Below are 66,989 nucleotides of genomic sequence, written 5' to 3'. Positions count from 1 at the left end.
GGGGTTAGCCGGTGCACTTACAGACTCTTAGATTAGAGCTCCAAGGGACCTTGTGATTCCTGCAGATTTGGATGTAGATCTCATCAGCACATACAAATTGTATTTCAAAGCTATTCTGTCTTTAAAATGGTGAGGCGAGTTATCTTGTGAAGAGAACTATCACTTGTGAAGTTGGGGGCGGGGGGAGGTTAATATACTGGGAGGGTGGCTGTGAACTGGGCGAGGCGCACAGGATAGGACCCAGAGAGCAAAACCAATTAAATAGTGGGACTTCCCTGGCAGTCCAGTGGTCAGGACTCCACATGCTCGGTGCCGAGGGCCCGGGTTCGATCCCTGATTGGGGAGCTAGGACCCCACAAGCTGCATGGCATGGCCAAAAAGGAAAAAAAAAAAGCCAAACTTAATAGTGTTCTTCAACCTTTGAAATGATCTAGACTCATTCTGTCTCCATTGTCTGCCAGCTCCCCAATGGGCTATGCTGGAAAAGATGGGCCTGTGCTGTGGCAGGAGGGTGGATGTTCAGAAGCTTGGGGGCCATGGGCCCCAGCAGGTCTCTGAGGCTGGCTCTGCAGTCTCCTCGTTCTTGTGAGTCATGTGTCCCTGCAGGTCGAAGGCAGCCCATCCTCTTGAGAACTCTGATGGGGAGGCTGAGCAACCTCAGGGACTCCATATGCCAAAGTGAGGAGGACAGGAAAAGGGAAGGTTGCTAGGAATACAGTAAGAGGTGTCCCAGGAGACATTTGGGGTTTCCTGACCAGAATGGGATTGAGGCTATGATGGGAGTAGAAGCTTTGGGTCAATACCAATGATACACAGGGGGGTCGGGGGTGTCCTGGAAGGGAGGGCAGAGATGGCTTAGAGCTGATGTTCTGAACCCAGGATATCAGAAACACTTGGGGAGATTCTGTAAAACACGAACTCCTGCCCCCATCCCCACTTACATAGGAATAGACTCTCCAGAGGCAGGTAGATACTGTGGGGTTCCAAAGGGAGGGCGGTGAGGGCCAAGGCCGGCTGGAAAAGACAGGCCCAGGCTTAGTCCCAGAGGGAAAAGGGGGTCTGGGTGAGGCTTTTAAATATGTGTTCGTGATAAACCCTGTGCTGGCCTTGTCCTGAAGTTTTAGAGGAACAGAGCTAGGCTAGAGGTCAAGAAATCTCAGTCCTAACATCAGTGCTATCGTTTAGTGGCTCTGTGACCTTGGACAAATCACTTCACCTCTCTGAGTCTCAGTTCCTTTTACTCTAAAATTAAGGGATTAGGCTTAATGGTTCCTAAGGTGTCTTTCCAGCTCTGAAAATATAGGTGAGTGATTAGGTTGCTCCGCCATGAGCTGGTTTGGTATCTTGCTGCATTGCATTTGGAAGACCAGAGCCTGGGTGCTGTGCTGTGTTTATGGAATGCTATACCTGGCACCCAGTTCATCCATCTGCCAGATTCCAGGCCAGGACCACCCACCCACCTTGATCACTTGATAGAGCTGTCCCCAGAGTGGGACACTGCTTCTGTGGGAATAAAATTCATTAAAGTAGAAAATTTAAAAATGGGGGTTCCAGGGCGTAATGAGCTTGAGAATCAGGGTTAAATGCATTCAGCAGTTTCTTTTTGTTTGTTTGTTTTTATAGAATTTCTCAGCGCCTTTAACACACCAGTATGCATTTTGAATCTCTTAAGAGGGAGAGTATATAGTATTTCCCAAATAATTTGATTGTGAGATCCATTTTTCTGAGGAGCATCTCATCAGATTTCACATGTCGTAAAGCATCCCTAGAAAGAAGTTTCACTATACTGGCATCTCTTTTTTTAAAAAAAACAACTCAAAGTTAGATGCCCTTACTCACTTTTTCCCAAATTCTTGACCTTCAGCGTGGGTAGAGGTGTCCACTTCTACTTTGGAATTCTAAAGACTGTCTATGTCACGGTCTTCCTAGGTTAGCCTTGCAGGCAGTGCCGTCATCCTGGGTGAACTGCTTTTGAATCAACACCCCTCATGGTTCCCCACACGCTGGTCCGTGTCTCCCAGCAGCAGACTCTCACAGGGTGCCCTCCACTTTGACAAGGGGTAGCGAAGGCCACGTCAAGAGGGCTCCCCTGAGCCCAGAGTCTGGTCTTGGTGACCTCGTTTGAGGGTCATTGTGTCTGGATGGGCGAGGTAGTAGCTGTTGACTCTTGTTTGGGGTTGGTTTTCTGTATGAGACAGGAAAAAAGGCTGCCAGAGTCCCAGCCCTAGGAATATATACTTCTCCAGGCTGGGTGGGGATGAGGAATCAGCTGCGTTTCATTTGGGCAGGAAAGGCTGGGTCCCTCTCACTTGGACTCAGTTCTTACACGCCCTTTCCCATGCCCCAGTCTCGTCACTCTGCGCTCTTTCTCCTTCATCCTTCTTTTGGGTTCTTTCCATCTCCCCTCTATTCTCCTAAGCAGACAAGCTCTCCTCCTCCTCCCCCATCCCAATCTCCTCTTCACACCCCCTCTGCTCCCCCCCAGCTTGGCAGCCTGCCCTTTAGGAATGTTAATTAGCATTCACGATTTAATTAATTCAGTAGCTAATTAATGATTGGGGACTGGGGGTGGGGAGCTGGGGTGCAGGGGAGTTGGGGGCTGGAGGTGGCAGGGAGAAATAGCGGAGGCTGCAGAAGGCATCGCAGATGGCTCTGCGGTGGCTGGCACGGTGCCCACCGCCATGGATGCAAGCACGCACACGCATACACACACACACACACACACACACATTTAAGAAGGAGAGGGTGATCGAGGAATAAAATCAAACGCAGTGAGAGAAGGGCACAGGGGCCCTGGGAACTGGGGGTGGGGAAGGCTCTAGATCTATTTGAATCTGCTCCGGAAGTGGAAGAGGAGAAAAAAAAGAAACCACCACAGGCGCAGAGAGAAGAGAGCTCTCCCGATACCCCACCCCGCCCCCACCCCACCCCAGCCCCCCCTCCTCCCTGGCATGGGATTCATGGGCACCAGCTGAGGACAGGGCCCCCTCCCTCTGCCTGCCATAAACATTGGCACCGAGGACCCAGACTCAGAAGGACACGACATTCCCAAAGAAAATAGTTTTCCTTTTAAGTTGCTTTGTAAAATATATATGTATCTATTTTTTAAAAACATTGCACCCGTTTTGGTGTGAGGGCGAAGGCGAAGGCAAGAAGGTGACCGAGCCAGGAGGAGAGAGCACAGATGGCTTGGTGGTGGTGTGGTGTGGTGAGTTGTGGGAGGAGGAGAGGGGTCCGGCAGAGGTTGGGGGTGGGCGGAATGAGGACCCTGTTTTCCTCTTTTCGTTTTGCTGTGGTTGAAGGAGAGAGGGAGAGAAAGAGAGAGAAAGGGGGTGGGGAGAGAAACGAGACAGATGGCAGAGTGGAGAGGCGGCAGCCAGTGCCGGCACTGCCCAGCCTGGGCGGACCCACCTCCCCCCCGCCTGCCAGCTTCCAAATGCCACCCTTCCCCCATCCTCCCTCTCCCCATCCCCCCAGCTTGGCACTGATCTCGGAGAGAGAGGGAGGGAGGCTGGGCAAAGAGCATCTGTTCCCTCCATTCTCCCAGCTCCATCGGCTGCCAACCTAGGGCCATCGCCTGCCTCCATCACCCCTCCGCCCGCCTGCCCGCCCGCCTACCCACCCAATCCCAAATGGGTGCTGGATCAGGTGCCGAATCTGGCTGCCTCCTCGGGTATACCAGTCACTATGCATTGCTGTGTGTCTGCCACCGCTGCCTGGCACTCAAGGGGCCGTGTGTGTGTGTGTATGTGTGTGTGCGCGTGTACATGTACGCAGAAGCGCGTGCTGTATGTGAGCCTCCTGGGCATGGGTGGGGGTTGGTACTGCGGTTGCCAATCTAGTGTCCAACCAGGAGGACAGAGGGATGGAGTGGAAGCAGGAAGGGAGAGGTTTGGGGCCTGAGAGGACAGGAGAGGCTTCCTGAGTTGCTTCATGCTGCCTGCTTACGGGCATGGGCACTGCAGCTGCCACCCTCGTGCCCGCGGAGATGGAAGGAGGCGAATGGGGAGGGGGCAGCAGCGGGAGTCCTGGTGCTCTGGGAGGAAGGCTCGGTACCTGGGAGCCATTGGCATCACATCCGTCAGGCTGGCGCCCCGCGCGAGGTCCGTGGGAATGGGCCCCAGGAGGCAGAGAGGAGGGGCAGGGATGTGTGGCTGATGTTGCTGTCCCTCTAGAGCTCAGCTCTGGAAATGGTCGGACTGTGAGGTAGTTGGTCCTCTTCCAGTCTGGGAAAGTGAAGTGGTGGAGAGAGTAGCCAGGGAAGTGCCAAGAGAGCATCGAAGAGCCAAGAGGAGAGGTTGTGCCCACTGCTCCCCAGGGAGAGCTCGTTGGGCTGGCAGACCTGGCACACCGGCCCTTTGTCAGAGCACTGAAGAGGCAAGGGGACCCGGCAGGAGGCAGGCGGGTGCTGGCACTGCCCAGGGAGCCTGGCACAGGCTCTCGTGTGAAGTGGGGGAGGGTGGCAGTGCCTCTTGCCAATCTGGTTGGGAGGCTTATTGTGCCAGGAGTGAGAAGGGAGGAGGCGAGGTGTGTGTGTGTGTGTGTGTGTGTGTGTGTGTGTGTGTGTGTGTGTGTGTGTGTGTGTGTGTGTGTGTGAGAGAGAGTTGTTTAGGAGAACAGACTTTTTTCTGCCAGGACCTCCTTCCCATTCCCTCTTAGGCGTGGGGAGTGGAGCGACAGACGGAGAGAGGCGTGAGGACACAAAGGAGAAAGCACGCCATTGCCAAGACCCCAAGGAAGGAGGATGGAGAGGCTGGCAGTCCTGCCTGGCCCCCAGCCAGTTTCCTGCTAAAGATGGCCAAATCCTCTTGCCTGGTCTGTATATGTTACTCTGCGGGCGTCTGTGGGGGAGGGAAGGGCTTGCTTGTGAGCTGGGATCTAGAATGGGAAGGGCATCTTTCTGCGGATCCCATTTGGACTCTCCACTCTAACAAGTGAGGTGTCTGGTTTTCTCCCTGGTGCCCTCCTCCCCTCCCCCTCCCTTCACCCCAGCCCTCTTTCATCTCTGTCACCACCTGGGTCCTACCGCTTGGCACCCAACCAACTAGATGCCGCCAAGCTTGGCAGCACTGCACTGGCACGTGAACGGTGTTTCAGATCCTGGCACTGCGGCAAACCCAAAGCCGCCAGACATGCTCACGACCGCCACTTGGTGGCAGTGAGAGGGGCGCACACAGGCATGCCAGGCACCGGGTAGGGCCCTGCTGGGGAGTGGCACGAGGATGCCCTCAACAGCGGGGCTGAATCCTTGCTCTCCAGCCAACCCTGACCCCGCCTTCCTCCCAACCAGACACCACCTCCCTCCTACCCCCCACCACCTCCAAGAAAGGGATTTAGATGGTGACACTAGTGTTTGAGCAGAATTCCAAGGGAAGCTGGAGCACGGAGGGACAAGGGTATGTTTCAAGAGTCACACCCAAGGCTCCAGGCTGGTGGACTCTACTCCTCTCTGGGGATTGAGGACAGAAAAAAATCCTAAGGGGGCAAAATAAGATCCTGGAGAGAGGCCAGCCAGCTATGTTGTCACAAAGATGGTGCCAGAAGAGATTGGAAGGGAAAGAGTAGGAAGAAGGAGAGCCCCTCAGGCCTTGCCATTGGGTAGTGGGGTGGTTGGTGTCTGAGTGTATTTCGTTCTGCCCTGTGCCTTGTGATTGGCTAATCTGTGGTTGAGCTGAACCAGTTCTTTCTCCCTTGTGAAAAGGCCCATATTCAATAACAGTCCTAGAAAGATGGAGAGGTGCTGTAGGCCTAGAGAGGTGAGCAGGTGTTAGGAAGACAAAGGCAACTTGGACTTGTCCTTCCAGAAAGACCACTTAAATATGTTTAGGAATTTCTCCATGGCTTCCCAATTCAAGGTGGACAGATTTCCCTATCTTTGAAATCCATCCCTGGAAGAGATACTACAGATCAGCAATGAGACCTCCCTGGTAGAGAGGAAGGACCCTAGGAGCAGAACCCCAGCATCTGTGGTGACACAGACTGGCCCTATACCTCCAGACACAGTGCCATCGGCAGTCCTACTAAACTGGGCTTTGGGCCTCCATGTGGAAGAACTTCTGGCAGATTGGACTTTCCTTGCTTCCTGGGTAGCCAGAGGCTGTGGGTCAGTGACTAGGAAGATCTTACAGTAGGAGAATTTGCGGCTCTGGGTGATGTCGGGGCTAGGTGGCTCTGATGGGGATAGGACCTGCCCAGAGGGGAGTAAAGCCATTGCCCGGGCTGGGGGCACTCTGACTTGAGCACCTCTGGAAGTGCATGCAGCTTCAGAAGAAGCAAGGTGGTTTCCACAGCAGAGGAGAAAACACGGCGGCGCTCAGCCAAGGGGGTGAGTGAGCAATGCTTGTAACTCTTCTCCTGTTCAAGAACAGCCACCGTAAGCAGAAGACACAGTCAGGTATCCAAATGTCAGGGTGATGGGGAAGACAATTGGAGGTGATGCTGGGCCCCTGTGGCAGCCCCGGGGGCAGCAGGGTTGGGCCTTGGGTGCTGGAGAGTTGGGGGCAGACCACAGATGTATACGGGGCTGAGCGATCTAAATTGGTGGTTCTCAGATTCCAGAAAGCACAGAATCACTTCAAGAGTTTCTCATTCAGTTGGTCTGAAGTGTGGTCCAGGAATGTGCATTTCAAACAGGCTCTCAGTTGACCATGATGCAGGGGGACAAAAGTTTGAGAAACACTCTTCTAAGAGATGGCAGTCACCTTGTAGGACAGTGAATCGGGCCTGGATCGCCTAAGCCCTTTGCATCTTTCTTCATCCTCCCAACCGTATTTGTGTCTTTACTTGGTCATGCGTGGGATATATGTGTTGTGGGGTTTGGGGATGTGTGTTTTAGGTGGGGGCAGCAGGAGGAAAAGGAGATATTGTGAGGAAAAACAGGCAGATTTAACTTGTTAGAACTATGCTTCTCACTGGCAAGAGTTCTCACAGAAGAATCCCTTATGGGACACTTTCCACTGCCAGGTTCTGATAGTTGGCTGCTCCGTTTCCTTAACCTCACCACTGAGAACCCCTGGGTTAGGAGCATTGTTGGGAGATTGCTCTCTGCGGTCGGGTCAGATGGGCGTGGATTCTGTGGCTCCGTACAGCATGGGTTCTAGTCACACTTCTCTCTGGAGGCAGGCAGGTCGGGGTCCCGGAGAGTGGAAGCAGGGTCTGGCCTGCTCCCGATGCTTAGTGACGTGCTGTGGTGCTGCTATTTGAGCACTTGGCGGGGCTCTCCAGGAGCAGGCTCCGCGGAGACCGGGGCTGGTAGAGAAGACATGCTATAGGCTGGGCTCTCAGGGAGGGACTGTGGGTGCGGGGCACTGCTGAGCTCCTGCTGATGGCTTGTTCCAGTCTTTCAGCCACTGTTTATGTAAGAGTGTGTGTATGGCTGGGGAGGAGTATGAGTCAGTCCCGGTCACCTTTCCCCCTCACTGGCTTTCTGGTCCACTGATAATCAGCCTGCTTCCCCACTAGCCTCTAGCCTGACACCGCTTCGTGGCTGGGAGCTGCCAGAGACACGAGGCTCAGACTGCTGACCGGGAATAATGCCATTGACCCCTTGCCCCTCCTTTCTCAGAAGGCTGTGGGGATTCTCTATATGAAGGAGAATGATGGGATGGGTCCTCACTCAATCTTGTGTTCTTCTGGGAGTTTATGCTTTCTCTGGGGATCACTTCCCATCTTTCCCCAAGTTTAATGAGTCATGGCCTAGGTCTTCTACAAATATCCTCTTTTCCTTTTTTTCATCTGATCTTTCCACAATGTATCCATGCTGTAATGCTGTAAACCCCTGAGGCTGGGCCTACAGCCTTTCTTATTGTGACCAGAGCTTCCTGGGAGTTGGGGCATTTCTTCCCTACTCAATCCTCAAGGAATGACATCCTCAGGGCTTGCAAGTTTCTCATTATTTGCTCCCCAATACCAGGCCCTTCCTGTAATACGGGCCCAGCGCAGTTTATCCCTGTGTTTCATGTAAGTTTTCCCCAGAGTTTCTTCCTGGTTTCTCTTCTACCTCCCTCCCCTCCCTAGCATCACACTCCAGAGGAATTTAAGGTCCTTTCCCATGGATTAATGGTCAACATTTGGTCACCCTTCTTGACACTGGTTACATTTCTCTGTTTATAAGCATTTCCTGCCTGCTGTTGTGAGAAGAAAAGTACTATGTATTGGAGGGTGTTACTGCTTAATGGGAGTGTGGTCGATGGCTCTGGGACATGGCCCTTGTGCCTGTATGCCCATGGGGCCTATTCTTGCTGTCACTTGTGTGTATCCGAGTAGCTCTCTACATGGTTCTGCTGCTGTTTTTCCGTTAGTGCAGTTGTATACACAGAGCCCTATATTTCAGGTGTGATTATCTATACAGGGATGAATGATTAGATGAGCAAATGTGTCAAAACAGATCAGGGTGGTGAAGATTTGGAGAATCGGTGATCTGGTCTAGAAGCCCTGAAAAATAGAAGGAATTAAGCAGGTAGGTGCCACCGTGCTGGGGATAACTGGCTTTCTTGGTTCTTGTGCGTGCTTCAGTAAGTCTACTCCAGGGGCTCGAGGATTGGGGGAAGAACAGGCCTCTTTTTGTGGTCCTATTGCAGACTCTGCCCCATTTGCCCACTGAGGCTTCAGATTTTCTCATATTGTTCTGCAGACTTTTTTTTTCTCCTAGTTGAGAATTGGGGACCTTAAGCCATCCCCACACGAGCTCTGGTTTCGAGCAAAGACAGCCAAGATCATTTCCACCTGCTCCTCTTGGTACTGACCCTGACAGTAAGTAGGGTGGACCAGAATTTGGATGCTTTAGGACCTGTGTATATCAGAAACCCTGGGCCTTTGCCCCAAGCCATGGAAGACCAATCTTATGAGCCCTTGATTCAGGTTCACTTTAGAGCTGGGGGGAGGGGAGGGTACCACAAGATAGGTGTGGATGTGCCACGCAACACACTGTAACCCAGGCGACTATCATTCACCTCTCCGTGGGGCTGTGCCGACTCAGCCTCTGTCCACAAGAAGCACCACTCACTGCATCTCCAGAGCAGAAGTGCTGCTGCTTAGGACTTGCAGTCCTGGGAAGTGGTTGGGGAGGAATGCTTCCAGCCACTGGGAATATGGAATTGCACACCCTCCAGAAGCACCTTGACTGACCTAAGCCAGCAGTTGGCCAGGCTCTTCTATCCCCCAGATGACAGGGTTTCTGGTAAGGACAGCTACTTAGTCAGCTCCAGTCCACGACTGTGAATGTACGCAGTCTCCATGCCAGGGAATCTGGGTGTAAGAGATTATGTTGAAGGACAAGAGGAGGAGGAATTTGTGCCTCTGTTAACTCCTGGTGAAAATGGTCATCGTTCAAACTAAAGCCAACCTACCCTGGCTGTAAACCCCTGAAACGCATGACACGACACCTCTAAGCAGCTGTGCCAGGTGTTTGCCAAGGTTTTCTTTAAAACGCTTCCTCTTTTTCTCCTGCGTTTTTTTTTTTTTTCCTAATTTTTCTTTGTTTTCAACTTTTATACACAAATCACATTCCCAGAAAGCACAGAGTGAAAAAGCTTCTTTCCTCATACACATGCTGCTAAGAAAATAGTTTTATACACAGAATTTCAACAGGAGAGAGAAAAGGATAAAGAGGGAGGGTGCAAGGGAGGGGTGCACAAGAGATGCTGAGGTGGGGAAAGGTGGGGGCAGCAAGAGCAAACCCACGGTCGGGCAGTTTCACTCCTCTTGCCTGTGTTTGTAACTGGCATTTTTGGCATCAGAATAACTAATTCACCCCACCCCTGATGTGCTAGAGTTGGAGCTTTTCATTTTAGAAATGAATGAGACCGGAAGTGAGATTCACAGAACATATGGGGACTAGGGACTGAGCTGAGTGTTCCCTCCCCTCCTTTCTTTTCCGCACATAAGCCACTGCTTCAGTATTAATATGTTCAAGGAGCAGAGTGACAGAGAGACCCGGAAATCTGAATCCCAGGGCTGGCTGAATTTGTGTGTGTGCGTGTATGAAATGGATAATGGTAGTAGAAACAGCCTGAAGGGAGAGTTTGGAAGGAGACTACCTAGAAAGGTGAGGTCTTAGGGGCAAGGGTTGTAGGAGAAAGTACCTGGAGTACTGGGAGATTTTTGCAGGCTTTTCTTTGCTAAAACACCTGCTTTTCTACCCAGTGCCACTGTAGCTGGGCTTTGGGGTTGCCACAGGTACTTGATGCTTACCCAAATAACAAGGTTAGAGGTGGGAAACCCTCTTCTAGCACATTCCTCATCTGTTGGTTCCCTTGGTGATCTCACTCTATGAAAGATTTGCCTTGTGCTTCAGTCATCTCCTTGCCCACCCATCCCCTCAGCTGTCATCAGCTCTAGATGCCATAAACCGCATGGGGAGGCCCTGACTCCTTTGGATGGGGGTACCTCCAGCAGCTGCTGCTTCCTGGAGGAGGTGGGCCAGGCTGGAGGAAGCAGGGGCAGAGGATGGGGTGGTGTGGGAAGAACACAGATGGGGAATAAGGTTCCCCACAAAGGCAAAAAGGGTCAAGAAGTGCCAGAAATCTGAAGGGGGCAGCAGGAAGGGAACAGGAGGAGAGGTTTGTGAAAGAACTGAATCAGAGGAGATGGTGGCAGCTACATGAAAGGGAAGTGTACCCAAGATTCAGAAACCAAACTGCCTGGTCCAGTCCACTCCTTTCCTCCTGAGACGGCCAAGCTACTTTCAGTGACAATGACTTTTGTAACTCACAGCTGAGAATGAGGGGATGTTACCTGTCCTGATAAATACCCAATTCAGGGGGCAAGGATGGGTCTCTCTCCAGCCTCCAGGCTATTCTCCCCATTACCAGCTCCTGCTTCTGAGGCTGGGCTCAGCCAGGGCAGGGCTGCACTGCTGTTAGTCTCGCGGACCACTGTACCCAAGCAAGGACTTAAAAGTTAAAAGCCATTTGATCTTCCAGAGACAAGGTGGTTCAGAGACCCGTGAACCCTTAAAATGGGACAGGGTGGGGAGTGACACAAACAGGAAAAAAAACCACTTGTTTGATGGGAGAGTTTTCAGGCTCTTTTTTTTTTTTTCCTTGTGTTTTCCAAGTTTGTTTTTCAGTAGTTCATTCCTCTGGTCTCTCCATCTCTCTCTCCCACACATGTGTGCATGGTCTCTCGCTCTCGCTTTTTTATGTTTTTTTGTTTTTGGTTGTGTGTGTGTTTCAGTTTTTTTAAAAGAACTTTGGATTTGCCGTTGGTGGGCAGCGCCGGTCCCCGAGGCTGGACCCCCACGTGGCAGGGCTGGGACAAGGGGCAGGCCCACGGCTGCTGAGAGGATCTCTGTGTTTAAAGCCTTTGAGAATAAGTTACTGCAGTTCCCAGGGTGCAGGGCGGGGGTTGGCAGAGGGGTTCCTGGCGGCGGCTTCCCCTAGAGTCCAGGCCACAGGGGCTCCCCTGTCAGGTGAGGAGAGGGTGAGGAGGGACGGGTGTAAGGAGAGGGAGCTGGGAGCACTTCTCCCCACCGACCTCCAGTTTGGATAGAGTTTCGTGGGCTCCCTGCCCATCCCAGGCTCCAACCTTGGGAGCCAGCGGAGTATTTGGAAAGTCTGGAAAGTCTGTGAGCGGTATGGTGCTCTAGACAAGGGGGTTAGGAAGGAGGAGGAGGAGTGGCAAAGTTTATTTTCCTTCCCCCTTCCTTGTCATGGGTTTTCTTTTTCCTTTCTTCTTCTTCTTCTTTTTTTTTTTTTTTGGTGTTTTCTCAGTGAGTGGAACAGCATGGGATAACATGTATTTGCCTGTTTATAGGAGTTGGAGGGGTGACTGGGAATTCAGTAGGAAAGATGCTGTAAGGAAGATGAAGCCAAGGATAGGTTTTGTGTCTAGTGGGCAGGGCAGACGTGAATGAATAATCGAGATGGCAAAATGGATGTGTGTGCCCATGAAGACCAAGCGGCAGGGATCTGCGAAGGATCGGTGTGTCTGTGGGGGTGGGGGAGGAGGCAGGGCTCTGCTGGAGGTGGGGTGTGTGAAGCCCACTGAGGGTGGGAATTGAAAGATTCCCGTGAGGTGGGCAGGGCCGAGGGTAGGGTGAGGGATTTGAGTTCCCACCAGACACCCCTTGGGGTAAGAGAAGGAGCCCCAAGGCCCTCCCTTTCCCCCACATCTTGGTTTATCTGTTTATAAAGCTAGAAGTGTAGAGGTAGTAGTCGTTTTTGGGTTGGAGTCCGTGTGAGGTAATCTTGCTTCCTCTTTGGCAAAAGCCACAGCAGCCGTGGCGGCAGTGGCGGTGTTGGTGGCGGTGCCAGGTGGGCCCCCTGGGGGCAGGGCCGCCTTGCGCCTGTGGGCCGAGGAGCGCAGGTGCGAGGCCAGGGCTTCTCGCCCACTCAGCAGCACCTCACATGCCAGGCAGTGGTAGGTGCAGATGGGCACCCGCAGTGGGGGCGGCATGGAGCCCCCGGAGCCCCGCCCAAAGAAGCAGAAGGATCTCTGGTGAGCAGTGGCCGGGGCCTCCCCGTCAAATGCCATCTTGCACTGGCGGCACAGGTAGCGGTGGGTCACATCCACGGTGGAGATGCCAGTGCTGCCTGCCAGCAGCTCGTCGGCCTCCCCGGCCTCCCCCTCCCCCGAAGCAGGCAGCTCAGGTGGCTTTGGAGGGGCTGTGGCTGTGGGCTCGGGGGCCTGGGGCGGTGGCTGGAGGAGGGCGTTGGGGAGCAGTCCGATGAGGGTCTGAGGTATCATGGAGTTCACGGGAAACAGCCCCTTCTTCATGCCACAGAGCTGTTGGAAGTAGGCCCCCTGTAACTGGGGGCCAAAGACAGCTGGTGGTGTGGCCCCCCCCGCAGGGGGCAGTGGGAAGGGCAGGAACTGGCCCCCCAGCAGGGCTGGGACAGTGGCCTTCAATGCTTTGAGGTTCTTGAGGGCGTCAGTGGAGCAGCTGGTGGGGGCCGCAGCTGGCTTTCGCTCACCGGAGACCTCGTCCCCCGAGAGTTCAGGAGGCGGGCCGGGGGCAGGGTCAGCGGTGCCCGCCGTGGAGGTGTTGGTTTGGCTGGGCATAGGTCTCTGAGGGAAGGGGCAGCCTGGGCCAGCAGTCCGGACCACTGTGGTAGCAGGCAGGACTGAGGTGGCAAGGCCGAGGAGGCCTGCGGAGGCTGCAGGGCCTAGGAAGAGGAAGAGAGGAGATGAGCGCTCTCCTGGCGCCGCCGTCCTTCCTGCTGGAGGCCACCTCCAGCCACACATTCACGCATTCCCACCCCCTAGCCTCCCTGCTCCCTTCCCTCTTCTCTGCCCCACCAGCAGGAAACACAGGGAGGTCAGGGAGGAGACTAGAGATGGGGGCGTCAAGAAGGAAAAGGAAGGGCACCGCAGCACATCAGAGGGAGATGCCCTCTGAAGTCCACCTTCTCCCTACCTCTCACTCACCTGAACTGAAAGGAGCTAAGCTGCCCAGCGGGGGCTGAGCCAGAGCTGGGCCGGACAAGAGGACTGGGGCCAGGCGCGGCAGAGCCGGGGCAGCCCCGAGGGGCACAGAGGCGGGTGTGGTGGCAGGTGGAGCCTTGGGAGCTGGGGGTGCCTCTGGTGCCGGCGCCAAGTCGTAGCACTTGCTTTCACTCTTCAGCTGGGCCCGGACTGCCTCCTTGAGCTTGGCCAGGTGCTGGCGGGAAAAGAGATGGCCTCGGCAGGAGACGTAGAAGTCATACTTGATGTCACAGTAGGGGCAGTCGGTGCGCTGGGCTCCCAAGGGGCCCTCGCTGCTGCCCCCAGCCCCACCAGCTGCTGCCCCCTGCAGCTTGGCCTTCTTTTCCTTGGCACGCGCGTTCTGGAACCAGACCTGGATGACTCTCTTGGGCAGCCCAATCTCCTCCCCCAGCACCTCGCACTCCTGCATGGTGGGCGTGCGGTAGGCTTCGTAGCAGGCTTTCATGATCTTCAGCTGCAGGCTGCTCATCTGGGTCCTGTAGCGCCGCTGCCCCATTCCCTCTGGAACCCCAGCCCCGCCTCCTGGGCCCCCACTGGTCCCTCCAGCCCCAGGGGACTCCGGTTCAGCCAGGCTGGAAGCCGACGAATCACTTAAATCCCCTGCAGCTGGGCTGCAAGCCTCACTCTCTGGGGAAGCTTTAGACGGTTCCTCCGGGCCCTCGTCCTCACTGGGCGGAGGGGGAGGTGGGAGAGGTAGAGGTGGCTCTGGTGTTGGAGTTGGGGCCTCTTTCCCAGGGGGCAGGAAAGGCAGGGGCCCGGCAGCAGGGGTGACTGTGGGGTAGGGAAAAGCAGGTGCTTCCCTCTTTGGGGCCTCCCTCCCAGCCCCATCATCCACCTTGCCCAGCAAGAGGTTGAACTTGGGGAAGGGGGCAGGGCTGGGTGTGATGGGGGCCTTGACTGCCGGATTGGGCACTCCCCCGGGGGTGCTTCGAAACTGGCCCTTCCTCTCCCGGGCCCTGGTGTTCTGGAACCAGACCTGCACCACTCGCTTTTTGAGGCCCACCTCCTCGGAGATGCAGTCGAGCATCTTGCGCGTCGGGTTGGAGTCCTGCATGTACCAGCGGTACAGGACCTCCAGCTGCTCGGGCAGGATGGTGGTGCGCAGGCGCTTATCCCTGGGGGGCTCACCCTCCCCGCCGCCCCCTGCCTCGCTGCCCGTGGGAGACAGGCTACCGTCCTCGTGCTTCCGTTTGAGGGGTGGCCCTGGCACTGGCGGAGCGCCTGCCACCAGGGGGTTTCTCTCCCCAAACACCAGCAAGGGCAGGTCTAGGAGGTGGGGGGCAGTGCTGGGCTGCACAGACGGCAGGAAGTGGAGCCGGCGGTGACTGGTCAGGAGGTCCTGGCTGGGGAAGGACGTGGCGCACTGGTCACAGGTATGGACGGGGGAAGGTGAGGGAGGGGCCCTCCCTTCAGGCTCTTTGCCTCCTGGCTTGGTGGCCTCTGCTTGGCTCGGCTCTTGCCTCTCTGAAGGTTCTGGGGATGGACACTCAGGCCCTGCTGGGGATTCCGGGCCCTGTTCCTCCTCTGCGTCTTCCTCCTCTCCCTCTTCCTCCTCTTCCCCTCTCTCAGCCTCTCCCTCCTCCTCTTCAGGAGGCTGGTCGTTGTAGCATTTCTTGAGGTGCCGCACCAGGTCAAAAACACAGGAGAAGGTAGCATGGCAGCGCCTGCAGCCGGAGGCTCCTCCGGTGCCTCCTCCACTGGGCACAGGCCCACCTTCGCTGGCATTTTTGCGAGCTTTCTGGCGGGCATTCTGGAACCACACCACCACCACACGGCTAGCCAGGCCCAAGAGACTTGCGAGCCGCTCCACTTCTCCGTCTTTGGGGTAGGCGCTGGTCTCAAAGAAAGACTGCAGGGCTTGGGTCTGGAACTCTGTGAACTTGGTTCTGGAGAAGCGGCGGCCTGCAGGCACTAGGGGAGGAGGATGCCCTCTGGAGCCTTCTTCCTCCTCTGGGGGCCAACGTCCTCCTGTCCGGCCTCGCTCCTCAGGGGGACGGGTCCCCCCTGCCTCAGGCTCTGGGACCAGGAAAGGTGGGCCCAGTTGGGGAGCAGGCAAATCCAAAGACCCATCAGGAGGTTTGGGGGACTCTGCAGGGGGCGGGTAGAGGCTATCATAGCTCTTTCGAAACTGAGCAGCATATCGGCTCAGGGCCTCGAAGGGCAGAAAGCGGCGGTGAACGTGCTCCTCGTGCGTCTTGAGGATGAGCATGTTGGAGAAGAGTTTCCCACAGGCCCCGCAGGCCAGCTTGTCCCCACCCCCGAGGGCCTCTGGCGGGGGCGGGGTTGGGGGAGGGGGCACAGCCTGCTTCCCTTCATTGTACTGGATCACAAGCTCAAAGCCGAAGTTTTCCAGAAGGGCTTTGGCTGCAGTGCGGGCTGCCTCGGTGGTCGTGGGGTTGGGGGGTGAGGTGGGCCCTGTCTCACTCCCCTCTTCTGCCACGGGGGGCCGCGCCCACTCTGGCTCAGCCAGCTCGGCCTTAGGGGCTGGGGGCGGGAGAGGAGGGGCGGCGGCTGGCAGGGACAGCAGGGGTGCAGGCCCAGCCAGTGCCAGCTTGGGCCCTACCTTGAGGTCATGGAGGTAGAAGGGCAGGAGGAGCTGCTGCTGCTGGAGCTTGAGCAGTGATTCGGGCACCAGAGGGAAGGGGGGCAGGACTGGTGGGGTGAAGAGGGGGGCTGGGAATCGGGGCAAGTCCAAGGGCGGCGGGGGAGGGGTCAGGAAAGGCATCCCAGATACGAAGCCACCAGGGTCAGGGCCCTTCTTCTCAGGGCCCACCTCCCCGTCAGTCTCGCCTTCCTTGGGCTCTTCTGGGCCACGCTCCGGCCCCTCGGCCTTGGCATCCGTCTTGGCTCCCCTCGAGCGCGTCTGGTGCAGGACGGAGCGCATGTGTATCTCCAGGGTGGAGCTCTGGTTGTAGGAGACGCGGCAGACCGTGCACTTAAAGGGCTTGTCTGTGGCAGCGGTGGTGGCAGGCGCTGCACCAGCTTCTCCGCGGGCGGGGCCGGAGGGGTCAATGGCAGCCTTCTTCATCTTGTGCAGGTGGGAGACTGAGTTATAATGAACCAGGAGGATGTTCTTCTGCGTGAAGGACTCCTTACACACGGTGCACTTGTAGGGCCGGGCAGGGTCGAGAAACTTGTCCAGGGCAAAGTTGGTGGTCTTCCGATAGGTCAGAGAGGGGCGAGAGTCAGCTGGAGCCGGCTCTGCTGGGCGGGGCTCCCCGCCGGCCCCCTCTTCCTCCTCAGCCGTGGTGGGTAGAGGAGCTCCTTCTTCAGCATGGGCATCAGGCCGAGGGGCTGGAGACGGGGCTGGAGAAGGGGGCTGCTCAGGGCTTCCCATGGGCTTGTCTGGGGCCTCAGCTGAGGGCAGGGGCGGCTCAGGAAGAGGGCCAGGGCTGGCTTCCGCGGTCAGGTGAGGGCCTTCTAGGGGAGAGAGGGGGGGTGCAATGAGAAGGGAAGCCTGTCTAAGTCAGACCCCACCCACTCAATATCTAGGGCAACTCATCCTTGCCTCAGTTGTCTTCAGACCTTCTTGGTTCGAGGAACCCAGGTCCCCTCTTGCCTGCCACCTTGGGAGGCCTGCCATCCCATCCTTACCTGCTTCTTGGTCTCTGCTGGGCGCAAGCTCTGGCCCGGGAGCACGGGGCTCTGGGCCGTCCCCCAGAGGGCTTAGAGCGGGCCCAGGCAGCACTTTGGTTGTCAAGGTCATCTCTACAGTTGTGGCCTGCAGTGGAAGAGATCCCAGTGACTTCCCGCCACCCCCCCGCCACCCCAGACCTCCCAGCTCTGCATCTGTGTCCATGCCCAGCCCCGGCTCCAGGCTCCTCTGTGGACAGACCTCCCGCCTGACTCCTTCTTCCCCACGGAGGAGAGGGCCTGCGCTGCCGCCTCTCTTGGCCGGCAGCCCTGCCTGCTGTGCAGCAGCTCCTCTCGGGACCCGACGGCGCTTCTTCACCAGCGAGCAGAGGCTGCTGGACAGGTTTGGCTCTGAGGTTCCCTCCAGCTCTAAACTCCACCTTCCAGTCCCCGCAAAGCCACTTCCCTCAGCACGCCCTCCCCAGCACACACAGCTGCCCAGCTGCCCGGACACCACCGCCTCTGCCTCCCCTCCTGCCTGCGCCCTCCCCCCAGCCTGTACGCACCACAAGCAGCAGCCTCTCCACGCACTCAGGCACCACGTTGTGGAGGTGGCTGAGGTGGAAGTGCAGGGCAGGCCGGCCCACCAGCTGTTCCTGGCACAGTGGGCACCGGTACTTGGGCTGCACGGCGTGCTGGGAGAGCGCGTGGGCCCTCACCTGGTCAGACTCTGGGCTCAGGAAACTGCAATAGGGACAGCAGAACACCTGGGGGCACACAGGCGGTGGGGGCGGTGTCAGGGAGGGGTGGGGCCCACCATCACTCGGGCCTGGGGTTCCCAGACGCGGCCTTGTCTTGTTCCCCCCCACCCCCACCCCCGCTCCTGATGGAGGAGGAGCCCCAGTCCTGAAAGCTGGCTCCTCCCTCACGTCCCTCAGATGGGGACAGAGGCCTAGGCTGGGCTGCCATTGCCTGCCTTCTGTGTGCTGCGCTCTCCCTCCATCCTGGCTTCTCTCTTTCCCTGTCTCTGCTGCCCCACTCAGTTCTCCAGCTGGCAGGATGGCCCCGTGCCTGCCTCCTCTGAGGAGCTGTCTTTCCTTACCTGCCCCCAGCCTGCCTGTATCTCCTCTGTGAAATGCCTCCCCTTCCCTCTGGCATTCCCTGGACCCAGAGGCTCCTGGATCCCTGCCCACTCTGCCTCCCCGAGGCCCCTGGACTCAGCGGGGCGCTCCCCACCTGTCCGCCCAGCAGCCGGCTCATGCTCCCTCAGAGGCTCAGCAGCTCCCACTTTCTTTGCCTTCCTTTTTCTCCCCTCCCCTTTTTAATGTAAACAGACACCACAGCTCCCCCAGCGGCCCAGGAAAATTCTGGCCCAGCTCCGTCGGTGCATTCCCGCCCACACCTCCAGAGGGTGGGGCTGGGGAGCCGCGGGTCGGGCGGGGAGGCCCCTCTGCTTCCGCCCGCGTCACCTGACTGCCTGACCTCCAGCCTGCACTTCTGTCAGCCTGCGCTTCCTCTCCCGTTGCCTGTGCAGTTGGTCCAGGCCCGCATGGCAGGGAGGGGATGGCCATACAAAAAGGGTATCCAGACGCTCATCTTAAGGCACATAGCCCTGGGAGCAGCTATCTGGAACAGGAGTTAGGAGGCAGGCGAGCTGAGGACCTAAGCCGTTTACTGCAGCGGTTTGCAGTAATAACATACACGGCATCTTGCAGTCCATTCTGGAGAGCTGGGAGGCATGGGGTGGCACCTCAAGACGAGAGGCTGGGAATCCCCTCAGAATCAACCCTTTTAGGCCACAGAGCTAAGCTACTCCAGGGCCCTGCCTAGGTCAGGCACTCAGAGACTTGCAGAGCTTGCTGTCTGGGAGGATCCTCTGGGTCAGTTCCTCTACCCTCAGGAAGGAGGTGCCAGGGCAGTTCCTCCCAGGCTCAGGGATCTCCATAGGAGATGAACGTCACATCTTGTCTTTCTGCTCCCAACAGGAATAAAGAGCTGGGCAGCAGCTAGTGTTTTATTTTTGCCTTTCTCTTTTCATTTCATCTCGCTCTGTGCTCCACCCCTCAGGGCCAGCATGGCTGGTGCTCATATCTGGTAACTGGACCTAGGTGCAATTTCTGAAATGTTGTATTTGGAGTGACAAAAGTCACAAGCATGTCAAAATTAGGTCTACCTTTGGGCTGAAATCTCCTGTCTGTAAAGATCTACTAATTAGAAGTTCAGCCTTGAGAATGTGAGGAGATCTCAGTAAAATTAGACACCCTGCCCAGGTCTTCCCAGTTACCCCAGTTCTGACCGTGGTCTGGTTGGCACTGTCTCCAGGAGGGCCAGTCTTGTTCTCTGCCTCTTCAGAAGCTGAAGATGAAAGGAGAGATTAAGAGACTCTGACAGCCCTCCCTCTTCCTCTCATAGACCCCTGGCCCTTAAGATCACCTGATTTGTAGCAGAGGCCTTCCAAGGTAGGGGGTGGGCTCTGGGGAAAGGAAAAAAGGGCAGGAAAGTACAGAGTTGCACTCAGCACAGGGAGGGGAGCTTGGCAGGGCTGACCCCAGGTAAGCAGGATGGCGAGAGGGCAAAAGCACCCAGCTTTCTGTGGCTCCACCTCCCTCCCCTCTGATGAGCCCTTTCTTTTGAGCGCTTCAGCTCCTTCCACACAGGAGGCCTTGCTGGTGTCTGGATTACCACAAGGTCCTTTGAGCACCTCAGAAAAATGTATTGGGTTGGCCAAAAAGTCCAGGTTTTCCCGTAAGATGTTACGGAAAAACCCAGATGAACTTTTTGGCAGCCCAACATGAGGCTTGTGGGGAGTGAGGAGGGCAAAGGATGGAGAAATAATGGAGCATATGAGCAACTCACCCAATTGTTCTGTCTTATTCTGGGCATCTTTCTCAGGGGTGGGTGGCTCAGTTAAGGGGGTGATAGGAGCCTTCCCTGTGTAGGATGAAGGGAGAGTCAACTTAAAAGGATGAAGCATCAGAGAAGGGAGGACATAGGAAGGAGAGGCAGCAGGACCAGCAGCCAGGCAGTGCAGGAGAAGGTGGACAGGTGAACCAATAGGCAGGAGAGGACAAAAAGCCGCCAAAAAGAAATACAGAGGATAAGGGGGGCAAATTATAGCGTTAGAACTGGTAGGACCTAAGAAGTCATCTCTGAGAGTCTGGCCCCATCATTTAAAGATGAGGGAGCAAGTCCAGCAGCAGGTGACAGAAACAGGACCAAACCCAGCTCCCTCTCTTGACTGATCCTGGAAGCAGGGAGCCCAGAAATATCGAGTGAGGGATGCGGAAGACGGAAGGTGAGGTTGGAAGGAAGCAGCTGTGGGGAGCAGGAGGTGGCAGGTCTAGCTGGGAGAGGAGATTACCACTCAAGCAAGAATTGACAGATGTGTAGGAATTTATTTTCGGTGGCGGCCTAATTAAAGTGTTAAAGTTCCTTAACTCCATTCAGCCCTGCGCCAGGATCGTTAGCTATTGATCTGGGCCCCTCCGGCACTTAACTCCAGCCAGCGTATTGGCAATTCAATTAGCACCAGTCAATGCTGCCTGTTCCTGGTTCCTGCTGCCCCTGCCCTCACCCTCACCCACTGCTGGCCTCTGCAAAGCCCGGACGCCTGTGCCCACCTCTCACAGCCCCTTCCAGGCTCTTCTGCAACCTCTGGATCAGTGGTGCCTGGTGGGCTGTTCCTGGTCTCTCTCGTACAACCTCAGTTGCCTAAGGGGGACCCTAAGCCCAGCCTTCAGGCTGAAGACCTCCTAGGAGACAGGAAGAGGCTGGGGAGCTCATCAAGGGCTTCCCGTCCGCTGCCTTTGGGCCATGCCCCCAGCTCCCACCTCCTTCTGACAAGTCCTGGCCCAGCCCAAAGCTGATTTCTATTCTTTTTCCATTTTTCTCCCTTCCTGACCAGCTCCTGCCGCCCCCACCCCAGCACTGCCAGCACACCAGTCACTACTCAGAATCACTGGGTGGTTCCTTCTCACCTCCCTTCCTGCTCTACTTCTCCACCCAGCAAAATCCCTCTTCTTCTCTGCCTCCTCCTCCAACAGCCTCTTATTCCGCACTTCCCTCGGCTGCCCCAATGTTCCTGAAAGCCAGTTTCAGCATCCCTTCACAGCGCCTTTCCTCTTGCTCTGGACTGCGCACAGACCCATTTCTCGTCCCCGTGCCACCTTCTCCTGGGCCCCCAGCTCCCGCCCTGGCTGCCCTCCCCACCCAGCTCTTCCTCTCCAGTCCCCTCTTCCTTACCGGGAGGCCGGAGCTGCCCATGGCTGAAGCTCAGCATGCTCTGAAGAGCAGAGAGCCCCTCGTCAGCCGCGGGGCTGCTCTGTAGCAGCTGCAGGCGCCGCTGGGCCTGGGCATCGCGGTGGGCAGGTGTGCGCAGGTGCTGCAGCACAGCCAGGCGGGAGGGCGTCTCCCAGGCGCACAGCAGGCAGCGGAACAGCCCCAGCTCTGTCCCCGCCGCTGCCCCCTCCAACTCCAGCAGAAACTGGAAGCACCAAAGACGCTGCTAAGGCCTGGAAGGACGGACACCCCCAGGTCCCAGGGGGCTCCTTTGCCTGCCCCAGGGGAGTCTGACCAGGAGCACCCTCACATCCCTTCCTCCCTCTTGGGCCCTCCTTTTCCTTCCTTCGGCCACCTGAGTGCGACTGCCTCACCCCCCCTCCCCCAATCCTGGACTCCCTCTTAGTATATGAGTGGAATCTGGTTCCATCCTCTTGAACTTCTGGTGACAAGATGGACTGAGCAGACAGAGAACCCTCCTCCTAGCCCCAAACACCAGAAAAGTTGAATAAACTACTGGAGTCACTTGGTCAAGAGTCCACCATCCTTTGGTCTTTCTCCACGTCTGTCTCCAAATAGCTTCTACCCTAGCACCCTTGCTTTTTTCCTCCGATCCCACCCTGGTGGGTTTTTACATCGCCTTCCCAGTCTGCATCTCCTTGTCCCACCCCTGTGCCCTTTCTCTCTCCCCCCCGGGCTCTGTGCTATGCCCTTCAAATCCCAGACCCTTCCCACCCCCTCTCACCTTATAGATCTGGCTGTTTTCTTCGTGGGCTGCCCCCCGGGCGTGCAGCTGCATCTTCTCTTTGCTGTTGGACTCAAAGTCACAGATGTTGCAGCGCAGGTGCAGAGGTGGGACAGACCCATAAGGAGCCCCATCTCCCAGGGGCCCTGGGGAGGGGGTGCCCATGGCCCCGCCCCCCTCCCTCAGGTGGGCTGCCAGCTGGTACTTCTGAGAGTGTTTGTCGGTCTTGAGGTGGAGTTGGAAGTTGGCCTTGAGCTGGGTGCCATAGCAGCAGAGCTTGCAGCGGTGGGTGTCACCAGCCACCTCCTTCCACTCGGCCTCCGGGAGGCTCCGGCCCACGCTGCAGTGGTAGAGCAGCAGCTCCAGGCTGTCCGTGCTGAAGGCCTGGCACACGAGGCATCGGAACACCTTCAGGGATGGGCTGTCATCTGGGGGCGGCGAGGTGGGCAGCCCGTCGGATAAGGAGCCCAGGAGCTGACTTTGAGGCAGGTGGGCATCCGGGGAGGGGCTGCCAGGGGCTAGGGGACAGAGACAGGTTAGTGGTCCCAGGAAGGAATAGGACAGGGTCAGCTTGCTGTGTGGGAAGGAAGGGGTGTGTGCTGGGGGACCTTGGGTTACCTAAGTGGGGGGCTGGCCCTTGGGAGAAAGCAGGGAATGGAGTTTGGCCCTGAGGAAGGGAAAAAGAGGAGAGCGCCCAGGGAACTTACCAGGTGTGGGGAACTTGCGGGCAGGTGCTCCGAGGTGGTGGAAGCCATTGAGAAGCAGCTGGGCTTCCAGGGACTTGTCTGGCCTCAGCCCAGGGCCAGGCAAGGGAGGCTGAGGCTGCCCTAGGGCCTGTGGCCCGAAGTACTGGAAGAGGTCAGGGGGGGTGGCAGAGGCAGCCCCTGTTGGGGGAGGGGGGCTCGGCCCCACCAGCCCCGGTGGCAGGCCCAGCGGGAGTCCCTGGTGCAGCAGGAGAACATTCTGCATGTGCTTCTCCGAGGTCATGTGGATGCGCAGGTTGCGGGAGATGTTGGTCTCATAGCTGCACACCTTGCACTGCCAGGACGATTTGGCCTTGGGCTCCTTCTCCCCTGCAGGGGGCGGGAGCGCTGCCTCTGGAGGGCTCCCCTGCCCCCCAGGCCCCGCCTGGAAGCCCTGCAGGTTGGCCAGGTGCTTGTCGGACTGCATGTGGATGCTGAGGTTGCCCTTGGTGGTGGTGGAGTAGTTGCAGACGTCGCAGCGGTAGGGCTTGTAGCCGCAGTTGTAGCTCTCCCCCCGGGCGAGGCGGGGGTGGGCGCCCCCAGCACTGCAGTAGCTGCAGTGACTGTTGCTCTCAGGGTGCTTCTCCCGCATGTGCACATCCAGGGTCTGCTGGTACTTATAGTGCCAGTTGCACTTGGGACACTTGAGCGTCTTGCAGGCGTTGCGCGCGTGTAGCAGAGACATGTGGCTGGACAGGCTGAGGCTCTGGAAGGCTGCAGGGGCTGGGCTGTAGTCGTCAGCTAGGCGGTAGGGCTGGGGCGGGTCACCGGGGCCTTCGGGGGAGCCCACTGAAGCAGGGAGAGTGCCCCCCTCCTTGGAGGTGGGTGAGCTTTGGTTGAGGGGGGGGCAGAGCCCTCCATCCTCCTCTTGCCCCTCGGGGAACCACTCTGGCCCTGCCTCGCCTGCCGATGTTGGCGATTCTTTGGCTTGGGTTGGGCTGGGGTCCCAGGTGGCTGGGGTTGTCAGGAGGGAGGGTGGGCTGAGGGCCATGACTTCTTCCACGGGCAGGACAGGGCTGTGGGCTTCTGCCGCAGGTGGGCCGTCCTCGGTCTGAGCTGCACTGGCCTCCATGTTCACGGTGCTGCTGTGGTCAAGGGGCATTTCTAAAGGGGGATGAGCAGGCGGTTTTGGTTCCAGGAAGCTTAGGAGGGCCACGCAGCCCTCGTCCCCCTCCCGGAGCATGGCTGGGTTGCCCGGCAGGCCCTGGTGTTGAGCAGCGGTTAGCTTTACCCCATGAGACTGTGTGTGACCCACAAAGGCCTGGGGCCTGCTGAAACCCAGGCGGCACAGGAGGCAGAGCCAGAAGAGTGCCCTGGGGTCTCCTCCCCTGCTCCCCATGGGGCCATCTTTGGGATCTCCGGGTGGATTTGGAGCCAGCTGGTAGCTCCAGAAGGCTCCATCCCTTCCCTCACAGGTGGCCGGAGATGGCGTTGAGGTATCGTGGGACAGAATTTGGTCAGAAGAGCTAAAGCCTTGGATTAGGTCAAAGCCATGTTGGATGTGAAGGGCAGTGAGGTGTACAGGGGGTGGGTGGGCAAGGAGGGGCAGGCCGGGCCCCTCCTCGACGCCTGCCTCACCCCAGGGGAAGCCCTTTGGTAACGGGAGTTCACTGCCACCTGGCAGGGACAACTTGGCCACTAGGCAGGCCTCACCGCCAGCTGTGAAGAATAAGTGGTCACTTAGGTCCACAGGAGGGAGCCCTCCTCCTTCCTCCTCCTGCTTCTTGTCCTCTTCCACCCCCAGGTCCTTTGGCGGGAAGCCACCACAGCCAGTATCCTCTTGAGGCTCCCCTATCTCCTTTGGTGGGACGAGGCCACAGCCTGACTCCAGGGGCTGCCCCCCTGGCTCGGAGGACCTCATGCTCTCAGAGGCGGAGGGGGCAGCAGGGGGATCTTTGGTGACAGGATCAGAGGGGGTGCTGGGGGAGAAGGTGTCCGGAGGCGGGGACGGGGCATCGTGCCCAGGGGAGGGGGTGGTGCCAGCGGTAGAGGACGCGTTAAGGGTGGCCATGGCAGACGGAGGAGAGCGGGGGGTTCATTTCAGCGGGACAGCCAGGACCCTGCGGGGGAGACATGGAGAGAGTGGAGCTGGGAGGTGGCAGAGGAGACATCCGATCAGGCAGTTGATTCTCCAGATGCTCCAGCCCCGCCCTCTTCCCTGAGCACTGGATTCAAGGACGCATTTGCCAACCTGAAGCTTCATTACATTAGCATCTAACAGACTTCAAACTGAACATGTGCAAAATCTGCACTCTTTATTTCTGCCCTGAACGTGTTCCTCCCCATCTTTCCTATCTCAAAAATTGGTACCACCATTTACCTGGTTGCTTAGGCTAAAAACCCAAAGTTTCCTCTTGCCCTCACCCATAGGCGATGCAATGCGACAGCAACCTCTCAAGCGAGCATCTCAGCCTTCCATTCATCCTCATCTCCATCAGTACCACCCTGGCCCAAGCCATTACTGTCTCTTCCCTGAACTAGAGCGACAGACTCCACATTGGCCTCCGTTTCCACTACTGCCCCTCCTTCCACTCAGAATGATCTTTCATTTAATTTTCAATTATGACAGATGCCAAACATACATACAGACCAAACAATATAAGGAACCCCTTTGTACTCATCACCCAGCTTCAACAGTCTCCAAACTCATGGCCAATCTTTTTTTTTTTTTTTAATTGAAGTATAGTCGATTTACAATGTGCCAATCTCTGCTGTACAGCAAAGTGACTCAGTTATACACATACCTACATTCTTTTTCATATTCTTTTCCATTGTGGTTTATCACAGGATAGTGAATATGTAGTTCCCTGTGCTCTACATGAGAACCTTGTTGTTAACTCATGGCCAATCTTGTTTCTTCTATATCCTCACCCACTTCCCCTTTTCCTATATTGTTTTAAAGCAAATTTCAGGCATATAATCACCTTTCAAAATGTAAATCATACTATATTCTGCTTAGAACCCATCAATGATTTCTCACTGCACTATGAATAAACTCAGAACTCCACTCCCTGATCTACAAAAAGGCCTATTTGATCTGGCACCTCCCGACTTCTGACACATCTTTAATACTCTCCACCCCACCTGGCTGGCTAACTCCAGCCCACTGGCCTTGGTTCCTCAAACACACCAAGTTCATTCCCACCTTAGCGGCTTGCCCAAGCTGTTTACTCTGCCTGCAATGCTCTTCCCCCAGACTTCTGCCCAGTGGCTCTTTGTCATTCGGTGTCTGCTTAAATAGCACCTCTTCTAACAGGTCTCCCCTCTCCACAGAAGCTCACGCAGCCCACCTGGGGGCGGGTGGGGTGGGGTGGGGATGGGTGGGGGGGTATGTATTTTCTTCAGAGATTTATCACTACCTGATATTTCCTGGTTTCCTTCCTTCTCCCTTCTAGAAACTAAGTTCCATGAGAGCAGGAACTCTCCTTTATTGGTTGCTCTATCATTGGTACTGAGAAAGATGCCTGCCACTTATCCCTACATATCTGCAGAGTAAATAAACTCTGGGAAAGACCCTCAGATTTTCCACACCCTGAAGAGGTAATTTCCCTAAGTCAATGTCCTCTTGCCAGAGAGGCCATCGTGAATTTCCTTTGGCCTGCAGGCACCATGCTACTCTCAGATGCCTTCCAGATCCACCTCTGGTCACAGGTGGGAGCTTCCTGGCCAGTTGAAAGTCAATGGCTTGTATGCCCACACCTCCTCCTCCCCAGGGATTTAAAAAAAAAAAAGTAACAGTAATAATATTGAGCTATTAAGGTACATATACCATGGTCCCGACACTGTGTTAAATGCTTTAATCAATTATCTCATTTAATCTCACAACAACCTTATTTTATGGGTGAGGCAGCCAAGAAAGAGGCTGAATAAGCTGCTGGTTGTCACACAGCTCCAAGGTGGTGAAACTAGAAAGGACAGGCGGGCACAGAGCTAGACCCCAAAGCTGTGGCCTGGGTTCCTCCATCTACCTGGACTGCCCCTCAGACACAGTACTGGCAAAATGAGCCTCCAAAAGTCTAGAAATCAGGATTCCTGAGCTCCCTCCAGCTGACTAGAATTACCAAGCCCCCCGCCCACACTGCTCCCAACCTTTTTTCTACCTTGGTCCCCTCCTCAAATTTACCAACTCCCCATGCCTCACCATCACATACTTCTCCCAGTGTCCCAGGTGGCCTAACTGCTCTTCAGTTCTTAATAGCAGCAGATACCTAATGATGAAAGGTTCAGCACTCAGGCGAGAGTGCTTCCAGGAAGTGGTGTGGCCTCTCCCCGCTTGGGCCACCTCTAACTCTCACTTTCAGATTCCCTGATTTTGGAATGGGTCCTTGGTCTGGCCCCACTCAACCTGGAGGCCCCCATTCCCACTTCCCTCCTCCTCCTGGGGGCCAGCCAGGCGTGAAGTTGGAGTAGGAGCCATTAAGGAGCTCCGCGGTGGGGCTGGCCCCGCATGCTGGTGAAAATGCAAATCAGCACCTGGGCCGAGGGCAGAGGGGGTGGGGCATTTGGAGAACTGGGAAGTAAAGGAATTGGGTTGGGGGTGGGGGGTAGTGGAGTTATCTGAAGTTGTGGGATAAAGGTATTCTTCCTATGGAATCCTTGGGGGGCTGGGGGAAGTGTGGGGATACATGAGCTGGACTGTGAGTGCCTGACATTCCACTGTCACCCCCATAATGGGGGCTCACCTGGTAGGAAGAACTGAGACTGGGCAAAAGTGACTCCTCCTGGGCCCTGACGCTGAGGGCTGAACCTGGTGGGTGCTCTGTCCTTGCTGGCCCAGTTCACATCCATCGGCAACTTCTCCCTGGCTCCCAACCCACAACTCTAGATCAAACGGCAGAGGAGGGCTAGGAAGACCTAAGCCCCAAATCCTCTCTCCAAAGCTTTTACTTCCTAGGACTGGAAAAAGACACAGCTGATTCCTAGCTACAAACCAAAGGAGCTTAGCTTTGGGCTAGCTAGTGAGTAAGACCTGGATCAGCGGAGGGAGGGTAGGTCTGCAGCTGTTTAAAATTGCAAATCTCTTCCCCCACCCCCCCACCTCCCCTCCTCCTCTACAGGAAAGAATTTCAATTGCAAATTTATCTCTGCCTCAGTGCATCTCTTCCCTCCCCCCTTTCTTCTCCGTGCTTCTCCCATCACCCACTATTTATTACAAACCTTTAACTGCAGCAATTATTTTTTCACTTTTTCCCCCTCCTTCCATTTTCCTCCGCCTCAATCTATTTTCTGTCCCTCTCTGAATCTCTGTGTCCCTTTCTTTGCCCTTCCTACCTTGACCTCAGTTTTTACCTCTTTCTGGAGATGATGCAGAACCAGATGACAGGTCCCTACCCACCACCCCGAGGCCAAGAGTGTTGTTCTCCCTCAGACCACTGCCATTCCTCCTATGGTTCCAGGCTTTCCTTAAGGGCATCTCCTCTCCCTCAGGGTACATCTTAGATGTGGGGAAAGGGAGAAGGCGAGCCTTTAAAGGCCCTGGCATTCCTACGTGCGGAGGAGGGAAGGAGGAAGTGGGCTGATCGGGCGTAGGGTGGAGGTGGGGGGACAGTCAAAAGGAAGGACCTGGGTAGAGGCGAGGGCCGGGGACCCGGGAGGAGAGGGGTTAGGGGAGACAGAGCAGGCAGTGGCGGCAGTGTGATTAGAGCGGAGATTGATGTGAAGGGGCGCCACAGACGGCAGAGAGAGTCAATAAAACGAGAGGATCACATTAGAGGCGACAGAGAGAGCTTTAAATTACAAGACTGCTGCCACTGAGGGGGATGGGAGGAGGCAGGCCTGGAGCCAAGGGAGGGTGGAGAGTTCTGAGGGTGTAGTCATCCCCTGAGATGAATCTTCCAGCTCCAAAATGGCCCTTAGTCTCCAGAGCTCCCTTGCTGCCCCTTCATTCCACCTCCCTCCCTAATGCTTCCTTCTCTCACAAGGTGAGGAGAGAGGGAAAATGGAGAGAAAGCCATGGGGAAACAGAAGAGTTTTTTTTTTTTTTTTTTGCTATTGCCTTTTCCTCTCTCCAGACCCAGGTCCCTCATTATTCCTCAAGGTGAGAAGGAAAGGATGGCAGTGCTACTTTCAAAGTTCAGCTAGGAGCTCGTTGCCCCATCAACATAATCCCTGAACTGAGATAGTCTTCCACGGAAGGTGGGCAGAAAGGCACCCTGTATGTAGCTGGACAAGAATTCCTACTTCTTGATATGTGCTCCCTGTTCAGGGGGCAGATAAACCATACTTAGAACAGGAAGAAGCCACAGAACCAGGAGGCTTCAGGACAGACAGTAGGACCCAGAGAGCTACCAAGAAACATGTTATGCGAGGGACAGAAAGGCTTGGATGTGACTGTGGAAAGCTGCAAAGGTGGGCTCTGAGACCACACAAGACAGAACACCAAGCAATACAGGAGCCAAAGGGACAAGGGCAAGGGTAGGACCAAAGAAGTGAGGCCTGAGGAAAGAAAGTGCCCCTCACTGAGGAGGCGCCAGGGTGTGGGGCCAGGTTGGCCAGTAGAACTGGAGGCAGAGCTGGCCAGGGGTACTCCCTCTGGAGCTCCAGCCCAGGGGAGGCCTGGTCTTGCTGGGTCTGGGGCGGAAAAGCGACACGACTGCCCCCTAGTGGTGATGGAGGGAACATCACCGTGGAGAGGACAGGCCTGCCGGGGGACAGAATGGCTTTCTCCTCCCAGCTCCCCTCCTTAAGACAAAAACAGAACCCCCTCTCTCTTCTTTTCTTCAAACCCAACGACAGGGCAAAGTCTTTCCCAGCAAAGTCGGCCAGGGGGCGCCGGCACATTTGCTTGCAATTTGCATGCAGTGATTTCCATTTCAGAGTCCTCCAGACATTTTTGCCTTTCACTTTTCCAATTGTTCCATCTATTCTCTTTCCTTGGAGCCCATTTTGGGAACCTTTTCTTTCCCTTTTTGTCTCTGAAATCCCTGCCTCCAGGCTGCCCTCTTCCACACTCACTTAGCTATATACCTTTCTCTCCTTTTGGTTTCAACCTGTTGCTTTCAAGAGGCAGCCACAGAGGGAAGGGATGGAGAAGCAGGAAAGATGGAGTGTGTGTGCCCACAGCAGGGGGATTGGTTGGTACCAAAAGCAGATAAACTCTAACCAAATGAGATTTCTTTTCTAAGGCAACAGAAGAACATGGGTTATGGATTCACGCAGACCTAGGTTCAGTCCTGGCTTCCCGCACTCACCAACTGTGCAACCTTGGTAAGTTACTTATCCAGTATGTTTCCTCCTCTGGAAACTCCCTGGCCCTCACTCCCCACTGCCCATACAAAAGAAAGGTTAGAGCTGGCTTTGTGTGGTTATCTAAGCCTGGGGCTCTCCAGTGCACCTACAAGATCACACAGCTGCACAGCTGTCCTTACTTGGCTGTTATGAAGACTAGTGCAGGTAACATGTGAAAAGTGCCCATGCCGGTGTCCATCAGGTCAGTTCCTGTCCTGCTCTCTGGCTCTCTGCTCCGACCGCCCCCACCCCCACCGGCCAAGAGCAGGGCGAGGTGTGTACAGCTAGGCTGATGCTTTCCTTCTCTCTTGCCCCTTCTTGACCTGGACTTATCCTCTCATCTCTGCCCTTTTCAACTGAGGGCAGATTCTTCAGTGGGCAGGATTTAAATCTAGTCTGCCCAGCAACAGAGTTCAGTTCTCACCAGGCCCTCTTGATTGTTAGGTCTAGAGACATCCCATTATCCGGAACCAGAGACTGGAAGCTTTGCCCAGGCTCACACTTGCATCAAAACTATTATGGCCTCATTATAGCATATGGTCACTTTCTCTGTCTCTAAAGCTTATCTTCTATATTTAAAAAGAAAACAAACGAAAAAAGGTACTCCTATTCCTCCATTTTAATTCTACCTATCTCTCCTAGACATCTCCCCAGCACCCCAGTATTTAGAGAGTGTTTACTTTGTGCAAGAGACGTTTTGTCCAAAAGAACGAAAATAAGAATGGCAGGGAATGAGACAGGCAGGAAAAGGAGTATCATAGAGGGTAAAGAAAGAGACAGCCAAGGCAGAGAAGAGGAGGGAGAAGAAGGGGGTGAGAGGGAGAGGTACGGAAGGAGTGGGAAGCTAGATCTTGATCTGTATACATAAATACCGAATCTCGAATCTCAGAGAATCTCTTGAATCTCGCAGAGGCCTCCCAGTTTTGGCAGAAGATAGGGCAGGTGGCCTGTCCCAAGTAAGAGGGATGGAGCAAGCAAGATGCTTAAAATGGGCATGCAACATGCTGACGGTGGGCAGGAAGGAACTGGATGGGGTGTTAGGAGAAAGGAGAGGCTGAGAGGAAGAAGAAGGGGGTGGGAGGAAGTAGACAGGGCTAAAAGGGAAGCTGTGGATTAAAACCAAACCAGAGAGGAATACCCATCCATGTTTGCGTGGCTCTGTTGAGATGTGCTGCAGCATGTCTGCTGCTGGAGGAGAGGATATTCCTGAGAGGAGTGGAGCCTCTTGCCAATGCGTCTCCCTTGATGATGCCGCAAGTGTTAGGACAGCAGCATGGAGCTGTGTGATCTTGTAGGTGCACTGGAGAGATCCAGGCTTAGATAACTGTACAAAGCCAGCTCTGAACCCTGCTTTCTGTATGAGCACTCCAGAGTCAGGGCACAGGGAGCTGTGCCCTTGAATTTAGATTCAGGATCCTATCAGATCACAGCATGGGGGACCTCTGCGGAAGACCTTTGATCTCCCTGAGCTGGGAAAGAATTACATGCAATTCTTCTAGAATTATTTGGAAGGATACCATTTTAAGTGGCTGTGTATATAAAAAATCCTTCTGGTTCTCTGATTCTGCATGAAATCTTGTGATGGTAATGATTCCATTTAAATACTACTAAAACAACAACTAATAATAATAATAATACTATCTTTAAATGTTTACCATGTGTCAGGCACTATGCTGAGCCCTCTGGAAGCATCATGTCTTCTAATCCTCCACTACACTCTGATAAAATGTACAGCTACTCATTCCCATTTTACAAACATGGAAACAGACTTAGATGGGTCATGTAATTTTCAAGGTCTGACACCTGGAAAACAGAGTCGAGATTGGCCTCAGGTAGCCTGACCCTAGCACTCTGCTCTCAAGTTAATTTGTAAGCTTCTGAGCTCTGGCTTGTAAGCATTTTGAATGAGATCTTTGAGTTTGTGAGTGTGTTACTCTGCCCTTCTGTGTGTGGCCTCCAGCATATGTGCTGTCGTGCTCTCCTTTGAGCTTGAAGGTGTTAGATGGCCTCCCAGTTGTTAGTGTAAGATGGGCCAAAACAGGCGACTGTTTTGTGCAACTCCAGGGGGCGCTATACGCATTGCAGACTATGCAGGGGCCCTGGCCATTCTGCATTTTGTGTGTGTGTGTGTGTGTGTGTGTGTGTGTGTGTGTGTGTGTGTCTTTTCACGGTGGGGTGGAGATGGACATTAGATTTGTGATAACCTCTCTGAAAGTTGGAAGTCTATACATGTGTATTCATAATAGCATGAGAACTTCAGGAAAAAACAGTATGGTATTATTTAAAACATAGCCTTTAAGGTCAGACAGACCTGGAATCAAATTCTAGTTCTATTACCTATGATGTAAATGTCCTCGGGTGGGTTGCTTAAATCTTGTTTCTTCATAAATAGAACGGGGAATAGTTCCTCATGGAGCTGTGCCCACTGAGATGATCATTATTGAGACTGGCACTTTGTGATCAATAAATGGAAAGGATAATTGCTCATCCGCGTGTCTTATTCCCTGAGTTGGGGTGTACGTGTATGTTTATTGCTTTTTGATTGTGTGTGTGGCTGAGGGCCTGGGTGTAGCCCTGTCCCGGCACCTCTTCGGGGTTAGTGAAGGGTCTCCCCAGACTCGCGGTTACACCCGCGTGGGTCCTGGGCTTCCTGTTCGACGGCGGGCTGTCCTGTGCGGGTGTGCTGCCGCGTGCCTGTTTGTGCTCGGTGGCCCGGCTGGCGCGGGCGTGTTTGGGGTGGTGGTAATTACTGGGATGGCCCAGCCCTAATGAGTGTGATCTCGTTACACTCTCACCGCCTCTAATGGAGCTAACCTCATTTCACAGCCATTAGAGATGGAGATGAGGCCCCGCCCCCGGCTCCTCCAGCTGCAGCTCCCGCAGCCCCGGCCACGCTCTTTCCCTCCGGCTCGCCATTTCCCCGTGCCACCGCTCCTCTCCCTTCCTGGTCCTCTGCTCCTCCTTCCAGGCTTCCCTCTCCGTTCCCCTTTGTTCTTTTCCCTTCCCGTCTTTCCGCGCCTCTCTTCCCTGCCTCCTCTTCCCTCGTCCCCCTTCCCTCCTCTCCCCCATTCCTGGCTTCCTCTCCCCGTCCCTCATCACCCTCCCTCTTCCTTCCCCGGGTCCGTCTGTCCTCCGTGTCTTCATCTCCCCATCTTCTCCGCGCCCCCCCCCCCCCCGCCCTTCCCTGCTGCCGGCCCTCCCCTCCCCCACGGTGCCCCGTCTGGCCAAAGGACAAATCTCAAGGGGAAACCAGCAAAGACAAACAAGGAGCGGTGACTTCATTATCGTTGTTAATTTGCCACTTCAGTTCCTCGCACAAGGGTCAAAGCCGGCACGGCTTGAACTCAGGACTGACGCGGAGGCCGAGCCGGCCGCCTGCCTTTTCCGCCTTAAGCCTCTCCCACAACCACTGCGCCTCGCTTCTCGCGGCCTTCATTTCTCTGCAGGGGGTCAGGCTCCGGGTTCTTCTCTTTCCCTTTCTTAGTCCTCGCAGCCTCAGCCTACCGCCCTCCTGCCTTTTTCATTTAAATTGTGGCCTTCTCTCCAGCTCTCTCGGCTCCAAGTCACATGGTTTTTAGCTCTGACTCCCTCTTTCTCGTCCTGTTCAGCCTGTTTCTGCTTTTCCCACTCCTCCCTGCCCCGTCCACCCTGAACGTGCCTCTTGGCTTTCCTTGGTCTTGCCTCTTGCTAACCTCAAGCACACTGCTTTCCCTAAAGCACCGGGATTCATCTCTAGGTTTCGAGAACCACATAGCCTCATGAAGCTGGGGATGGAAGGAAGGAGGAGTGTGTGGTCCACCCACAGGAAGAGTGATACAGAACGTGCAAATGGCTGGATAGAAAGGAAGACAACCGTGACGGGGGGTGACAGGCACATGAGTCAAAGCAAGCAGCAGAATCTAGACTCAGACACCTGAGACTCAAGACACACTGGGCTCCAGAGAAACAACCTTGCCAAGACCAGAGAAAAAGAAGGATGGGCCAGAGGGCCTTGGGCTTGAGACTGGGGGCGGGGGGCATGCGTCCCCAACAAACAAGGAATGAAAAAATCTGAGGATGGAAATGCCGTTTACCCCATTGGTTCCTCAGGGAAACACAATCTAACACTCCCGTCCCACCCTCTGCCCTCCTTCACTAAGAAGCCAAATGACTGGCAGTTGACTCTTGACCTTTAGCCCAATCCCAGCCCCAAAGGGAGAAGCTGAGGGTGGTTGGATGTGACTGGAGGAGGCACCAGAGAAATATCCATACACGAAGGAAACATATCTTCACCCACCCCTGCCCCACCGACTCTGCACATCAACATGCTACTCAGGACCAGACACTGCATACGAATGTCCTCTTCTCTGCGGAGGACACTTGCTACTTATGGCCTTCTAATTGCACAGGCCCCTGTGCCAACACTGTTCCAGTGGGTGGCCCTGCTGTGATTCCAAGGCTGGAACCCTGGCTTCAGTGTAATCCCACATTCCTGCCCAAATACAGAGGCAGATCCTGTTCTCTCATTTGACTTTGAAAGAGATAGTTTGAGGGGTGCCGAGCTGTCTTGGGAGGGATTAGGAAAAGGTGTCTTCTTCCAGGTATGTACAGCCCACACGGTAGGGGTACAGCTTGGTGACAGGAGAGCAGGTGGATCTCAGCCCTGTCACCCCTTAACTGGGTACCTTAGACACTGGACACAGAAGCCCTGGTCTGCACAAGTGCCTATAAGAGGGGGACACTGAAAGCCAATAGGATTATCTCAGGGTGCTGAAAGGCACCTCTAAATCCTTCATCCTGTCTCACTGGCCTGGGATGGAGAAGGGGTGGGCAGGCAGTCGACTTTCCACAGAGAGGCAAGGGGCTCTGGAAAAGTGAGTGGTGGGATGACTGAGCAGCCAGAGAAGAAAGATGGAAAAATCAATGAAATGAGTTTCTAACGGTGAGGTAAAGGACCGCTGTGTCGACAGCCTGTCGCCTGCTGCAAAATATGAGCTGCCCAAGTCCATGGCGGCGGGTGACAGTGCATCCAGCTGCCACTGTCCTCCCTGCAGGCCCCCGCCCACCAGCCCCTTCTCCAGCTGCCCTGGCCTTTCTTATTATAGCCAGACTCTCCCCCAGGGCTCCCAGCTTGCTCCCTCTCTTCCAGGGCTTCTTTCCTAGATTCATTTGATCCATTCAGGGGCTTTCTGACTCTTCACCACAGGAACAGGTTAAGTTATAATCCCCAATTGGGTGCATCTTTCTCCTCTATGGCTTCTGTGTTCAGACTCCCCCATTGGCCCCACCGCAGATCTCAGAGTTGTGATGAACTCTGCATCTCCTGCTTCTCCCTCTTTAGAGTCTATACCTCTAGACTTCAACAACGCAACTGCATAGTCAGATGTCAAGGCCATCCCTCACAGGGTTTCTTACATCCAAGTCTATGCCTGGGTGTTTAGGATGGGCCTGGTATTGATTTATGAACTCTTTGTGACTAGCGCGTGTGCACACGTGTGTGTGTGTGTGTTTATGTATTTATATATGGCAGATTCAGTTGTGGTTTCATGATTGGGAATGGGGTGAGGTAAGGATGCTACTTTCAATTCAAATCTCCAACTCTGTCTTTAGAAACAACTCTCAACCTTTTCTGGAAACCACCTCCTTTCTCTAGCCTCCTCCATATCTTCCTTCTGGGCTCCTAAGACTGTTCATTCATGTTTTCCTCCTGTTATCTCTGCAAAGACTCCCCAGATCAGCCCCTAGAGTCAGCCCTGGATGCCTCCAAGTGTGCCCCTAACCCAGTCTCTCCTCTCTCCGCCTCAGATCTCACAGTTGCTCAGATAACTCCCCTCAGCCCTTGCCTCCCGTGTTTATTTTCCCAACTTGCCCATTTATGCAGACTTAGGCCCGAGGGGCAGGGTGAAAAGGAAGATGGGCAACTCTTTTCCTTAGCCTCTCCCTATTAATTCTATCTCTTGATCAATAGATACTAAGCATTCTCTGTGTGACAGACATTGTGCTAGGTGCTGAACACAACTGGAAATTAGACAGATGCAGCCCCTGCTCATACGGCCGGCAGGACTAACCCTTGGTCTCTCACCTGGCAGCTTCTCTCTGAGTCCCCCTTTTCTTTTCCTTCCTCTACAGCCAAGTTCCACCATGCCCTCCGGCATTTCAGAATGCTTCCCTTTTCTGTATTCCTGCTTCACACAGCTCCTATCCCCTCTAATCTGCATTTCCAGCTCGGTCTCCATTCCTAAACCCAATGCAAGGTTCATTTTACATTTTCACTTTCCTCCCTGATCACAACACCCTTCTCCTTTCGCATTCTTTAACTGCCCTTTCCAGCTCTCTTCCTTCTTTGCCTGCTTTTCAGTCCTGCCATCCCATCCTCAATGTCCCTGTCTCCTGAGGTCCTTTCCTCTTGCTCCTGCAGGCTCTAGTGAACCTCACGTGCTCACAAACAAGACTTCATTTGGAGCTAAAAACAGCTCCAGCGAGGCAAGGTCAAGCTACCAGACCCAGAAATCCTACAGATTTGACTCTGGCCTCAGCCCCATATGTGTACAGCTCCCCAGCAAAGCAGCAAGTTGTTCCTCTATGGGTCTTGAGGTAACACTGGCTGTTCTGACATCATGGAGGGAGGAACCCTGTCAGGTTGCCAAGGCAACACCAGCAATTTATGACATCAGAGGCTGGAGGTCTTTGGTGCTCAGAGGGCTAGAAACATTCCAGTTCCTATCAGCTAAAGTAAATGGGAATTCTACTTTCTCATCTCTTTGCTCATGTTGCCCTGGCTTGGGGATGAAATGCAAAGGCCTCCGGCGGGGCAGTGAGGGATGTTGCCCATGGAATAAGCTAAATCTCTCCTTCTCTTCACCAGATATCTCTACGGGTTCTCTCTCCTCTCCTTTGGCTTCTCTCTCTTTTGGGGCTTCACCCAGTGGTATTTCCGCTCTCCCTTTTTTCCAAATCGCCCCTCCTGCAGCGCTCTCTTTGCATCTGTCACGCTGTGTCTTTCTCACACCAGAGGCATGTTTCCTTTGATACCTCATCCTCTCCTCTTTCCCCCTACCAAGCTCTATGCTGCTCTGATCTGCTTCAGCACTCCTCCCTTTGCCTTCCATTTCCCGTCTCTGTACCATACCTTTTCCCACCTCATCTTATTCTTCAGTCGCTCCCTTCCCCCATTTTAACACTGTATTTATTCACTTCATATTGCTTTTTCTGGTGACCTTCCTGTTGAGAAATAATCTATCCTTTCTCTCCCTCTCTCTTTCTGTATCACTATTAATTCATGTTTTATTTCATTCTCCCAATTTTTCATTAATCACCCCTTGGTTCCTCCCCTGCCCCCAATTCTGCATGGATTTTCTTCCCTTCTTTTGCGCGAACTTCACCTCATGCATTTCTCTACCCCATGCATTTATTGCACCCGGCCTCCCCTTCCTTTCTGTCACTCTGTTCACCTCTGAAATCTTCCATCTTCTGACCATATCTACCTCCTCCTTTTACCCTTTAAGCTCCTGAAGTCTGGAAAAACAATGATGGGCTTAAAACAAGGTAAACCCTCCAGACTCTTTATCCACCTTTCCCATTCTTTAGGCTGAATGGACCTGGCCCCTTGCATAAGGTATCAATAGCTTCTGCACACTAATAAAAACTGCCTCGTAAAGAATCATGCTGAATCCAAATGTGGTAAGAGTAAGGACCTAGGAAGAAGATGAATTAGAAAGTAGAGAAAAAGCCACAGATGTCTAGAAAACTGAAAGATAAGCAGTAACCAAGCAGGGTGGAGCATGGAGTCCCAGAGAACGTCCCCTTACAAAATCAAAGTTGACAGTGAATGAACATAATGGCCCTGACTGATGAAGTGGTTATATGCCCCTGGAAGTCCATTAAGTTGATTTCTTGGTCTGTTTATGAGCTTTCACAAACCATACTCCCCACCTCTCCCAGCCCCTTTGCTCTCTGATACCTTTTGCTGCTGTGTTAAAATGCTGGGTGAGAGGGTAAGGAATACAAGAAACTTAGGGTCCCCAAGGAGAAAAGGTAGGAAGAGGGAAGATTACAGGAACAAAGATGAAGAATAGGCAAAGGAGACCATGGGAGACAGGGATGGGAAAAAATGGGGAAATGAAAAAATATATAATGGTAAAGTGAGGGAAGGGAGGAAAATCAAGTCAGCAAGGAAGAGTTTGTGGTGGGAAGCTCCTGGAGAGGCAGATGACACACAGGAGACCAGAGGAGAGGTCCTAATGGGGGACACAGGCACATGGCAAAGGGGACAGTCAACAATGCTAGGAAGTTCCAAAGCTCCCTGGGTGAAGATGGAAGAGGCGGCCGTCCTGGCTATGCCGAAAGGGCACTAGAATCCTTGGGGGAGACATCTGCTCCATCCCTTCACTCTTCCAGGCCCCTGACCAGTGACTACCACAATCATCAATCAGGATTGATAAGCAAACTCCAAAGCAGCCTGCAAAGGCCGGAGATATCCATTCAGACCCTGAAGGAAAGGGCATGGAGTCCTAGATGAGTAGAACAGTCAGGCAGTCAAGGTGTGACACATAGTGACAGGGACACACAGGGAGAGGATCACCCAGATAGGAAGTCACATCGGAGATAGTGACACACAGACAGACCCGGAGATGGATGGGTGGGGAGAATGACTGAGGTGTAGAATGGCAAAATCCAGAGATAGGGACACATGGCCAGAGATCAGCAGGGCAACAGGCACAGCAAGACGCGTGGTCGAGTGCTCAATGATAGGGCTATTCAGAGAAAGGGACAGACAAGAGCTGATGGAGAGTTGGGTGGGGGGGGGATCAGGAGAGACACACTTCACCTTACATAGGAGCAGTGGCCTCCCCTCACCTACTACTCGCACCTTTCAAAAAAACCCCAAAACCAAAACAACCCCCCACCCCAAACCAACAAACAACTCAACTTCAGGCAAAACCTAAGACCGAAGATTAAGGGTAACCACGTCCCCTGCCACCCTCCCACCCCACAGCACGCTTGCCCATTAATCAGCTCGCCTGCTAGCCGCCGTTCCTCCCCCATCCTGCGGCCGGCGGGAGGCCGCCGAGACCCAGGCCCCTTCAGACTGACAGCTCCGAGCCCCCGCACTCAGCCGGCCTCCCCTTCCCTCCGGGACCCCAGCTCCCCGCACAGCTCGGCGCGGCCCGTCTAGGTTCTCTTTACCCTCCGTCTGTCCGGCTGGTTCCTGGTCCAGCTTCGATGCCTTTCCCTTCCCCGTCTCTACCTCCAACCCGGCATCTCTCTCTTCGCCCCATTCCCGCTCGCAGGCCCTCTCCTTCCCTCTCACACCCCTGTCCCTCCTTCTCCTCAGGCTCTCGGTCTGTCCGTCTGTCCGTCCGGGTCCCCACCCCCCCCAGTCCCTTCCCGTCCCTCTCCGTGCCCTCCAGCGGCAGTCTCCGAGCACCTCCTCTCCCCTCCGTCTCTAGCTTCCAAAGAGCAAGGAAGGGAAGAAGAGAGAGGGAGAGGAGAAAAAAAACCAACCCAGCAGCATCGGAAATCGATGCACTTACACCTCAGCTGGAAGCAGGGACGGGAGTCGAACCGCGGCCGCCGAGCAGCGCGAGGCGGGGAGGGGAGGGGGTGGCTCTTGGAAAGGACTTCTCCGATGTGTTGATTCCTTTTTTCCCCTCCTCCTCCCTCCCTCCAGCGCTCACTCCGGGGCGTCGGGGACGGAGATGGAAAAAATAAATAAATAAATAAATTCACGGCGGTGAGGGAAGTGAAGGAAAATAATCAATGCTATTTGGCTGCGGCTGAAGTGTTTTCCCGGCTTCGTGAGGGGGTTTCCATTGATTCACCCTGGGCACTCGCTCGCTCCCTGCCTCCTCCTCCTCCTCCTCCTCGCCCTCCTCCTCCTCCTCCTCCTCCTTCTCGCCCTCACTCCTCCGCCTCATTCACTGGCTGGAGCCGAGGCGTCCCACACAATGGAATAATCAATACCCAGGCGCCCGGGGCAGCCCCACTGAGCAGGTGCAGCGGCCCGCCCGCCGCCGAGTATGCCGGGAGTTGTAGTCCGTCCGCCCTCGCCCCCGCCCACCGGCCCTAGATCCTGGTGTCCGCCTACCTCGCTGGACTGTGGGCGGGACCCGAGGCCCCAGGAAAGGTGGACAGCGGTCCCGGCCACCTGTTTGGCTGTGGCGCCAAGTCCAAGCCGGTGCCTGCAAAGAGGGCAGGCTCCTTTAAATACTTTCCCGTCTTCTCCTCCTCTCCCTTCTGCCTACAGAAATCCTACATGTGTTTTGTTATTTTGTTTTAAGTCAGCTTTAGACCAAGCCCTGGCTTCTACCAGCTTCCCAAAGCCACCCGAGGCCTATCTATCTTTTTTTCACTCCCTTCTTTATTAGTTCTCTTCCCTTCCAGTTGGGCACTAGAACCTTGTCTTCCACAGCAATTACTCTGAGTCCCTGGGAGCTGATGTCTCCTCCACACGGTCACGCAGTCCCCAGAGTTGGGTGGGGGGAGGGTAGGTTCTGCCTCAGTTTATCAGCTCTCATAAACTCTCCTATATTCTAGTAACAATAACTGCTAACTAAAATTTATTGAGTGCATAGGGACAGTTCCAAGCTTTTGCGCATATATTAACTTATTTAATCCTCACAACTAGTCTTATTTTACAGTTGAGGAGACCGGGGCACAAACAAGTTAAATAGCTGGCCCAAGGTCACACAGCCAATAAGTGACCCTGCCAGGATTGAATTCCTGATAGTCTGACTCCAGAGCCCACGCTAGCTGCTAGGGCCTACTTAAAGAAAAAAAATTCTGGAGTTCACAGGAAAAAAGGAAGGAGAAAGAAACTAACATTTTGAATGTCTATGATGTGACAGTTTGTCATTGAATCCTCACACTTAACTGTGAGGCAGTCCACATATTACCAAAGAGAAAGAGGTTCAGGGAGGTGGAGTAGCTTGCCCAATGCCAAACACCAATAAAGTAAAGATGGGACTCAACTCCCGGTCTGTCTAGCTTTGGAGTCTCTTCCCTTCTCCTTAAACTGCTGCCTCTGCCCTACTGGATTGGACCTTATAACTCGGGGAAGAGATTGTCTTCTTTCTCTGGGCAACAAAACTGAAAAGCAAAGCACAGATGAAAAGCAGGCCAGAGAAAGGAGTTAGGGGCTGGGGTCCCTGCCCTCTCTGCATGTTGGTGCCTGTCATAGGGTGGGGAGGGTGCACTCAAGACATCCCAAGTTCAAGATGCCATGTCTGTAAACCAGTGTCCTCTCCACAGTACCTCCCATCGGTCACATGTTTCCAGAAACATATGGGGAGAGGACAGGTGTTGAGAACCTACCACCTCTCACCCATGACAGGAGGGAGCCCAGGAGTTGACAAGAGCCACTGTTCCTCAGCAAGCTACCTTACCCAAATAATCAGACATACAGTTGATGCCTCCAGGTAATCACAGTCCTGGGAGGGAGTAAGGAGAAGAAACCTTCTCTATTTTGTCTCCCGAAGCAGTCAAATGGCCATTCTCGTGTCTTCGTATATTTTAAATGAACATAAGTATTTTTCCTATTCCTGACAAAGCCTGCTCAGGGGCCACTGGAAACAGTGACAAACTCCTCAGTCTGGCACTCAGAACCTTTTCCAACCTGCTCCTCAACTGTATTTCTAGCTTCATCTCTTTCCTCTTACACACTGGCCACATGCTCTCCAGCTTCTGGACCTTTGCTCATGCTGTTCCTGTCACCATCTGGGTCTCCAGCTGTTGAAATCCCGTCATGTCTTCAGTTTTCATCCAAAATATCACTTCCTCTTCTTACAGAAAGTCTCCCATCCACCCTTATCCTGAACATTCATGGGAATGTATTAACTCCCCTTTAAAACTCGAGAGTCCAGAGTAGCTAGACCGGTCTTAGTTATCTTTTTCTTTCCCCCAGCTCATTGCCGCTGGCCTGCATTTAGTTGGCCACCATAATAGTCAATAAAATATTTGCTGGACAGCGTCTGAGTGAGTGGTTTGTATTCCGCGTCCATATGCCAAAGGAGTGAGGGGGTTGGAGACAGGACTGGGGCCTCAGCTCCTTTTCCACCCACCTCTCTCAACTTTAGGTAGAGTCCTAATCGCAGCTTTCCTGTCACCATAGCGACGGGTGGGGCAAGAAAGCAAAGTCTCCCTTTGGAACTACATCTCCCATCATGCACCCAGGCGCCAGGGTGCCGGCTCACCCTGCGGCCTGAGACCCGGGTCGCCCCCGGGGAGCCGGGAGGGGTCTAGGATGAGGAGCAGAGCGCAGGGCGACGGCCTTGCTCTCGGCCCACCGCGGAGGTAGCGGCCCGCCCATAACCTAGCAGGCTTCTCGGACTCCGAGCTGCCCTCGGCATCGCCACATCGGGCCTAATATGGCCGCTCGTGCCCGGACCTCCCGGGTGCACAGAGAACCTGGCCGAGGGCCGGGGCCGGGGCCGGCTCCCGGCATTCCTCGCGGGCGTGGCGCGGGCTCCCTTCCCCCTTGTCCACGTCCGGGGAGAGGGAGACCTGGGGCTTTGAGGTGAGACCCGAGGCTCCGCGGGCCGTTGCTGTGGGGGGATCGGGTGGGGTCATCCCGGGCAGTGAGTCGCTGTCCCCCCCGGGTAGCAGGGTATTGAGCGGGCGCGTTGAAAGCACACCCGCTACACAGCCTGTTTTCTAGAGAGCCCTTTGGATTGAGGACATATTCAGCGGTGGGAGGGACCTAACTGGAGACCTGTCCCTGCTGTTGAGCCTTAAAACATCAGAGACAGACGGGGCCATCCATCCCAGAGGCAGGGAGGGAGGGCCCCCAACAGAGAGCCCTGTGGCAGTGTATGAGCCTGCTAAGCTCTTCCGGGGGGAGGGGTTTTTGGGAGCTCAGCCAATGTTTGTGGATCGACTGATTGCAGGTAGCATGGCCCAGGGCCCGATTGAAGTGGAGCGAAAGTTCGTTCCGGGCCCTGTCACAGAGGAGCGGCTGCAGGAGTTGGGGGGTACCCTGGAGCACCGAGTCACCTTCCGAGACAGCTACTATGACACTCCTGAGCTGAGCCTCATGCGGGCTGACTACTGGCTCCGACAGCGAGAGGGCAGTGGATGGGAGCTCAAGTGTCCCGGAGCAACAAGTGTCTCAGGACCCCACACTGAGTACATGGAGCTCACAGCTGAGCCTGCAATTGTGGCCCAGCTCTGTGAGGTGCTGGGGGCTGAGGGCCCGGGGCCTGGAGGCGTGGCTGCTGTGCTGCACCCGCTGGGGCTGCAGGAAGTAGCTAGTTTTGTAACTAAGCGTAGTGCCTGGAAACTGGTGCTGTCCGGAGGTGATGAAGAGGAGACGCCGCTCAGGGTGGACCTGGATACAGCTGACTTTGGCTACGCTGTGGGTGAGGTGGAGGCCCTGGTGCACGAGGAGGCTGAAGTTCCAGCTGCCCTAGAGAAGATCCACAGCCTCAGCAGCATGCTTGGTGAGGGAAACAAGCCCTTTCTGTGCTTCTCTTCTTCCTCTTCTGGATATGCCCAGGGGGCCAGTTAGTGGGGAGGGTCTTGAGGCTATTTCTGTTAAGGGGAATTATTTTAGCAATTTTCTGGAGGACCCAGTTTGCTTAGGGCTCTATCAAATCTGGTTTCCTCTTTTGCAGTAGCTGTCTAACCTGGACTGAATCCTCCCATGTGTCTCTAATCCATCCCAGTCATTGCCTTATGTTGTTTTCACACCTCCAGCCACTCCAAGTGTCCTTCAGTTCCATCTGTCAGTTCTCGTCTTCAGTCTTTCCATCTATCCTTCCTTTCCCCAACTCCTGTCCTCACATTTTTACTAGACCACCCTCATTTAATTTGTCCTGTTGGCTTGAGTAGAAGGCAAGAATGTTGTGTTTATGTGACAGAGAGTGGAGCAAATGTTAGCAGATTAGTTTTTCTGTTCCCAGGCTTAGCTGGCTTGTACACAGTTCATCCGCACGAGTATAGGGTTGTGCGTGCCATGGAGCCTCGCAACCCTGGAATGCTGTTCTTGCCTCCTCGGCAAGCCCACACCGAGTTCCCTGCTATCTGCCCAGCAAGCTGCCAGGCACTAACAATCAGACACTGGCTTATTGTGACTCCACACCACACACAGGCTACAATTCTCCGTGAATCCCACCCCATGGCTGTAGTTGCTTCTCTTCTTTCTATGTCCCTTGGTCTCTCTCTGTGTGCATCTCTGCATGTGCTTCATTACCAAGCTAATGAGCTTTGGCTTGTCTGGATAGGATTTAATCTTGATTGGGGGGCAGAAGCAGTAATTGAAATGAGTCGCTCTTGAGGCACCCTCTGTCTTCATGGTGCCTGAGTGCCCTTCACCACTTCTCCTTGCTGGAGGAGAGGCTCATGCTTGGCTTCCAAGGCCCACTCCTGCCTCAAGTGGCCCTCTTAGGCCCCGCTTCCCTAGGCCAATCAGGAAGTGAGCTGGTGGGTTAGAGAAGCTGGTTGGACGGCTTTCAGAATCCCAGTGCTGCCTTGGAAACAACTTTGGGGTCCAGCTGTGTGGGCAGGGAGAGTCAAAGCATTTGCGGCTGTCTGGTTCTCTCCTCATTCTCCTCTTGCCTGCAGGTGTGCTGGCACAGGAGACGGCACCTGCCAAGCTGATCGTGTACCTACAGCGCTTCCGGCCTCAGGACTATCAGCGCCTGCTAGAAGTGTACGGCTCCCAAAAGAAGCCTCAGGGGACTGAAGATCCGGACGTGACACTGGGCTAGGCTGTCACTTGCCCGATGGGGAAGAGAGCACTGGGTCTAACGAGGTTCGGTCCTGGGCTCACTGTGCCTCTTTCTCTCTGGCTTCCTTTCCCACAGTGACTCCTCTCTCTCCAGCTCCGCCTGTTCCTTCACCCTGCCCTCAGCTATCCTTCCTGGAGCCCTCCCTGGCTGCCTCCTCTCCCTCATCCGTCAGATGCAATCTGTGGGCCGCCCCTCTCCCCTGGCCGCTAAGCAGCCTCCATTGATTTCCGCTCGTGTTTATAGGATTTCCACTTAGCTGTGATCAGTAGTTAAGCACAGGAAAATCCCTTGCCACCCCCCCCCCCCTTGGTCGATGCCATTGATTCTGCCAGCGGCTCCTAAACTGCCTTCCAGCTGAGTTAGAGATGAGGCGAGGCAGCAGGGATTTCCCTGCCCTGGGGTATGGGGAAGAGCAGCAGGTTGGGGAAATGGGTGGGAATCCCTGTTAGAAATCTAGAAATTCTGGTTTGATGTTGCCCCGGTGCCCTGCTCTGGCCCAGAGGGTAGCGTGCTTCCTGTGGAAGTTTAGGGGCACATTTGCTCCCCAACCTGGAGAGGGGCAGAAAGAAAACCTTCCTTTGTTGAAACCAGTTCCAGAGGCTTAGGGTAAGATACCTACCTCCTGTGTAAGAAGGCTCTTCCTTGGCTGTTATTCACATACGTTTTCTATCTCAAATATGGCGTTCCCCCCCCAGGCTTTATTGGGCTTTCATTATTTGTGGGGGTGGGGGGCAGCCCCCCCCCCCCCACCGTTTCTGCAGTGGCAGGCACAGGACCAGAGTGCCACCTGCTGGTCGCCCTCAGATATGGGCTCCAAGTAGCTGGGGCCCCTGGGTCTGGGGACACAGGAGGATTTCAGGCTGTGAGTGGAGCCTGAGTTACTGCCACGTCTCCACAGGCAAGTGGTTCACCTCAAAGATTTCCTGCACCGACTGGCCGAAGTGGTGGTAGGTGAGGCGCAGCTTCAGCCGCAAGGGGGCCTGGGAATAGGAGAGCAGAGACCAGGGTAAGACCAAGGGAAGCACCTCCCTTCCCTGGGTCTTAGCTTCGAGGGGCTCCTGGAGCTCACCTTGTTAGGATTGAGGATTCTGAGGAGCTGGGTCATCGGAAGGCCACCCTGAGCTGGAACTGTGTCCCCACTGGGGGCCTGTAGCTGCAGCTGGAAACTCTGAACACAGGAGGTTGGACATAGCACACGGTAAGGCAGCTGGCTGGGCTCAGGCAACCCCTCCACACCCAATAGTTTTAAACCGTTTTCCCAGACCTCCCCAAGTGCCTGTCTCTGCACTCCCTTCTCTTATCCTCTCCCCCACCCACCTCCTCTACTTAGTGGCCTTTTCTCCTAGAGTTCCCAGGCCACCTCTGAATCGTGGCCTTCTACAAACCTTGGGCACAGCGGCCTGGCAGATGAAGTGGGTGACATCACCCCCTGAGGTGTTGGTGGCGGTGACAGTGATTAACAGCAAAGTAGGGGTTTCAGGGGGTCGAACGAAAGAAAGAGTCAGCTGTAGTCCTTCGCGCTCAAACACTTGGAGATTTGGAATGGGAGCTACAGGAGGGCGAGAGGAGTGGCTCAGTGTATGGGCTGAAGACAAGAATGCATTCACTGGATAGAAATTAAATGAGCACCCACTGGGTGCAGGGCACTGCTCGAGATGCCAGGGCCAGGATGGATAATCTGAGGTCCCCAGTGGCGCTTACAGCCTAGCTGCGGGAGAGAAACAATAAACAAGAAAGATCATCACGGACTGTAACTGGTGCACTGAAGGAAATAAACTATGCCAGGATAACTGGGGCAACTCACTTAAATAAGAGAGGTAGGGGAAGGCATCTGAGATCTTAGCTGAGGCCTGAAGATTGAGAATGAGCCAGTTATTTTGATGTGCTGGGGAAAGAACATTCCACATGAAAAGAATGTCAATTCCAAGGGCTTGAGGTGAGAGGGCCTGAGGAGCTGAGAGGGGGCCAGTGGAGCAGGTAGTGGGAAAGCATGTGAGGTGGGCGGGGCGGGGGGGAGCAGGGCCCACAGGCCAGGGTAGGAAGTCTGGAACAAAGGGAAGACGTTGGAGGGCATCCAGGAGGGGACTGGCATGATCTGATGAACCCTTTCACTAAGATGGGGATGTGATGGGGCACGCAGCAAAGAAGAGGGTATCTGAACTTCAGTCCTTGGCTAAGAAGGGGGAAGCAGCCTATTTCCCCACCCCTTTATGACATCTCCCCTCCGCTGAGGCTTACCAGGGGGTGAGGGAGCACAGGGAAGATCGAGGAGGTGTATCAAAGTGCCTCCTGGGGTGGGCTCCAGAGGGGGAGGGTGCTGGGCATCCCCAGACGGGCCAGCCAGGAGATCTAACAGATCCAAGAGCTTGGAGGCCTGGGGGAAAGGGCAGAAGGGTAAGGGCTAGGTATGCAAGCTGGACCATACTCTTCCCCCTGGGGCTCCCGGCCTCCTCACCTGGGGCTCTGTGGGGACAGGGGCTGCTTCTGAAAGCTGGATTGCTTCTTTGCTTTCTTTTGCGTCCCCATCAACCTTAGGGCCACCTCGCTCCATAAGAGGCATCTTTTCCAGGATGGCAGCCCTGAGAGGATGGAATGCAGGTGTATCCCTCGGGGTGGACCCTGGGCATTTCACAAGAGGCATGTGGGAGGAGGGGTAAGAACACGGAAAGCCTTGGGCACGTGGTGGGTCACAAGTGCCCCTCTGATTTCCTAAGATGGCATAGTCTCGCTGGCTTTCAGATGAACAAGGACAGTGGGAAGCCCACTTAGCTTCAATGGACTGTGGGTAGGAGGCTCTGACTGTGGATGAGGAAGGACGCAGGTGAGGATGAGACCCCTGCACCCAGACAGGGACACTGCGGAGCAGGCCGGGGGTTGGGTCCCACACTGCGGCAGAGTGGCATGCGCACCTCATGTGGTCGTACTTCCGGAAGAGGGCATTATACTCCACCGCCCGCTGCTGCAGCTCCACGTCCGAGCAGCTCCCATAGATGGACACCACCTGGCGGATGCGGCTGGGCCGCAGGGTGGTGCGTGAATGGGAATGGCGGTCTGCCGTGCCCTTCACCTCCAGGATGTGGCAGGGAAGGAAGAGACCCCAAAGACCAGGGAGGTACCCATAATACTTGGCTCAAAAGGATGAACCTAAGGACGGAGGAGTGGGGTTGGGGTGTGGGCCTGGAGAGAAAATCAGAAGTGGGAGGGCACAGTGAAGGGACATCTCTCACTGGAGGCACCAAGAAGAGGCTCTGTGGGAGAGGCTGGGACCCACTCTTACTTGTTGTCCCCACGGAGTCGGGTGCTCAGCTTCATGAGGGCAGTGAGGGCATATCCTCGGGTGGCCGGCAGGGACATATGGGACTGCAGCACCCTTTCCAGCAGTGCCAACACTTCCTCTTCCTCCACCTTCCGGGGGGACACGGAGTGACCCTGGGGCCAGCCCTGCCTCCCCTGACATGTCCCTCCTCAGTGTACCCCCAACGCAGGACCCACCTGCAGGGGCTCAGTCTCCTCACAGCTCCCCTCCAGCAGGAGGTCCCCGTATTCTCCGATGCACCAGGCTGCTACCTGCACCAGTGGTTGCTGCGTGGGATAAGAAACACCATGGGCCAGCGTCTGGGTCCTCTCCTCACTTCAAGAACCTGTGACATCCCTTTAGACAGTGCAGAGATGATGGAGTTTGGAGGGATGGGGAAAGGGAAGGGCCTCCATCAGGGAGCAGTTATGAGCACATTTGTTAATTTGGTCCCGGCTCTGTCCCGGCTCCTGGGCTACCTCTGCCCTCTGGTGGCCAAGTTTCAGAATTACATGGCCTAGGACAGACCTAGAGATTATCATACTAAGCAAGCCAGACATAGGAAGACAAACATATGGTACCATTTGTATGTGGAATCTAAAAAGCAATACAAGTGAACCTATATACAAAACAGAAACACAGGGACTTCCCAGGTGGTGCAGTGGTTAAGAATCCACCTGCCAGTGCAGGGGACACGGGTTCGATCCCTGCCCTAGGAAGATACCACATGCCACGGAGAAGCTAAGCCCGTGCACCACAACTATTGAGCCTGTGCTCTGGAGCCCGTGAGCCACAACTACTGAAGCCCATGTGCCTAGAGCCCGTGCTCCGCAACAGGAGAGGCCACCACAATGAGGAGCCCATGCACCACAATGAAGAGTAGCCCCCACTCGCCGCAACTAGAGAAAGCCCGTGTGCAGCAATGAAGACCCAACACAGCCAATAAAAATAAATAAATAAAAAGTTTAAAAAAACAAAACAAAAACAAAAAACAAAACAGAAACAGACTCACAGACAGAGAAAATAAGCTTATGGTTACCAAAGCGGAAGGGGGAGTGGTAGGATACATTAGGAGTATGAGATTAATAAACTATTATATATAAAATAAATAAGCAAGGGTTTACTGTACAGCACAGGGAACTATATTCAATAACTTGTAATAACCTATAATGGAAAATAATCTTAAAATATATATGTATAGCTGAATCACTTTGTTGTACACCTGAAACTAACACAATATTGTAAATCAACTATATTTCAGTTTAAAAAAAATACTCTAGAATAAAATTCAGACAGTAATGCCAACAAAACACAACAAAACAAAAAAAATCCTACGTGGCCTAACCACAAGGGGTGCAGCGAGGTTGGAGAAGTGAGGTGGGGGGGTTCTCCCCTGAGGAAGAGGTGGGTGGTTTCTGCCTAACCTACTGAAGTAATATGGAAAGAGGGCTATAGATACGGGTTGGCATCTGTGAATTCACTCAGCATTCAAGGTAATAATAAAACCCAATACAGGCAGAAAGAGTTTCTGTCTATCTCATTAGATCAAGACAGCTCTGAGAGGCAGGCAGGGTAGAATGTTGTATAGACCTAGCATGAAGAAAGGTAAACGAGTCATCTGTGGTTGCACAGACAGTAAGTATCAGAGCCAGGACAGATGCCCAGGTGTTCTAACTATAAACAGGGCTCTGTCTTGGAATGTCTCCTCTGCTAAGTAGAGAGCTGTGACCCTGAGGGAAAAACAGTTGGGAATCAGCTGTACGAAGCAGGTGGCCCAGCAAGGGCTGGGAGGAATGGGCGGCCCCGAGCTTGGTGGTGGAACCAGTACCTGGGAGATGTCCTCAGCCAGGGCGCTGTAGAGGCGGCGCACAGAGTAGGCGTGGAGCTCCTGGGCGCCCCCAATCAGCTGGGTCAGGTTGGCCACCGCGTCATCACGCACATGGGTGCCTGCCTGGAGGGGCGAACGTGGCTGAGTCAGCATGGTGAACCTTGCCCGCTCCCGCCCAGGTCTCAGCCCAGCCCCTGCCTCACCGTCGTCAGCACATGTAGGATGGTGTCTACGTGCCACCTCTTGGTTGGGGCAAACCTAGGGGACATATGGCTCTTCAGTCCTGGTGCTGACCGTGCCTGGATTCCACTCTCTCTACCTCCCGGGCACCCGTCCCCTCACCTCTCTGCTGCCAGCAGGATACCCGAGGCACAGTCGGCCCGTAGATCAGGGGGACAGGACTCCAGAAAGCCCTGCAGCTCCTGTGTCATGGCTCGTACGTTGGAGCTGTTTACCAGAGCCAGGCTCAGTTCCAGGGCCCGCCTGGCAGGAGAGACGTGTGTTTATACAAGGTAGCCACGGTCACCTCATGACATGCCTCAGGTCCCCCCTTCCCCAGGCATCTGTCTCCTCAGTCCCCTTTGTTCAGCTGCTCTGAGCTGGCCTGGGTCTTGGCCACCAGGCACTGGGCCCTCTGCTCTGCCCTCTTGTTCCTCTCTCCTGCTCACCGGCTGAGAGAGGCATCAGGTTCCCGCAGACATTCTACCACGGTGGGCCGGTGCCGCTGCACAGCACTGTGATCGGACTGCACCAGCCTCAGCAAGGACGTCAGTGCTACGTACCTGGCCAGAGCAGGAAAGGCCCTATCGTGCCATGGCCATCAGCCCTCTCCCCAGCCCGTCCTGCCCTGGGTGTAGGAATAAGAGGTTGGTGAATCCAGAGACTCTGGAAGAAGGAGGGCAGAGGACCAAGGGTTCAGTGGCACAGCCCAGCCAGACACCTGGGCCTATTACCTAATGTTCCTGTCACTGTTGAGCAGAAAGCGGCCGAGAATGTTGACAGCGAGAACCTATGGGAGGCAGAGGTTGGGGACAGCCAGGGAAGGAGCAACTTGCTCATTCAGGAGTGGGGACTGCATGGCACGGGGTGACCAGGGTGGGGAGGAGAAACCAGTTAACAGGACCTGTCTGCCTGGCTGGGGCTGGTGGGGGGGGTCCCAGGGGGAGGGGCACATGGGAGAGTACCCGCAGGCCCGCTGCAGAGCGGATGTCCATGATGGTGAGCACCGTCTCAAACAGGACCGCGTTGCCCGCGTTTCGGCTGGTGTCTGTGTTCGTGGCTACCTGCATGGATGGGAGAGAAGATGCATCTCTAAGGGGCTCTGTCCCCTCCTCAGGCCTCTGAAAGGTCTCCACCGTGTCATCCCTCAAACAGCTAACAAAGTTCCCTGAGCCCCTGCTATGTGTCAGGGGCTACCGCACTGAGACAGGCTGTGTCCCTGTTCCCAGGGAGATCATGGCCCAGAGGGAAATGGAGATGTGATCATACGGTCACTGCATGGTGAGCTGTCATGTGAGGGATGCCCAGGGCCAGTGGGATCACAGGGCAACACACTCAACCAGTGTCCCCGCCCCTACCTGGGCCAGCAAGTCATTCATGGTCTCACTGCTCTCCTCGTGGTTCCGGCCCAGAATCCGAAGCAGACGAAGTATCTGGACCTGAAAATGGGTTAAAGGTTGGGGGCTGGTTCTTAGTGTAAGGAGAAAAATCCAACAATGAGGAGGGCGTTGTGAGGGGTCTGGCTGGTTCCCTAGAACCTCCCTGGCCCTCCTCCACACCTCCACTGGTCCCTTGGGCCCTGGGAGGGGTTCAGAGGTGTGTGAAGCCAGGAGATTTGGGGACAGGCTTTTTTTTTTTTTTTGGCACACGGGCTTAGTTGCTCCGCGGCATATGGGATCTTCCTGGAGCTGGGATTGAACCCGTGACCTCTGCATTGGCGGGCGGATTCTTAACCACTGAGCCACCTAGGAAGCCCCAAGGGGACAGGCTTTTTTTAAAAAAATTGTTACCAAACTGGATTTTCTGGACTTCAGGCATCCCCCTCCCCACACTGGTCCTGGGAGAACCTGGTGCCTGCCACCTTCCCGCCCAAGATACTGACTGAGCCAAAGTGTTCTCTAGGAGGTGGCCACTGGCCAAGGGCTTACTAAGCTTTTTGTTCCAGAGATATAGCAGGGAAGGGTCAGCCCACCTGCAGGAAGGGGTCACTGACTCCAGATATGCTGTGTTCTGTGGAGTATCCCGTCGTCACCAGAGTCCGGAGGATGCGCACCAGCTGGGGCACCATCTGGAGGGAGGGCATGGCCCGATCTGGGCATTCTTCCCAATCCTCTCAACCTTCAGCTCCATTCCAACCCTACTGCCCTTTTCTTCCTGGCCCGGGGCCCGCCCCTTCGCCAGCCCACCTTTCGAAAGTGCTTGAGGGCTGCAGGGCTTCGTTCGCAGAGCTCCGTGATCAGCGTGATGGTGCCCAGCAGGATGCCTGGGTCAGGGTGGGGGAAGTGAGCGGTGGGCTGGGGCACAGGGGAGTCTACTGCGCGTGGGGGTCTGTGCGCACGTGCTACCCTTCTAGGAGCTGCTGTTCCCATCCCGTGTCTCCCTTCTGTCCACAGCCAGAGCTGAGGCAGGGGACGAGGAGCCCCATGGTCTTACTGTGGTGGCGTTCGTGAAGCAGCTGGGCACAGGGTGGGAGGAAGATGTCGGAGAGCTCAGGGACCTTCCGGATCATGTGCACTGCAGTCAGAACAGCCTGCAGACGTCAGGGGTCTCAGAGGGGGCGGGGGGTCTGCCAGGATGAACCCCCTCCCCCCACCTCTACCACATGGCAGATGGGACAGTCTCTGGAGGAGCAAGTGCCTAGAGCCTGCCAACTCACCTTCTTGCGCACATAGGGGCTGGGCCGCAGGAGCAGTTTCTCCACCTCAGTGGCCAAGTCTCGGCACATCTCAGCAGAGCCCATGGCACTCAGAGTGCACAGGGCCAGGCCTTGTACAGCCTGAATCCCTTGGCTCAGGTCACTGCATAGTTTTGGGAGGACAGTCAGTCAAGCCTCCGAAAAATCCAGTCCTTCCCAGTCCCTACAGCTGGCGACCCCCTGGGATTTCCCGGTTCCCCACTCTCCCATCTCCCTGATTCCAAGCGCTTCCCAGAACCCTCTTACTTCTTGATGCTGTTGGTAATGAGGAGGTGGGCATCCTGCCTCTCATCCAGTAGAAGCATGGCCCCCAGGTAGCCCACCCTCTTGTCTGTGAACCTGGGGGAGGCGATCAGTTTCAGGCACTCCATCTACAGGGAAGGGGGCAGATCAGGAAGGGGCAGGGGTGAAACCGGCAGCACTAACGTCCCTTTTTCATCTTCCTCCTTTACACCAGATTAACATGTGGGGGCAGGATATCCCATGACCCTCCCTCCACAAGAAGACAGGTTTAGGAGATTCAGTGAGTGAGTAGTTTCAAGGAAACAGGAGGATGGGAGGAGAGGAGGAGGTGCCCTGAATGGTGCTGGCCAGAGAATGAAGGGTTCAGTCCAGCTTATGACCAGTTGGGTTGTTGTGGGGAAGGTCTGCGAAGCATGCTGCGAGGGCTCAGGAACTTTGTCGAATAAAGAAATCGGGGCACAAACAGGTGAGGGGGTCTGAGACGGTGCGCCACCAGCTTCTCTCATCAAGTCTAGCAGGGAAGCGTCCTTGCTCAGTACCTGTCCAAAGTGGGCGGGGTAGCCTAACATGTGGACGTAGAGCAGTTTGGCCAGCTGGCGGTGCCTGTGCAGAGGGTCCCCATCGCGGAAGGAGGCCCGAATGTGGGCGCACTCCTTTTGAATCACCTCCCGCTCCTGGGCCTGGGTCTTGGCCTCACGAATCTCCTGGATTAGATCCTGAAGCTTCAGCGAGGACGCCACCATCCTGAGGGGCAAAGCCCGGGAAAGAAGGCTTGAAGCCTCTTGCTGGAAACGTCTGGCCTTCCTGCACAGGACGGCCCTGTACCAAGATCCTAAGGGCCTGGGTCCCACCCCTACCCTAAAACTGAACCCTCTCTCCACGTGGGTCCTCAAGTCCCTCGGCCTCCTCACCGCCGGAGGAGACCTCCACTACGCATGCGTCCACGCCCCATTCCACGCCCGTTGCTACGGAGCATGCGCTGGAACCCCGCCTATTTCTCACCACCCCCCCCCCCCCCCCCCCCCCCCGCTTCCTCGTCTCCACCTGGATTTTCATCCCTAGCTCAGCAATGCCCTTCCCTGTAGAGCCCAGCGCTGCTTCTTCCACGGGAACCGCCGTTCACTTCTCAGGAGGCCTCAGCTTCCCCACTCCAGGACGCGAGTCCTGACGCCAGCCTCACCTGGCTTCTCAGTCTCAACTCCGCTCCTCTCCCCCCAGCGCTTCCTGGTACTAGCCCCGGCGGGGGTTGGGGCTTGGTCTGGTCCTTCCCTCTCCCCGCCTCCATCACGGGACCCCGCCCCTTCTGGGCCGCCCTGCAGTGCGGTCTTGAATTCTGACCTCTGGCCTTTCTGGTTTGGAGTCAAGGGGAAGGAGCTCTTTACTACTTAGGGGCGGCGAGAGTATAACAGGCCAGCGGGTCCCCAAGAGGGCTGCTTCACCTGGAGAGCTTCTGAGAGCTTGGTTTGAAGCCATCACATCCAAAGGAGAGGACAATTTCCCCCCCCTTTTTTTGAACTTTTTTATTAATATATTTTTTTTTTTGGTTAAATTTCTTTGTATTTTTTTTTTCCTGCAAGACTTGGTGTTGGCGGCACTGTTGTAGTTTAACTTCAATCCCAAATTCCATGAAATAGAAATCAGAAGTAAAGGTTGAGAGGGGAGGAAGGAGGGAGGCAGGCCAAGGAGTAAACAGAGTTTGACTAGAAAAAAAGAGTTATGTGTGGTGGGCATTCCCAGGCAAGGCCATTCCTTGAGGGAGGGGGTTGGCAGGCAGCTTGCCTCTGCCTCATGCAGGGGAGGGAGGAAAGATCCTCTGGGGACCTGACAGTCCCCTCTTCCTAGGGCTTCCTGCCCATAGGGGAAAAGCTAGTACCAGGGATTGCCACAACCTCAAACAGGGCTCTCCACCCACTTCTCACCCCAGGTTGACTCTCACCTCTGCTCTGCCTGGAAAGTGTGTGAGAGATTGGCTTCCTTTGATCCCCTCCTTCTGTTGCTTTCCCATTTCACAAGAGTCTGGTATTATGGGGAAAGGGATGTAACCCACTTAGAGACTATGAAACAGTTTCTGCTGCCCTGTGAGTTCCTGTCATCCTGTCTGGTTCATTCTCCAGAACTGCCTCCCCCAGCCACTCCTGCCAGAGTTGGCGAGTGGGGTCCCTGCTCAGGTGCCTCTAACCCTCTGTAGTAGAAATGTCTTCAGGTCCCTTAGAAATTTAATCAAAGGCCACACGTGAGTCCAGACCAACCAAATAAACACTTAGGGAGAGAGAGAAAGGTGGGAGAGGTCAGTGGGTGGGCTTGGCCACACTGAACATTTTCTTTTCTTTACACATTGCTCTTGACATGGCATGCCACCCTAGAGGGTTGGATGAGGGGCTGGCTGTTGAGGAAAGAAAGAGGGAGAAGATGTTGGTAAGCCATTCTGCTTTTCATTCCCCTCATCTCCTTCAGGGATGGATGGAGTTCTGCAAGAACCTAGCTCCGTGCTTGGAGGTGAGATAGGATCCTCCAAGGTCAGAGATGGAGGCTGCACCCCCGCCCCCCAGCTTTATCACTAGGCCTCAGAGGGACACCAGGTCCCTTGGGTCAGGGAGTCACAGCAGCATGGCTAGTGTCTTGCCCAGTATACAGTCTTCTGCAGTATAGAGTACACCCCTTCTCCATTTGCTTCTTCCTTTCCACTCAGCCTCTGGGAGACTCCAAACCCCCACCCTCATCCAAGTTCAGGTCTAAAGTAAAGGCAGGGAGGGTGTGGGCAATGGTCTGACTTAGAATTGTGTGTCTCAGAGAAGAGAGCGACTCTGAGCGAGAAAAGCCCTTCATATGTAAACAATCTAGAGAGAGAGAGAAGGGGTGGGTGGGGAAAGGAGTGAGGAGGACAGAGACAGAGCCAGAAGGAATGAGAAAATCTGAAAGGCGAGAGGGAAAGAAAAAGCAAGAGATAAAACCAGAGGGGGACAGAAAAGAAAGGGAAAGAAGTGAAAGAAAGATAGAAGAAAAAACAACCAGGAGGAAGAAAAGAGAAAAAGGCAGGTCAGAGGAGTTAAGAGGCAGCAACCAAAGCCAGAACTAGGCCAGGCAGGAGCCTCAGGTGAGGAGCTGGGAGAACAGGAATGCCAGGCTGAGGTCCAGGAGGGCCACGGCTCCCACCACCAGCGGGTTGGCAGCTCCCTAGAGAGATGGAAGGAAATGCAGTCTCAGTGCCTGATGACCATGTCCAGCGATGGGTCCCACCTTCCTGCCCTTGTTGAGGTGGCAAAGCAGCAGGATGCCAGGCACCTCTCCTCAGAGGCCGGAGCAGGGAAATCTCCAACCTTGCAAAACACCTCTCTGCTCCCAGGCAGGGCCCCACCTTTCCTCTGGCTCCCTCAAGTCAGCCCATCCTCCTTCCTCCCTCCACTCCCCACCCAGCAGCACGTGGCCCAGGCAGAAGGTGCCTGGCCTTAGTAGCAGACGTTGGCAGCAGCCGCCTTTACTGCAGTGAAGCAGAGAGGGGATGAAGGGGTGAGGATGTGGTTGCTAGGAAACAGGAGAAGGCCTGGAGTCCAATCAGAGTTGAGGGTTCTGGGGAGACTCCACCCCTCCCAGTTTTCTGCCTTCTTCCCTATTTCCTTTCTTCCCAAGAGAGGGAGGGAGAGTCGGGGTAGGGAGGGAACAAGCTTTTCCTTTTTTATTTCTGGGCACCAAAGAGGGAAAGTGTGGAGGTGGGGGTGGGGGTGGAGTAGGAAACTGGGAGCTGGAAATGATGTGAAAGGAGAGCAGGGAAAGATATTCTGGCTCTATTGTTAATTACTCATTTGTAACCTTGGTGAGTTACTGTAAGTGGTCTGGGCCTCAGTTCCCCCATGTGTCAAATGAAGGAGTTGGACGTAAAGGTCTCTAAGGTTCCTTCCAGCTTGCAAACGCTCTATTTTTTTTTTTGAGGTGGGATATAGTCCAAGACCGGGCAGGCAAAAAGGAAGCTGAGGGCAAATCAAAGCCCCTCAGGGGATCAGAGAGAGGTCTGGAAAGGATGAGAGGCCAGGCTTTGAAGAGAAGAGGGCCCAGGAAGGGTGAGAGACTGAAGGCACAAGGTGGGCGGGGTCTCTCACCGGCGGGGCGGGGTCTCTCACCGGCGGGGCGGGCCTCTCAGTCGCAGCAGTCTCCTCAGCCTCTTCCGCCAGGCTCCCGGCGTCAGGACCCCTTGAGGACAGACCCCTCAGGACTGGCAAGGCTGTGGACTCCAGCTCCAAGCCCCCTGGGGTCCTCCGCTGGGGCGAGGGCTCTTCATCCTCCCCCTCCTCCTCTCGAAGACTTCCAGAGCTGTCGCTGCAGCCTCCGAGGAGTGGGGAGCCGTCTCTGGGCTCTGGCCCCTGCAGCCCAGCCTCGTCCTCTGCCTCATAGCCAGCTAGTTCTTCTGCCTGCTCACCTGGGCCCCCCCACTCCTCAGGCCAAGCTTTGGGGCTGCAGAAGGGACCTCGGTCCCCTCCAGAAGGCAGTGGGCTCCGGCAGGCAGGGGCTCGCCAGGGTTGGCGGGAGGAGGCAGGACTGCTGGGCAGTTCAGGGGAGCCCTCCGAGGGGGTCAGTCCATTCTCGTACACTCCAGGGCTGTCCTCATCCAAGGGCTCTGTGTCGGAACCTTCTGAGTCCTGCCTGGGTCTGCGGCCTGGGGCAGGGATAGCTAAGAATCAGAGGGGCTGAACTGGCCTTGGGCTGCAAAAGCTACAGCTTTATCCCCCTGCCTGGGCACCTCCCAGGACTCTGGTACCCCCAGGTTTACAGCCTCTCATTGCCAGACCCCAACCCCCTAGTCCTTATTACCCTACTTTATAAATTCCTACTTTGCTCCTCAAACAACTGGGCCTGGTCCCCACCCTCTGTCCCCTCAGACCCTCAGACCCTGGCTTTTCCTGTCCCCAGTCCCCTGCAGGGATGCCCTTCCCCTTTCTCCATGTCCATGCCCCTCCAGCTCCCCAGGAAGCCATTTCCCTGGCCCGCCCCAGGCTGCCCATGCCTCACCTGGGGCCTCCAACATGGGCTGTAGGTCTTGGGCTATCAGTTTGGCCATTCGAGCCGCCTCTGCAGCCTTCTCAGCGACACTGCTGGCTGCCACTGCCTTTAAGAGGGCGTCTGCTGCCCTGTCGGGTTCCAGGGACTGGGTCTTAACAGACCTACTCCAGTCCCTCGGCCCACATCCCCACCATGTCACATTCTCCCAGATCTGAGCTTGCCCCTGGACTCCTCACCCTTGCTCACACTCTGCTGGCTTCTCCCCTTCCCTGGCCTGGCGGGGCGGCAGGCCTTTGGTTTCCTCTCCTAGGTCTGGGCTGGGCTTGTTGTTATCACACCCTCCTGCTCCTCTTGCACCCCTCCACCATTCCACCCAGTAGTAACACTTCCCTTCCTCTAGCTGCAGGGACAAGGCCCTCCTCTGTTATTCCATTCCTGTCCTGCTCCCTCCCAGTGACAAATGAGGCCTCACTCTCTTAGCACATCTCTCTGTAGCCGCAACTGCGTGGTGCTCACAAGCTATGCCTCTTTGCTGTGTTGGTACCTCCTGCGGTTATGAGAATTTTACATCTCGTTTTCTTCAGCCAAGGTCAAGGACCTTTAGAACCTGCTTGGAGGGATCTCAGATAACCCTGCTCTTCTGTCTTGGGGCTTTCAGGATTTATACACCTAGCCCTGTTCTGATACTGAGCTGGTTTCAGAGTTTAAGGCGGGGGGTGAGGATCACAGTTTTGGGTTGCACTGAGTCCTATTGGTGGCCAAGAAACGGCAACATTAACAAGGGCCTGTGTTTTTGACTTTGGAGGGTATGGTTGATCAAATCCTAGCCAGTAGACACAGTCTGTGCTCAGGCATCAGGCCAGGCTCAGGCTACCTGGCAGAGGCACCTGCTGCTGAGGCTCTGCTGTTTCCATGGCAACCAGCAGCCAATCAGGTTTTCCAGGCCTGTTGCTGGGGAGACCAACCAGCCTCCTCCCACTGCCTGATCTTTCTGGCTACTGAGATCAGTTTTTCCTGCACATGCCCACTCCCCATCCAGCCTAAACTGCTCCCCGGTGCTCTGCCCTCCCCCTTCCCTGGCTTATGGCCCTGGACTCTAACCACCCAGATACTCGGATATATCTACAGATAGACATTCTCTGGTTCAGGGATTTACTCTGGATATGATCTGTACACACACACACACACACACACACACACACCTTGTCACCCATTTTACAAACTCACTGAAGCATATCTGGATATATATTCACTTTTCATCCTCTGAAACATTCTCAAATTCAAACAAGATCCTTCAACTGTGCCCTCCCCTTTAAAGAAAAACCAATATCTAAAAATTCCTATGTGCAAATTGTATAAATCAGGGGCTGATGAACTCCTTACAAATAGATTTTTGGCTTTCTTTGGTCACAAGCCGTATGCAGCTATTAAGCACTTAAAATGTGGCTAGTTCAAACTGAATGATGTGTTCCAAGTACAAAATACATATTAAATTTCAAAGACTTGGGAAAAAGGTGGGGGGGGGGTGTAAAATCTCTTCTTAATTATTTCATATTGATTTTAGGTTGAAATGATAATATTTTGGATATATTGGTTTAAATAAAAATATATTATTTAAATTCATTTTATCTGTTTCTTCATTTTTTTTCATATGACTACTAGAAGATTCAAAATTATGTATTAGGCTTACATTACATTCCTACTGGACTGCACTGCTGTAGATAATGAGGTTCCTGATGCATGAAATGTAATCTGATTTACAGAAAGAAAATTTCATTTACAGGCAAGTCTCCTCCCCTCCAACCTTTATCCATTGGGTTAATTGAGGCAGAGGAGACAAAGCTGAGAGGGACTATCTTTGCAGGTGCATAGATCAGCTGTACACACTAGACCTTCCCAAGGCCTAAGGCTGAAATGATAACAGACTGGGGCTGGCTTGGATGTGGTTAGGAATGTACACTCCCTGTCTCTCAGCTGGGGGCTGCGACTCCCAGCAGCACAGTCCTGGAGGCTGGATCAGCTAAAGAAGAGGAAGACTAGGGACATGTTTGAGTTCCAAGCGGCTTCCTGGGCCGGCACAAAGCAGTGCTCATTGCTACTCCCACACACAGCAATGACACACATCCCCACTAAAGACACTGAGACACACTTACAGTCTAACAGGGCTTCCCTCAAATACCCAGCCACCCACAGTTACACCCACGTACACCTGCAGCCTCAGATATAAACACCTCAAATACCCAGGGCTACAAATGCCTGGCCCTAGGCCTGCTCTTCCCCACCAAGCCCTAGGCCTTGGGTCTTGGTCCTCCTTTAGGCACCGCCCCCTTCCCTATCCCCAGAGTACCTTCTTCCCCTTCACCCCGCTACGGCCTCTGCACCGGGTGCCCACCTGGCAGCGGCGATCTCCTGGCGCTGGCGGGCAGCGCTCACGGCTCGACGGGCGCCCTCGACAGCCCTGTCCACCTTCTCCTTGACTTTGCCCCGCCGAAGGGCCAGAGGAAGGAGGCTGCGCACGCGCCCCCCGTGCACCAGCCGGTTGCGCTTGTACTTGCCCTCCTCGCGGGAGCCGTCGGGGCGGGTGGTGCGCCCGTAGCCGTGCCGCCGGTTGCCCAGCCACTCGCCCTCGTAGCGCAGCCCGTTGGAGCGCTGGCTCACGCCGTAGCCGCTGCGCCGGTCGGCGCGCCATTCGCCTGCATACACCTCAGTGGCCGAGCCCTCGATGAGGGCGGGCGGCGCCGGGGCCGGGGGCCCGCTGGCGTCGGAGCCCGGGGGTCCCGTGCTGCCCACCTCGCTGCTCACCTCGCTGCGCAGGGAGCCCCGCTTGCTGCCCAAGGAGCTCCGGCGCCCGCCAGCCCGCAGCCCGCTGAGCAGCAGCGAGCGGCGGAAGAAGCCGCCGGCCGCGGGGGTGCGCTTTCTGGAGGACGCACCGTCAGCGTCCCCAGGCCCGGCCAGCACGAAGCCTCCCCGGGAGCCGGAGGCCGGGCTGCCTCCTTCGTCGCCGGGCAGGGGCAAGGGCGGGGGTGGTGTCGGGGGGTCGCTGTGGCCCGAGTCCAGGGAGGTGCGGCGGGGCGAGCGCAGCAGCGCCGCCTGATGGTAGGGCACGCTCTGGCGCACCCCGTAGCCGTGGCGCTTCCCGGCCTGCCACTGGCCCTGGTAGGTGCCTGCGGGGCGCGGGGTAGGAGCGGGAAAAAAGAGTCAGGACTTGCCGCTTCTTGCACCCCCCAGCCCCATGCGCCCTTGGAAGCCTAAGAGGCGGGTGGGAGGGGCGGGAGCAGCCGGCGTGGAGGTCGGGGAAGGGCACTAGGAACTGGGCACAGGCCAGGTTGGGTCGGAAGGTGTGGAAGAGCAGAGTGAAGACCAGCAGGGAGCAGGAGATCCGTGGATTAGGGCCGCGCAGGTAGACGGGGCAAGGCGGAGGGACACAGACAGGCTGGGGTGTGTGAAGGGCGGACAGTCCAGAGGGTGTGAGGGACAGGTTGCCGGCGGTGTACAGATGGCACATGACAAGCAAAGAAAACTGTCAGGGGCGAGCTGACTGAGGACGTGTGAGGGGACAGGCAGAACAGAGGTGTTAGGGACAGGCGGGTGGAGAGGAGAGGTATGTGGGACAGGCAGACAGGGGGTGTGTGAGGGTCAGGTAGATGCGGGGTGTGAGGCTCAGGCCGGCAGGGAGGGGGTGAGGGCAGTCAGATTCGGGAGAGGGAAAAAGCAGGCAGGGAACAGGCACATGAGGAAGGCGTGTGTGATGATGGGAGGAGCGGGCAGAAAGATGGGCGCAGGGGCGCACATCAGTGGGGAAGCATGTAGGATGACAGCCGGGCACAGGGGGCGTGTGGCTGGAGGAAGCATACGCGGCGCAGGCCAGCGGGGAGGGGCACGCGGACGAGCAGACAGACAGCAGTGGGCAGGGCCCCGCACCTCCGTCGGAGTAGGTCTCGGTGCCGTAGCCGTCCTGGAAGCCGTCCTTCCAGAGCCCGGCGTAGCGCAGGCCGGACACGCTCTCCCACACACCGCTGCGCCCCTTCAGCCCGCCCAGCCACTCGCCACGGTACGTCCAGCGGCTCTTGCGCTCCACGCCCAGCCCTTCGCGCTTGCCCTGCTGCCAGTGGCCCTGGTAGCTGTGTCCGCCGGGCCCCGTGAAGACGCCCAGTGACTCGAAGCCGTGCGCCCAGCAGCCGCTGTACTCGCCCTGGGCGCCGGGCCCCGTGCACACGCCGTAGCCATGTGCCCGCCCCGCCTCCCAGCCCCCCACGTAGCAGCCCCCGTCGTCAAAGTCGAACTTGCCCCCGGGGGACATGCATGTAGTTGGCGCGGCCTCAGCCCCCCGGTGGCTCAGCGCATCCTGGGGCTGGAGAAGCCGGCTGGGGGCCTGGGAGACGGGCGAGGCCTGGGGGCGGGGGCAGTTAGACCGGGGCCGGGCGGGGGGGGCCCAGCGCGGGCTGGCAGGGCCGGACCCTCATCCTGAGTGGCTGCGGAGAAAGGGGGGGGGGGGAAGTGGCGAGCGAGGCCCCTCCTCCTTGCCCGCCGCTCCCTGGCCCAGTGGCTTCGGGGCAGCAGCACCGCCCCCAACCCCCCACCCTTCGGCAGCATCTTACAGCAGGTCCTAAGCCTTGGAGGCACGCGCTCCCCCACCCCTCCGTTCTTGTAGAGGGCCCCTCCCAGGGCTTGGGGTCCTAATCGCAAGCGGGAGTCCCACTTGTCCAACCTGCACCCCCAAAGTATCGAGTGTGGATGGCAGTTGCGGGGGAGGGAGGGTGTCCTGAGAGGGGGCTGGGCAGAATCGTAAGCCACCCGCTTCCCTGGCTGAGGTCAGGGCCCCTCTGCCTTGGCTTTCCTGGCAAGGGTGTGGGGGTGGGTTGTAAACATAGCGGGGAGATCCGAGCAAGGTGGGCAGAGGGTTTGGTGGGGGAAAGGATGGGGATGGGGGAGGCTCTGCAGGGGACAGGCGAGGGTGGGGATGGGCAGACAGGCAGAAGGGAGGGGGCAGGTTACTCACCATGTGGGCTGGGGCTCAGGCTGCCTCCCAGGCACAGCTTCCATGGCAGGATACCTCTACTCCCACCTCGCCCAGACAGGACAAGCCCCCTCCCCTACCGGAGAGACTGCTTCAACCCAGAGAGCCAAGGTGCGGGAGCCTGCAGCAAAGAGCCCCCTCTCTCCTCAGCTGGAGAAGCAGGCGGTTGGGAGGGGGGCGAGGTAGTGGCAGGGGTAGGGGGAGATGGGACTAGTGTAGGGAAAAAAAAATTTGCCTTGGATGGAGATAAGGAAGAGGAGCTGGGAGCTGGATGGGAAGAGAGAGGGGGTATCAAGAGGGGGATGTTTTTATTTTCTTCTTCTTATGGTTGGGAGAGGAAAAAAAAAAATCAAAATTCTGATTCCATCCCAGCACAAATCAATGTTTGCTCCATCCCAGCATCACGGGGGAGGCTGGGCCAGGCAGATTTAAAGGGGCAGGGAGAAGAGAGGAGAGGAGAGGGTGGGGAGAGGAGGAGACAGGGAAGAAGAGACTGGCGGTGATAGCGTTGGGGGGTGGGGATGCCTGGGTCGAAAAAGATGGGTGCCTGCTCAACCTGCGATGAGGGAGGAGGCAAGTAGAGAGGAGGATGAGAGGCATAGAGACCCCCAGGGTGCAAAGAAACCCTGGGATGCTGGCAGGGAGTGGGGCGAGGCTGAGGGGAGGGGAAAGGAGCCAGGGGGAGGAGACTGAGCTGAAGATGGGGAGGCTGGGGGAGGCCGAAGCCAGCTGGGGGAGGAGAGATGCTGGGAGAGGCCGGGAGAGGGCGAGAGGAATACAAAGAAAGAGGTGCAGGGGTGCGAGCTAAGGTGGAGGGAGATGCTGTTGGAGAGGGAGAAAGGGAGGGAGAACCATTCTGGGGCTGGTGAGGGATGGCAAGGAGAAGAGAGGCAGGGGAGGAGGAGAAGGAGGGAGAAGAAATAGATATGGAGGCTGAGAGAGCGAAATAAGTGTTGTGAGGGAGGGAGAAAGCTCTGCACCGGGAGGGCGGGCTTGGGCAGAGACATCTAGGCAGGAAGAGCCCAAGCAGGGGCTGGAGGGCTGGAAGTGGTGTTTGTAGGGACCTGGGGAGAAGGATGAACCTGCCAGCTGCTTGGACTGAAGCCAGGAAGCCTTTGGGCCTGGATGCCTGTGTCCACCAAGTCTCCTCTCCTCCCTAAGAAACTGCTGCAGGGGACCAGGAGGCTTCCCACGTGTGCTTTCTGAGCAAGCTTGAAATGGGGCCCTGCCAGGAAGCCTGCACCCACAGTGCTTTTCCAGGCTGCACCATCTCCTGCCCCCCACCAACTATTTCTCCCTGGGTTGTCCCTTTGAAGAGGGAGGGTAGACATGAGGGAGTGTATTGTTTTTGAATGGGGAACAGGGGGCCATGCTTGGCAGTGCCATGAAGATGCTGGGGCTTTGGAGTCTTCTCTTTCGCAAACCTAGAGGCAAAGACACATTTAGGGAGGGCCCTTACTGTGGCAAGGCCCGCTTCAGCCTTCCACTGCTCCCTAACCACTCACCCGAGGGGCAACACATCCTGGGCCATCCTGTTTACAGACAGAAGTAGGCACATACTGTCTTTCCTTCCCCTCAGCTTTCTTAGATGCTGCATCTACCCTGCCCTTAAGCATTTAGGAAGGAGGACACCACCAATTACAACAGGGTAAAAGTCAAATGCACTCGCATGCTTTCCTTCCTTCCTTCCTTCCTCCCTCTCTCCCTCCCCCCTCCTTCCCTCCCTCCCTCTCTCCCTCCCCCCTCCTTCCCTCCCTCTCTCTTCCTTCCTTCCTTTCTCTCTTCCTTCCTTTCTCTTTTTTCTTTCCTTCTTTCTTTCTTTCTTTCTTTCTTTCTTTCTTTCTTTCTTTCTTTCTTTCTTTCTTTCTTTCTTTCTTTCTTTCTTTCTTTCTTTCTTTCTTTTTTTCTTTCTTTCTTTTTCTCTTTCCTTCCTTCCTTCCTTCCTTCCTTTCTCTCTCTCTCTCTCTCTCTCTCTCTTTCTCTCTTTCTTTCCTTCTTTCTTTCCCCCTTTCTTTTCTGCTCACGGGACCAGGGATTGAACCAGGGTCCCAACAGTGAGAGTGCTAAGTCCAAACCACTGGACCACCAGGGAATCCTCTCACGTGCTTTTATTTTTATACAAGGTCTGGTTCACCCCATCATTTTACAGAGAAGAGAATTGGGGCCCTGGGGGAGATCACTCACTGAGGTCACACAGTAGAGGTGGCAGAGCTAGGATTACATCAGACTTCAGACCTTTTGAATCCTGTAATTCCTCCCAGGATTCCTTGTATTTGGGAAACTCCCTTAAACTCAGGATATCCATTTTTGAGTACGGTGGTAAAAGAGCATGAGGTTTGGAATAAATAGAAATTTGCCTTGCACTTTGTTTTTCTAAAGGTGGATATGAGGTTGGAGAAACATGTAAATTTTAAGCCTTTAGGGCTGGGACCACACCTTCTAAGGGCTTAGCGTGGAACAATGCAACTGTGGGTCTACTTGGAACGGGCTGTTGGTGGAGAGGTCCTCCCTTCTTCCCGTCCTCCCTTCCTTCCCTTCTCCATTTGTCAGAAATTTACATAGTTTACTGTGTACCAGGCACATTACCGGGGCTAGAGATCCAGTGGTGAACATGGTGGTGCCTGCTCTCGTGGATCTTACTATCTAGTAGAGAAGTAACAAGCAATTCTAGAGTAGTTTGTGTTATGATGGGTAGAAATAGGGAGAGGGATGGAACCTAACTTCAGCTGGCTCCCTAGAGAAAGAGGCATTGAAAATGAATCCAGAAAGGCGTTCTGGGGCAGGTCCAGCTGCATTACATCACTCAGTCCCAGATATTCAGGCCTTCCTTCTTCCTTCACACAGTGCCTTGTACTTTTCAGACCCTAAGATTCTCCTTGTCTCCAAAAAAAAAAAAAAAAAAAAAAAGGACAGAGGAGGAAACAAGAAAAGAAAAATGAAACACAAAGCTACAGGCCTGGAGAGACTTGCGCCTTGTTCTGCAGGAAGGAATGATGGCAGGGTAGATGGAAGATGGAGAGCGATGCTTGGTAGGGTGACTCAGTACTGAATTCTAAGCTGCAAATCAAGGTATAGGTCTGATGAAGCCCTGAAGAAGTCATTGGCACAACTACCCTGGAACTTGGGGGCACACCCTGTCCTAGCGCCCCATATTGCCCAGAGAGAAGCAGCTTTCCAACCCCTCTCTGGTCTGTCCCTACAGATCCTATAATCCCTTCTTTTAGCGTAGAGATGCTTTTTTTTCCGCCCTTTGGAGGATGCACTGGTTTGTTCTGCCACAATTTACCAATGCCTGGGGGTCATAGGAAAGGGAACCAGCACGAAGTGAAGCAGCTCTGGGCTTGGAGCCGCAATGTGGGTGGTCCTCCACCTGCATTAGTTCATTCAGTCCTTACAACAAAACCTTAGCTGTGAGCAGCCCAGGCTGGAGGCCAAGAACTGGGCTTGCAAAGATGGACAGACCTCCGTCTGAATCCTGACTCTACTGCCTGCTAGCTGGGTAAACCTGAGCACATTCCTTAACTTTTCAGAGCTGCAGTTTGTGTATCTCTAAAATGGGAACACTCTAACATATCTCCCAGCTTATTGTGAGGATTGAAATGATCATGTATGAATAGTACATGTGATTACACATAGAGACAAAACCACCTGGTCTAGTGCCTTGTACACAGTTAATGCCCAGTCAATAGGGCTTGAAAAATCTGTGGCATTATACATTTTTATAGGTGAGGAATCTGGGACCCGGAGGTTAATTTGCTCAATGTTGCACAGCTAATATATGGCAGCCCTTGGAGTTGAATATCTATCAGACTCCCAAGTGAGTATTATTTTAACAAATGCAAATTTGGGGGCCTATTTATAAAAGTAAAACATGCTCATTGTAGAAATAGGAAAATAAAGCACAGCATCAAGAGTAAAAATCACCCATAGTCTCACTGCATGACAAACACTTGAGTGTATTTTCATATCGTCTTCTCTTCTATGCATTTGCTATTTAACATAAT

The 66,989-nt window shown here is 55.2% G+C and overlaps 4 protein-coding genes across 7 annotated transcripts; 1 reads left to right on the top strand and 3 right to left on the bottom strand.

Moving 5' to 3' along the window:
* Positions 1-11,156: 11,156 nt before the first annotated feature.
* On the bottom strand, positions 11,157-24,775 carry ZFHX2 (zinc finger homeobox 2). Its single transcript, XM_057721314.1, has 9 exons — positions 22,729-24,775; positions 22,022-22,539; positions 21,241-21,481; positions 19,855-19,929; positions 19,295-19,353; positions 17,565-17,765; positions 17,020-17,146; positions 13,369-16,845; positions 11,157-13,106 (listed from the first exon to the last, which is right to left on the bottom strand). Exons 1-9 carry the CDS (start codon positions 24,773-24,775, stop codon positions 12,127-12,129), a joined length of 7,725 nt encoding a protein of 2,574 aa, XP_057577297.1. The 3' UTR covers positions 11,157-12,126.
* Positions 24,776-42,181: 17,406 nt separating this feature from the next.
* Positions 42,182-46,441, top strand: THTPA (thiamine triphosphatase). 2 transcript variants are annotated; one of them, XM_057722984.1, is made up of 3 exons: positions 42,182-42,484; positions 42,855-43,406; positions 44,530-46,441. In XM_057722984.1, exons 2-3 carry the CDS (start codon positions 42,860-42,862, stop codon positions 44,673-44,675), a joined length of 693 nt encoding a protein of 230 aa, XP_057578967.1. In that variant the 5' UTR covers positions 42,182-42,484; positions 42,855-42,859; the 3' UTR covers positions 44,676-46,441. The 2 variants fall into 2 exon arrangements, with proteins under 2 accessions (XP_057578967.1, XP_057578966.1); XM_057722983.1 differs by lacking the exon at positions 42,182-42,484 and having other exon boundaries at positions 42,531-43,406.
* Positions 45,373-54,217, bottom strand: AP1G2 (adaptor related protein complex 1 subunit gamma 2). 3 transcript variants are annotated; one of them, XM_057722981.1, is made up of 22 exons: positions 54,157-54,217; positions 53,516-53,720; positions 52,980-53,104; positions 52,695-52,836; positions 52,472-52,568; positions 52,225-52,301; positions 52,011-52,106; positions 51,397-51,477; positions 51,004-51,102; positions 50,773-50,828; positions 50,488-50,601; positions 50,162-50,302; positions 50,023-50,077; positions 49,820-49,942; positions 48,189-48,278; positions 47,974-48,101; positions 47,606-47,710; positions 47,152-47,275; positions 46,935-47,070; positions 46,082-46,245; positions 45,766-45,864; positions 45,373-45,676 (listed from the first exon to the last, which is right to left on the bottom strand). In XM_057722981.1, exons 2-22 carry the CDS (start codon positions 53,717-53,719, stop codon positions 45,575-45,577), a joined length of 2,358 nt encoding a protein of 785 aa, XP_057578964.1. In that variant the 5' UTR covers position 53,720; positions 54,157-54,217; the 3' UTR covers positions 45,373-45,574. The 3 variants fall into 3 exon arrangements, 2 of the variants coding, with proteins under 2 accessions (XP_057578964.1, XP_057578965.1); XR_009051422.1 differs by lacking the exons at positions 45,373-45,676; positions 45,766-45,864; positions 46,082-46,245 and having other exon boundaries at positions 46,938-47,070; positions 47,152-47,315; XM_057722982.1 differs by lacking the exons at positions 52,225-52,301; positions 52,695-52,836; positions 52,980-53,104; positions 53,516-53,720; positions 54,157-54,217 and having other exon boundaries at positions 52,472-52,534.
* Positions 54,218-54,514: 297 nt separating this feature from the next.
* On the bottom strand, positions 54,515-62,268 carry JPH4 (junctophilin 4). Its single transcript, XM_057723484.1, has 5 exons — positions 61,890-62,268; positions 60,361-61,132; positions 57,978-58,096; positions 57,092-57,624; positions 54,515-56,150 (listed from the first exon to the last, which is right to left on the bottom strand). The coding sequence occupies exons 1-5, from the start codon at positions 62,266-62,268 to the stop codon at positions 56,067-56,069; spliced, it is 1,887 nt and encodes a 628-aa protein (XP_057579467.1). The 3' UTR covers positions 54,515-56,066.
* Between the last annotated feature and the right edge of the window lie 4,721 nt (positions 62,269-66,989).

Source organism: Hippopotamus amphibius, chromosome 2 (genome assembly GCF_030028045.1).
Source record: "Hippopotamus amphibius kiboko isolate mHipAmp2 chromosome 2, mHipAmp2.hap2, whole genome shotgun sequence".
Taxonomy (NCBI): Eukaryota; Metazoa; Chordata; class Mammalia; order Artiodactyla; family Hippopotamidae; genus Hippopotamus; species Hippopotamus amphibius.
The sequence above is the reverse complement of the archived record's forward strand: the minus strand, read 5'-3'. Positions and strand labels throughout refer to the sequence as shown.

What these genes read in the sequence shown, in the direction of transcription:
- ZFHX2 (XM_057721314.1), bottom strand. Translation starts at nt 24,775, where the DNA reads ATGGCCACCCTTAACGCGTCCTCTACCGCTGGCACCACCCCCTCCCCT. An exon ending in ACAGTGCCAACCAGACCACG is followed by an intron (nt 17,766 to 19,294) that starts GTCAGAACTGGG and finishes GTGTGCCCCCAG; the next exon opens with GTGTTCTGCTGTCCCTATTG. An exon ending in CTTAGCTCCTTTCAGTTCAG is followed by an intron (nt 13,107 to 13,368) that starts GTGAGTGAGAGG and finishes TCCTCTTCCTAG; the next exon opens with GCCCTGCAGCCTCCGCAGGC.
- THTPA (XM_057722983.1), top strand. Translation starts at nt 42,830, where the DNA reads ATGTTTGTGGATCGACTGATTGCAGGTAGCATGGCCCAGGGCCCGATT. An exon ending in CAGCCTCAGCAGCATGCTTG is followed by an intron (nt 43,407 to 44,529) that starts GTGAGGGAAACA and finishes TCTTGCCTGCAG; the next exon opens with GTGTGCTGGCACAGGAGACG.
- AP1G2 (XM_057722981.1), bottom strand. Translation starts at nt 53,719, where the DNA reads ATGGTGGCGTCCTCGCTGAAGCTTCAGGATCTAATCCAGGAGATTCGT. An exon ending in GCTCTGCAGCGGGCCTGCGG is followed by an intron (nt 50,829 to 51,003) that starts GTACTCTCCCAT and finishes TGCCTCCCATAG; the next exon opens with GTTCTCGCTGTCAACATTCT. An exon ending in CTGTGCTCCCTCACCCCCTG is followed by an intron (nt 46,246 to 46,934) that starts GTAAGCCTCAGC and finishes GCCCTCCTGTAG; the next exon opens with CTCCCATTCCAAATCTCCAA.
- JPH4 (XM_057723484.1), bottom strand. Translation starts at nt 62,268, where the DNA reads ATGTCCCCCGGGGGCAAGTTCGACTTTGACGACGGGGGCTGCTACGTG. An exon ending in CAGGAGATCGCCGCTGCCAG is followed by an intron (nt 58,097 to 60,360) that starts GTGGGCACCCGG and finishes GGAACCCGACAG; the next exon opens with GGCAGCAGACGCCCTCTTAA. An exon ending in CTGAGAGGCCCGCCCCGCCG is followed by an intron (nt 56,151 to 57,091) that starts GTGAGAGACCCC and finishes CCATCTCTCTAG; the next exon opens with GGAGCTGCCAACCCGCTGGT.